A 72,089-nucleotide genomic window follows, 5' to 3' on the forward strand; every position below is an offset into this window, starting at 1 on the left:
TTGGAGTGGGTATAGCTGGTGATGTGAGCCATTACCAGCCTTTTCAAAGCACTTCATGGCTATAGACGTGAGTGCTACGGGTTGGTTGTCATTTAGGCAGGTTACCTTAGTGTTATTGGGCACAGGGACTATGGTGGTCTGCTTGAAACATGTTGTTATTACAGAGTCAGACAGGGCGAGGTTGAAAATGTCAGTGACACTTGTCAGTTGGTCAGCGCATGCTCGGAGTACACATCCTGGTAATCCCTCTGGCCCTGCGGCCTTGTGAATGTTGACCTGTTTAAAGGTTTTACTCAGAGAGCGTGATCACACAGTCATCCGGAACAGCTGATGCTCTCATGCATGTTTCAGTGTTACTTGCCTCGAAGTGAGCATAGAAGTAATTTAGCTTGTCTGGTTGGCTCGTGTCACTGGGCAGCTCGTGGCTTTGCTTCTCTTTGTAGTAATATTTTGCAAGCCCTGCCACATCCGATGCCGGTGTAGTACAGTTCAGTCTTAGTCCTGTATTGATGCTTTGCCTGTTTGATGGTTTGTCGGAGGGCATAGCCAGATTTCTTATAAGCTTCCATGTTACAGTCCTGCTCAAATCAAATCAAATTTATTTATATAGCCCTTCTTACCGTAACTTCTCTGCTATGCAATCTGGTTTCCGAGCCGGTCACGGGTGCACCTCAGCCACGCTCAAGGTACTAAACGATATCATAACCGCCATCGATAAAAGACAGTACTGTGCAGCCGTCTTCATCGACCTGGCCAAGGCTTTCGACTCTGTCAATCACCATATTCTTATCGGCAGACTCAGTAGCCTCGGTTTTTCTAATGACTGCCTTGCCTGGTTCACCAACTACTTTGAAGACAGAGTTCAGTGTGTCAAATCGGAGGGCATGTTGTCCGGTCCTCTGTCAGTCTCTATGGGGGTGCCACAGGGTTCAATACTCGGGCCGACTCTTTTCTCTGTATATATCAATGATGTTGCTCTTGCTGCGGGTGATTCCCTGATCCACCTCTACGCAGACGACACCATTCTGTATACTTCTGGCCCTTCCTTGGACACTGTATTTACCCTCCAAACGAGCTTCAATGCCGTACAACACTCCTTCCGTGGCCTCCAACTGCTCTTAAACGCTAGTAAAACCAAATGCATGCTTTTCAACCGTTTGCTGCCTGCACCCGCATGCCCGACTAGCATCACCACCCTGGATGGTTCCGACCTAGAATATGTGGACATCTATAAGTACCTAGGTGTCTGGCTAGACTGTAAACTCTCCTTCCAGACTCATATCAAACATCTCCAATCTAAAATCAAATCTAGTCGGCTTTGTATTTCACAATGAAGCCTCCTTCACTCACACCGCCAAACTTACCCTAGTAAAACTGACTATCCTACCGATCCTAAATTTCGGCGATGTCATCTACAAAATAGCTTCCAATACTCTACTCAGCAAACTGAATGCAGTTTATCACAGTGCCATCCGTTTTGTTACTAAAGCACCTTATACCACCCACCACTGCGACCTGTATGCTCTAGTCGGCTGGCCCTCGCTACATATTCGTCGCCAGACCCACTGGCTCCAGGTCATCTACAAGTCCATGTTAGGTAAAGCTACGCCTTATCTCAGTTCAGTGGTCACGATGGCAACACCCACCCGTAGCACTGATCTCACTGATCATCCCTAAAGCCAACACCTCATTTGGCCGCCTTTCCTTCCAGTTCTCTGCTGCCTGAGACTGGAACGAATTGCAAAAATCGCTGAAGTTGGAGACTTTTATCTCCCTCACCAACTTCAAACATCTGCTATCTGAGCAGCTAACCGATCGCTGCAGCTGTACATAGTCCATCGGTAAATAGCCCACCCAATTTACCTACCTCATCCCCATACTGTTTTTATTTATTTGCTTTTCTGCTCTTTTGCACACCAGTATCTCTACCTGCACATGACCATCTGATCATTCATCACTCCAGTGTTAATCTGCAAAATTTTAATTATTCGCCTACCTCCTCATGCCTTTTGCACACAATGTATATAGACTCTTTTTTTCTACTGTGTTATTGACTTGTTTATTGTTTACTCCATGTGTAACTCTGTGTTGTTGTCTGTTCACACTGCTATGCTTTATCTTGGCCAGGTCGCAGTTGTAAATGAGAACTTGTTCTCAACTAGCCTACCTGGTTAAATAAAGGTGACATTTTTAAATAAAATAAAACATCAACTGATATTTCAAAGTGCTGTACAGAAACCCAGCCTAAAACCCCAAACAGCAAGCAATGCAGGTGTAGCAATGCACTCCTTAAAAGCGGCAGCTCAACCCTTTAGCTTAGCTCAGTGGAGATGTTGTATGTAATCCATGGCTTCTGGTTGGGGTATGTACAAACAGTCACTGTGGGGACGACTTCATTGATGCACTTATTGATGAAACCAGTGACTGATGTGGTGTACTCCTCAATGCCATCGGAAGAATCCGGGAACATATTCCAGTCTGTGCTAGCAAAACAGTCCTGTAGCTTAGCATCTGCTTCATTTTACCACCATTTTTTGACCGAGTCACTGGTGCTTCCTGCTTTAGTTTTTGCTTGTAAGCAGGAATCAGGAGGATAGAATTATGGTCAGATTTGCCAAATGGAGGGCGAGGGAGAGCTTTGTGTCCGTCTCTGTGTGTGGAGTAATAGTTTTTTCCCTCTGTTTGCACATTTAACATGCTGGTAGAAATGAGTTTACAACAGATTGAAGGTTCCCTGCATTAAAGTCCACGGCCACTAGGAGCGCTGCCTCTTGGGACGTTGTTTAATGGCACTCCGGAGGTTTTGTCAAGTCCCCCCCCCATTCAGTCCCCCCCCCCCCCCCCCCCCCCACTAAAACTCAAACCCTGGTTACGGCCCTGGATGGCAGGGGTGTGTGACTTTCATTTTTACATTTTGTAAAAAAAAATGTGACTTACTGTTAGTGCATTCATCTTACGATAGCTATGTAAGACAACCACATATCACAGTCACAGTAAGTTAATTTTTCTTCAATACAGTAGCTATCAGCAAAGTCAGACCTAATAAGGGGGGGAAAAGTGAAGTGCGAGTGTTAGTTCACAAAATACTTTATTATATATGTTTTGGTGGATTTGTATGGATTGCATCAAGTTGCTTGTTGCTTCTTTTTACAAAGGGGAAGTGAGTCTGGAGACAGACCCAGCCAAGGGGCATCTCACGCAAGGCTGTCCCAGACAGGAAGTGCCTGGCCTGGCCAAGCTGTGTTATGATAGAGGATCTGCAGATTGGAGGACGAGCTGTGAACTTCACATGCTGCAGGCCAGAGGAGTCTTGGAGGAAATGAAAGGATCATTTAGTTTGGGGAAGACGGGGCCTGAGGAGAGTGGAGGATGGGGGCAAGCCAGAGACATCTATCCCAGCCATGCACTAAGAGAAACAAACAGCAGTAAAAAGAGTAGGAAAAAAAATGCATATCAACGCCTCAGGCAGCCACAAGCTTACTTTCAGACAGCTTTCAAAAGTCTGGTCTATTTAAAAGTATTCTCTCTGGGTTGGTCAAGAAGTGAGAGCAGAGTGCCAGTCCCATTATCTCTTCTCCTGTCCCTCAGGCTGGGCTGGGCTTTGATTCCCCTCTGCTGGGCCTGGGTCTGTTTTCTGGGCCGAGGCTGTGAAATAGATTTGTGAGAGGGCGAGTGGTTTCAACCGTCAGGGTAGAAAGGGGATAGGTGTCTGAATGTTACGCTCTGATCAGGCTGCTGAGAAGGTGGCTGAACCTTGTCGCCACATCGATTAATAATTTCCGCAGTAATTCACCAACACTCCCCCAGTGATGATCCTTCTCAGTCCTCCTGCTCCTTCATTAACCCTCCAACATCCTCCGTTTTCCAACAACTCCCAACATCTCAAGGCAAAACACAGCCATCCTTCCTGAATGAAACTAGGTCCCCTGTGAGTGCAGCAGGAGCCGAAAGGTGCGAGCGATGAGGGCCAGGGTGGCCAGTGTGTGTCTAGAGATCCACTGAGGTGATGCTGGCACAGGGGTTGGTTCTTTCAGGTCTGGGGTGGTTGAACACTGGTACTGTTCTGTTGGTCTCCTCGGTGCAAGCTGGATGGTCTGGCTGCTTTCCCCTCTTCCCCCGCTGTAATGCTTGGCTGACCCCAATTAGAGACGCTCTGTCTCTGATTAGAGAGTGCTGGGAGCGACCCATGCAGAGGACGGGTGAGGGGTGGGGGATGAATGCTGTGATTGTGCAGCGAGGTCTGCAGGTTTTGCCGTGAAGACTTCCACACAGACACCACTCTGTAGACACAGATGCCTCCTGTCCCCCCAGGACAGAACGTATGGCGCTGACAGTGCCTCTGCCGACCGTGAGGAGGCTGTGGAGGCCTATCCTCTAACTCCCCATACCCTTAACTCTCCAGGCAAGTACAGGCAGGACTGTCCTCTGCTTATCAAAGCCACATGTACCTCGCTGGCAGCTGTGAAGGCTGCTGGGTTGGCCTGTCCCTGCCCCATCCATCTGGGTTCGGATGGGCTCCAGTACATCCATGTCAGTTGCACAAACAGACAGAGACACAGGGCACATCCCTCACTGCATGCTGCCAGTCATTTACTCAAAAACACAACTCAATATGTTCCACCCTTTCCCTCATTTAACCTAGTAATTTATTATTGTTTTCCTCCAGGATAGGATAAGTGATAGCTAAATCTGCTTGGCAGGAGTCTGTCTGAAACAGGACCATATTAATGCCTGCTGCTCAGCCCGGAATCAGTGACCTCTGGAGATGCAGTAGCAAAGGCTCCCGAGTGGCGCAGTGGTCTAGGGCACTGAATCTTAGTGCTAGAGCTGTCCCTACAGACCCTGGTTCAATCCCGGGTTGTATCACATCGGGAGTCCCGTAGGGCGGCGCACAATTGGCCCAGCATCGTCAAGGTTAGAGGAGGGTTTTGCTGGGGTAGGCCATCATTGCAAAATAAGAATTTGTTATTTACTCACTTGCCTAGTTAGATTAAAAAAATATATATAAACAGTACCAGCCGAAAGTTTGGACACACCTATTCATTCCAATATATTTTTTTAGTTTGACTATTTTCTACATCGTAGAATAATAGTGAAGACATCAAAACTATGAAATTACATATATGGAATCATGTAGTAACCAAAAAAGTGTTAAACAAATCAAAATACATTTTATTCTACAACGTAGACTAATTGTAAAAATAAAGAAAAACCCTAGAATGAGTAGGTGTGTTCAAACCTTTGACTGATACAGTATAAAAAAGGTGTTGGTATCGTACATACTGGGCAGGGTCTGTGTTGGTGTAGTAGTCTGGAGGCCTCCCAAGCCCCAGCAGACCCCTGTGCCATGGTGTAGTATGACAGTGAAAGAGTGCTGAGGTGACCGTGGTATCAGCTGTGGAACAGAGGTAGCCTCTTAAGGATCGGACCCTTTTTTTCAATTTTCGCCTAAATGACACACCCAAATCTAACAGCCTGGTGCTTAGGACTTGAAGCAAGGATATGCATATTCATAATACCATTTTAAAGGAAACACTTTGAAGTTTGTGGAAATGTGAAATTAATGTAGGAGAATGTAAAACATTAGATCTGGTAAAAGATAACACAAAGAAAAAAACTTTTTTTTTTTGATCACAATGTCTTATTCTAGTTTAGGCACAATTTAGATTTTGGCCACTAGATGGCAGCAGTGTATGTGCAAGGTTTTAGGCTGATCCAATGAACCATTGCATTTCTGTTCAAAATATTGTATCACGTCTGCCCAAATGTGCCCAATTGGTTTATTAATACATTTTCAAGTTCACTGTGCAGTCTCCTCAAACAATAGCATGGTATTATTTCACTGTAATAGCTACTGTAAATTGGACAGTGTAGTTAGACTAACAATAATTTAAGCTTTCTGCCCTTATCAGATATGTCTATGTCCTGGGAAACACCGATCATGTAGAGCAGTGGTTCCCAAACTTCTTATAGTCCCGTTCCCCTTCAAACATTCAACCCCCAGCTGCACCTGGGTCAGTGCACTCTCAAATGTTGTTTTTTGCCATCATTGTAAGCCTGCCACACACACACTATACAATACATTTATTAAACATAAGAATTAGTGTGAATTTTTATCACAACCCGGCTCGTGGGAAATGACAAAGAGCTGTTATAGGACCAGGGCACAAATAATAATATAATAATGATCAATAATTTCGCTCTTTATTTAACCATCTTACATATAGAACTTTATTTGTTAATCGAAAATTGTGAATAACTCACCACAGGTTAATGAGAAGAGGGTGCATGAAAGTAAAGTAAATTCAATAAACAAAAAATGTGAATCACATTTTTGGTTGGAATACCCCTGACGGGCATTGTGCGTACCCCTGGGGGTACCCCAGTTTGGGAATACCTGCTGTAGAGGGTTTCCTGGTTGCTTAAATTCTAATATTTTGGTTTATGTGACAAAACAATCAAGTGTGGAATATTTTTTCCATCTAAACCACTGTGAAATATATTTTCATTAACCAAAAATACTGTATTGTTAGCTGTTTGAAGTTGGTGCACAAAAACAAAAGTAAAAGACTCAAAAACTAAACTTAAGAATGGGAAGCATAGAAATAGTGCACATAGAACATACCACTTATAGTATTACTTTCAATGAGAATGACAGATCTATAACTCTATGAGCATTTGGTTGGGTCGCCCCAAAAAGTTACATATTGCTATATTAATTGGAAAGCTGTGAGGAAATTGTTAGTAAAACTGCTTGAGCTTGTTAGTAGAAGCACACAAATTGTCCAAATAAAGATTGAAAATTGCAGTGAGTCTTAACAGATCTAGAGCGTCTGATGTGACATGCTGTTAAACACAGTTCTCCTGCCACTCACTGAGCAGCTTGTGTGGCTCAACAAGCTGTCTGTCCATTTTATGGTCACTCATCGACATGCTCAACAGAGCCAGATGCCTCAACATGCTGTCAGATGTCACTTGGAGGCGAGCACACCATTATTTACGTCCCAACACACAGACATGAGCAGAGCTCCCTGTCCAAATATTTAACTAAACTTTTGAAATAGTGTAGAATTGACACCTTCAAAACCTAGCACATCCAGCAGGGAAAACCCAAGCGTTTGTAAATGCCCGTTCAGATTTTTATACGTGACATTCCCATTTGGTCCCGTTAACCCACTGACATTCTGAGAACTTTCTAGGAACATTAAAACATGACGTTAATAGGACGTTCAGTACAAGTCTCAGTTTGGTCACAGTATAATGTTACAATAAGGTATTTTGATATGTATTAGGGAACGATACGCAAAGGTTCTTATAGGACGCTATCCATGGGACATTCAATGACCACACGGGGACATTTCATGATGGTCAAGAGGATGACGCATGATGGTCCCAGGGGAATGTTCTCTGGAGGATCTTTGTGTAGTTCCATGTAAGTTCTGAGGACATCACTAAGGATCATGTCAGGAACTTCTTAGGATGTTCTCAGGATTTTTATTTTACTAGTCATTAGGACTTCTCGTGACGTTCCCAAGGTAATATTCTCTGGGGGACCTTTGTGTAGTTCCCTGTAATTTACCAGGACGTTATTGAGGAACATGCTAGGATGTTAGTAAGATTTTCTCTTGACATTTGTTTTACGAGTCGCCGGGACGTCACATGGTGGTCTGAGGTGTCCCAACCATTATAAGTAAAGTAATTAATATATGGTATCCCACTCTCCCTGAGACACCCCCAGAGAGTGGGGTCACTTTTCTAGTCCTTAGGACTTTGTGTGATGGTCCAAACAGAACCTTCTCCGGGCAACCTTTTTCTAGTTGCCTGTAAATTACCAGGACGTCACTGAGGACCATTTCAGGACCTTTTCAGGACGTTCTTGAGGAACATCTTAAGACACGTCAGGTAAGACCTTTCAACAGGTCAACATTCACAAGGCTGCAGGGCTAGACAGATTACCAGGACGTGTACTTCGAGCATGTTCTGACCAACTGGCAAGTGTCTTCACTGACATTTTCAACCTGTCCCGGACTGAGTCTATAATACCAACATGTTTCAAGCAGACCACCATAGTCCCTGTTCCAAGGATACTAAGTTAACCTGCCTAAATGAATACCAACCCGTAGCACTCACGTCTGTAGCCATGAAGTGCTTTGAAAGGCTGGTCATGGCTCACATCAAGACCATTATCCCAGAAACTCACTATAATTTGCATACCACCCCAACAGATCCACAGATGATGCAATCTCTATTGCACTCAACACTGCCCTTTCCCACCTGAACAAAAGGAACATCTACAGTTGAAGTCGGAAGTTTACATACACCTTAGCCAAATACATTTATACTCAGTTTCTCACAATTCCTGACATTAAATCCTAGTAAAAATTCCCTGTCATAGGTCAGTTAAGATCACCACTTTATTTTCAGAATGTGAAATGTCCGAATAATAAGAGAGAGAATTATTTATTTCAGCTTTAATTTCTTTCATCACATTCCCAGTGGGTCAGAAGTTTACACACACTCAATTAGTATTTGGTAGCATTGCCTTTAAATTGTTTAACTTGGGTCAAACGTTTCGGGTAGCCTTCCACAAGCTTCCCACAATAAGTTGGGTGAAGATTGGCCCATTCCTCCTGACAGAGCTGGTGTAACTTAGTCAGGTTTGTAGGCCTCCTTGCTCGCACACTTTTTCAGTTCTGCCCACAAATTTTCTATGGGATTGAGGTCAGGGCTTTGTGATGGCCACTCCAATACATTGACTTTGTTGTCCACATCTTTGTAAGTATGCTTGGGATCATTGTCCATTTGGAAGACCCATTTGCGACCAAGTTTTAACTTCTTGACTGATGTCTTGAGATGTTGCCTCAATATATTCACATAATTTTCGTGTCATCTATTTTGTTAAGTGCACCAGTCCCTCCTGCTGCAAAGCACAACTACAACATGATGCTGCCACCCCCGTGCTTCACGGTTGGGATGGTGTTCTTCGGCTTGCAAGCCTCTCCCTTTTTCCTCCAAACATAATGATGGTCATTATGGCCAAACCGTTCTATTTTTGTTCCATCTGACCAGAGGACATTTCTCCAAAAAGTACGATATTTGTCCCCATGTGCAGTTGCAAACTGTAGTCTGGCTTCTTTGTGGAGGTTTTGGAGCAGTGGCTTCTTCCTTGCTGAGCGGCCTTTCAGTTTATGTCGATATAGGACTCGTTTTACTGTGGATATAGATACTTTTGTACCTGTTTCCTTCAGCATCTTCACAAGGTACTTTGCTGTTGTTCTGGGATTGATTTGCACTGAAGTATGTTCATCTCTAGGAGACAGAACGTGTCTCCTTCCTGAGCGGTTTGATGGCTGCGTGGTCCCATGGTGTTTATACTTGCATACTATTGTTTGTACCGAAGAACGGGTACCTTCAGGCATTTGGAAATTGCTCCCAAGGATGAACAAGACTTGTGGAGGTCTACAGTTTTTTTTCTGAGGTCTTGTCTGATTTCTTTTGATTTTGTCAAGCAAAGCGGCACTGAGTTTGAAGGTAGGCCTTGAAGTACATCCACAGGTACACCTCCAATTGAGTCAAATGATGTCAATTAGCCTATCAGAAGCTTCTAAAGCCATGACATAATTTTCTGGAATTTTCCAAGCTGTTTAAAGGCACAGTCCACTGTAAACTTCTGACCCACTGGAATTGTGGTACACTGAATTATAAGTGAAATAATCTGTCTGTAAACAATTGTTGGAAAAATTACTTGTGTCATGCACAAAGTAGATGTCCTAACCGACAAAACAATAGTTTTTTAACAAGAAATTTGTGGAGTGGTTGAAAAACGAGTTTTATTGACTCCAACCTAAGTGCATGTAAAGTTCAGACTTCAAATGTATGTGAGAATGCTATTCATTGAGTACAGCTCAGCGTTCAACCACATAGTGCCCTCAAAGCTCATCACTAAGCTAAGGACCCTGGGACTAAACACCTCCCTCTCCAACAGGATCCTAGACTTCCTGACGGGCCACCCCCAGGTGGTAACGGTGAGAACAACACATCCGCCACTCTGATCCTCAACACGGGGTCAGGGGTGCGTGCTCAGTTCTCTCCTGTACTCCCTGTTCACTCATGACTGCACGGCCAGGCACGACTCCAACACCATCAATTTTGCCGATGACACAACAGTTGTAGGCCTGATCACCGACAACGATGAGACAGCCTATAGGGAAGAGGTCAGGGACCTGGTCGTGTGGTGCCAGGACAACAATCTCTCCCTCAATGTGATCAAGACAAAGGAGATGATTGTGGACTACAGGAAAAGAAGGACCTAGCACGCCCCCATTCTCATTGACAGGGCTGTAGTGGAACAGGTTGAAAGCTTCAAGTTCCTTGGTGCCCACATCACCGACAGACTATCATTGTCCAAACACACTAAGACCGTCGTGAAGAGGGCATGACAAAGCATTTTCACCCACAGGAGACTGAAAATATGGGTCCTCAGATCCTCAAAAGGATCTACAGCTGCACTGTCGAGAGCATCCTTACTGGTTGCATCACTGCCTGTTATGGCAACTGCTCGGCCTCTGACCGCAAGGCACTACAGAAGGTAGTGAATACATCCCAGTGCATCACTGGGGCCAAGCTTCCTGCTACCCAGGACCTCTATATCAGGCGGTGTCAGAGGAAGGCCCTAAAAATTGTCAATGACTCCAGCCACCCTAGTCATAGACTGTTCTCTCTGCTACCGCACGGCAAGCGGTACCGGAGCGCCAAGTTAAGGTCCAAACGGCTTCTTAACAGCTTCTACCACCAAGCCATAAGACTCCTGAACAACTAATCAAAGGGATCTCCAGAACCCTCTTTTACTCTGCTGCTACTCTCTGTTAAAAGTCTATACATAGTCACTTTAACTCTATCTACATGAAAAATGAACCTCAATTACCTCGACTAACCGGTGCCCCAGCACATTGACTTTGTACCGATACCCCCTGTATATAGCCTCGCTTATTATTTTACTGCTGCTGTTGAATTATTTTTTACTTTTATTTTCTATTTTCTACTTTTCTATTTTTTACTTAACACTTTTTTGTATATTTTTTTCTTAACCTAAAGCATTGTTGGTTATGGGCTTGTACTGTAAGTAAGCATTTCACTGCAAGGTGAAATTGTATTGTTGTATTTGGCGCATGTGAGAAATACATTTTTATTTGATTTGATTTGTAAGATGTGCTCATGACATTTGTTTTATGAGTCATCGGGATGTCACTTGATTGTCCGAGGTGTCCCAAACAATTATAAGTAAAGTAATTAATAAATGATATGGTGGTTTTAAGATAAACGACAATATGATTACATTTGACATGATCACTTATCACTGACTTTTTTGTGTGAATTTTACCCCCTTTTCTCCCCAATTTCGTGGTATCCAATTGTTAGTAACTACTATCTTGTCTCATCGCTACAACTCCCATACGGGATTGGGAGAGACGAAGGCCGAAAGCCATGCATCCTCCGAAACACAACCCAACCAAGCCGCACTGCTTCTTAATAACACAGCGCGCATCCAACCCGGAAACCAGCCGCACCAATGTGTCGGAGGAAACACAGTGCACCTGGCGACCTGGTTAGCATGCACTGTGCCCGGCCCGCCACAGGAGTCGCTAGTGCGCGATGAGACAAGGATATCCCTACCGGCCAAACCGTCCCTAACCCAGACGACGCTAGGCCAATTGTACGTCACCCCATGGACCTCCCGGTCACGGCCAGCTGCGACAGAGCCTGGGCTCTAACCCAGAGTCTCTTAGACCACTGCACAACCCGGGAGGCCTATCACTGACTTTTCAATATGACCGCACCTGGGATTTGAACTGACAACCTCTGGATTTGAGGTATGCTGATCTTCCTGCTGCACAACAAAATCCGTAGCATTCTCAGAAGCCCTCTACACATTCATCACCTATAATACATCTATGTACTTAGGGAAATAGTGCCATCTGCACTACTATTTTAACGACTAACTAACTTTCCTCATCATTGATTTAAATGACTTATTTCAGCAATGTTAGGGTTTTATGTATAGTTATCTAATGTTGGTGGAGCATATTTTTCTGTTGTAATGTTACTGCTGAATCACAATATGAATATACTAGTTTATTTTTGACCTGTCACCAAAAGCACTCACGAACTTCTACAGATGCACAATCGAGAGCATCCTGTCGGGCTGTATCACCGCCTGGTACGGCAACTGCTCCGCCCACAACCGTAAGGCTCCACAGACGGTAGTGAGGTCTGCACAACGCATCACCGGGGGCAAACTACCTGCCCTCCAGGACACCTACACCACCCGATGTCACAGGAAGGCCATAAAGATCATCAAGGACAACAACCACCCGAGCCACTATCTGTTCACCCGGCTATCATCCAGCAGGGACCGAGAGACGGAAAAACAGCTTCTATCCCAAGGCCTTCAGAGTGTTAAACAGCCACCACCAACATTGAGTGGCTGCTGCCAACATACTGACTCAACTCCAGCCACTTTAATGATGGAAATTGATGTAAAAAATGTATCACTAGCCACTTTAAACAATGCCACTAAATATAATGTTTACATACCCTACATTACTCATCTCATATGTATATACTGTACTCGATACCATCTACTGCATCTTGCCTATGCCGTTCTGTACCATCACTCATTCATATATCTTTATGTACATATTCTTTATCCATTTACACTTGTGTGTATAAGGTAGTAGTTGTGGAATTGTTAGGTTAGATTACTCGTTGGTTATTACTGCATTGTCGGAACTAGAAGCACAAGCATTTTGCTACACTCGCATTAACATCTGCTAACCATGTGTATGTTTCAAATAAAATTTGATTTGATTTTCAACAATGCTGAGATTCACTTTGAAGTGCAAAGTGCAGGAGTAGAGGTCAATCAGTCATTGACACAGACATGGTGGCATAGCAGGAAGATCAGAATGCCTTTAACCAAGAGGTTGTGAGTTATAATCCCAGGTGAGGACATGCTGAATAATAATAACTGAATAAATACATTTACACAATGTTATTGTGTCAAATATGGAAATTTAAAGCACTGTGTGTGTGTCCCTAGCATTGCCAAAAGACAAAGAGCTGTGACTGGATTAGTGGTTCACCAATCAGGGCCTTGATGGGCTTCGCTACAGAAACAAGGGGTGATTTGTTGTGATACTACGTATGTTTTCTTTTTTTTTTGGGGGGGGGGGGGGGGTGGAGAACGTTTCTTTGAGACCATCAGGTGACATCCCCGGGACAAACCGGGAAGTAGACAAAAACTTCAAGGGGACCATGACACAACATCCCAAGAATGTTCAAGGTACCTTCGGGGGAGCATGACACAACATCCCAAGAAAGTCCTAAAAACGTCCTCGGGACAAACGGGGAACTAGACAAAACGTCCAGGGGACCATGACACAGTTCCAAGAACATCCTAAAAATGTCCTCAGGGACGTCCCGGGACCAACCATGATTTAGACTTTTACCTCTAGGGTAAGAGCTGTGAATGGATAAGTGGTTCACCAGCCTTGATGGCCTTGGAAACAGGACCAACCCACTGGGCACACACTGGTTGAATCAACGTTGTTTCCAAGTCATTTCAATGCAATGACGTTGAACCAACATGGAATAGACGTTGACTTGACATCTGTGCCCAGTGGGAAGGGATGATGTGTAATGAAACTAGGTTACCCATTCCCTGGGTTTAAGTATTGTATTTGTATTATTTTGTCTTTGCGACCATCAGGTGATGTCCCCAGAACTAGACAAAAAAGCATAGCCAGGGTGTGCCGCGTTCAGACAAATGTCTGCACTCCACACCTCCACTGGCTGATAATGCTCTCTGTGGATGGATCCCAGACGATCCTGACTGAGAGCCCTGGTCTAAGCTGGGCCTTTGGTCTCCCTGTCCTGCCTCCCCTCTCTCCCCTCCCCCCCGTCTCCTCTCTTTCCTAACCTTGGCCCAGCTCCAGGGGGTGAGTGGGAGGGTAGAGCGGCTGGAGAGCGAGGGAGTGATAGATTTAGGACTATGTCCCCCAGGGCTGATGGTGTGATGGTGGGGAACTTAGGGGGAGGACGTACCACAAAGAGACGGAGGGATAAACCCCTATCGATGGAACATTGTGATCTCAGATAAAACAGAGTTGTCTGAACAGTAATGAAGATTGTGTGTACTGTGGACTGGCTTGTACTCTAGACTAGAGAAAGGGAGGCTGTTTTGTTGTTGCTGTTTCTCTCTCTTCCAGGGAACACAGGAAGAGGTCTCAGTGAACTATGCTCCTCTGTCTGGCCTGGTCTTTTGGGCACAGGTGGACGGTGGCCAACTGAAATATTCCCTCCTGGCCCGCTTGGCCCATTCTCATGGTCCTGTAGTACTGACCCGGCCCAGCCCTCCTCTGGGTGTTCCACGCTGGCTCCTCCTTCTCTGTTGTGTGCAGTTCTCATGCATGGATGCCGATCAGCCCCCCCCCCCTTCTCTCACACTTCCCTCTTTCTCACGGCATCTTTTCACCATTAACCTAGGGTTCTAAAAATGTTGACTATGAACTTGTTTCCGGCCTCAACCGCACACATCACGACGTCCCTCATGGTTTGAAAATGGGTTTGAACCACAATAGTAGCAATGGGGTGCAAAACCCCTGTAAGAGCCATGGTTCTCTCTCTCCACTCCTCATGGAAAGTTAAGGAGAACTCCATATAGCAGGGTGAGAGAGGAAGCAGTGTGATGTTTTTAAGGGAACGTTCAGTACAGTGAGTAATGTTAGTAAGAAAGAGGGCTGGTATGAGGCTGGCTGGCAGTTGCAACATCAGTCAAACCAAATAACCGTCAGCCCCTCCAATGATCAGCCGTATTAGGTAAATGCAGTGGTGGAAAAAGTACCCAATTGTCATACTTGAGTAAAAGTATAGATACCTTAATAATAGAAAGTTACTCAAGTAAAAGTGAAAGTCAGCCAGTAAAATAATACTTGAATCAAAGTCTAAAAGTATTTGGTTTTAAGTATCAAAAGTAAATGTAATTGCTAAAATATACTTATGTATCAAAAGTAAAAGTATAAATAATTTAAAATGACTTATATTGAGCAAAGCAGATGGAAACATTTTCTTGTTCTGAGGATCTAACTAACTACATTTCTGCCTGTTGTCAGCCTGCAATATCCACTTTCGGGGGGATCAATGAATATGTACTTTTAGAAACAGATAATAGTGATTGATTAATAGTTATTATTTAATGGATATACGATCATATCTCAAGTTTTAATGTCACATGCACAAGTACAGTGAAATGCCATTCTTTCAAGCTCTAACCCCAACATTGTCGTAATCAATAACAATGTAATACAAAACAACAGCAAGATAGAACAAAAACACATAATATATAAAAAAATAATGAGAATAAGAATAACACGATAAAGTAAGTAATCATACTATATACAGGGTTAGATCCAGTGCAATATTGACAATGTGCATGGATACTGGATTGATAGAGGTAGATATGTATTGGAGTAAGGTGACAGGCATCATGCTCGCCACGCCCATTTCCTGTAGTCCACGATCAGCTCTTGGTCTTACTGACATTGAGAGAGAGTTGTTGTTCCGGCCCCACACTGGCAGGTCACTGATCTCCTCCCTGTAGGCTGTCTCATTGTCGCCGGTGATCAGGCCTACCACTGTCATGTTGTCAGAAAGCTTGGTGATGGCGTTGGAGTCGTGCTTGGCCAAGCAGTTGTGGGTGTACAGGGAGTAAAGGAGGGGACTAAGCACACACCCCTGTGAGGCTCCCGTGTTTAGGGTCAGCGTGGCAAAGGTGATGTTACCTACCCTCACAACGTGGGGTCGGCCCTTCAGGAAGTCCAGGATCCAGTTGCAGAGGTAGGTGTTTGAGCTTGGAGGGGACAATGGTGTTGAATGCTGAGCTGTCGTCAATGAATGGTGTTGAATGCTGTGCTGTCGTCAATGAACAGCATTCTCACATGGTATTCCTCTTATCTACTGTAGGTGGGTGAGGGCAGTGTGGAGTGAAATTGTGATTGCGTCGTCTTTGGATCTGTTGGGGTGGTATTATGCAAATTGGAGTGGGTCTACAGTGTCAAGGATAATGGAGTTAATGTGTGCCATAACCAGCCTCTCAAAGCACTTCATGATTACAAATGTAAGTGTTACAGGGCGGTAGTCATTGTGGCATGAAGCCTTAGAGTTCTTGGGAACAGGAGTGATGGTGGTCATCTTTGAACATGTGAGGATAACAGACTGGGACAAGGAGAGGTTGAAAATTATTGTGAATATACCTGCCAGCTGTTCTGCGCATACTCTGAGGAAGTGCCTTGGAATACCATCGAGCCCCATGGCCTTAAGGGTATTAAACTGATTAACGACTTTACTCACGTCGGCTTCGAAGAGCGAGATCTTCTGGGTCAGAGGCGGCCCTCACACCCGGAAAGACGTTGTTATTGTCAAAGTGTGCATGAAATGCATTGAGTTTGTCTAGTAGAGAGGCATCATCGTTGGGCAGATCACAGCTGGGTATTCCATTATAATCCGTAATGGACTGTAGCCCCTGCCACATGCGGCGGGTGTCGGAGCCTGTGTAATATGATTCCACCTTATTCCTATATTGTCCTTTTGCTCGTTTGATGACTCTGCAGATGTCATAGCAGGACTTCCTGTACTTGTTCCTGTCCTCAGCCGTAGCCTCAGGGTTGTCTGTGATATCCCTGTGCGCGATAGCTCTATCCTTTAGTTTAGCGCCAAAGTTTTGATTGTTGAAGCAGAGAACCTTAACTGTGGGGAAAATGTTGCTATGCATTTCCTAATGAAACCGGTGACAGAGGTGGTTAGCTCATCGATGATATATGAAACATGTTCCAATCAGCGCAAGCAAAGTAGTTCTGCTGCATAATCTCTAATTCTGGAGACCATTTCTCAACGCAGTGTGTCACAGGTAATTCCCGTTTGAGGAGTGCAGAGTCATGATCTGATTTGACGAATGGTGGATGAGGCAAAGCCTTGTATGCTTGCTTGTGGGTAGAATAACAGTGGTCTAGGACTTTATCACCCTTAGTGGCGAGAGAGACGTGTTCATGGAACTGGGCATCACATGTCTTAATGACGCGGAATTAGAATTGCCGGCAACCAGAAAAGCATCCTCTGGATGTAAGTTTTCCTGCTTGGTCATAGCCTCGTACAGTTCGTTAAGTGCCAGCTTGTTATTTTTCTTGTTCGAAGGTGGAATGAATACAACAGTCACAATAATAGCTGAAAACTCCCTCGGGAGGTGAAAGGGTCAGCATTTGACAATCAGGTATTGCAAAACTGGTGAACAATGGGTTGACACTTCCACCGCGCTCGAGTCAGCACACCAGTTGTTGTTGATGAAGAGCCAAATCCCCCACCCCCCCTCGATTTCCCTGACTCCACTGTCCTGTCGTCACGGTGAATGGATAATCCATCTAGTTGGATACCCATGGGGTATCAGAAAAGCAGAGAATATTGAAGTTTCGAGAGTTCCGTTGGTAGCAAATCCGTCATTGGCGGTCATCCATCTATTATCAAGTGACTGTGCATTGGCCAGTAGAATGGAGGGAAGAGGTGACCAGTTTTCCCTTCTCCTTAATCATGCCAGGATCCCCCCTCTCCTGCCTCTGTAACGTTGGCATTTCCTCTTGGGTAGCCTGAGAATTGTGCCCGAATTAAAGAAAGAGCCCAGGGCAGATGAGTCTAAGTTGATGCTGTAATTGAGGTAAGTAACTGCCGATCTAATGTCCGAAAGTTATTGTCGGTTGTACAAAATGATAGTGCATACATTTTGAGAAATTAAGTAAAAACAAACAACAAAAGAATCACAAAACATCAAAGTTGGGTCGGAGCAAAACGGTGGCCATCAGTATGGAGCCATCTTTACATAATAAAGGATGCTTATTTTTATGAGATTTCCCACGTAGTGACGTGACTTTCTGTGCAGTATCTCTTTTTGTCACATTGCCAGTGAGCTGGCCTGGTCGGTGGCTGAGTGGAGTGTGAATGCTGTGTCACTGTAGGTGAGAGCCTGGTCTGTCATGGTGTGTGAGGGGACAGCTGAGCTGATGTGACGCTGATGTCCTACGTGGGCCATGCTGCTCAGCAGCGGCACATCAAACCACCAGCGTTTTGGGCCTGTTAGCTCCACAGAGAGAGGAGAGAGGACAGGACTGGATCATGCATTGTCAGCGTCAGTCGAAAGCCAGAGACAATGACAAACCTTTATCACTGTGCAGCCAGCCGGCATGAGATGGATGACGACATGGGTGACAGTTTGGCAATTACTGCAGCAGAGACCTTAACGGTGTGTTGCTCGTGTGGGCGCACCTGCACGTGTGTGTGTCATTGGGCTTTAAAATGACAATGATACTGTAGATGAAAATAAAACGGTTTTGTTTGTTCATCTTTGAAGTGGAAGAGCAGACATGGCTGTGTCTGGATCCTCAGTGAGAAGCGTTTGACTGACACAGGTTCAGTGTGGCGACGTGGCTTGACGTGTGACGTGTGACTGGTTTTCACTCAGCAGACTAGATTCCAGTGAAAGTGTGGGAACCTTTCAGATCTCTATCTGTTCTGAGCACAGCTCTAATGAAACATCTCAGCTCCTGTCCGTGTACCGTGTCTAACCTACATTTGACATCTCTCCTGAGCTCACAGCTTCACCCGCACTCATATCCTCCTTACCAGGGAGCGCTGCCGAGGATGTAGTGTGTAATTTGATACAGATGTTGCCATGGCTGCTATAGACTGTTGTTTTAGCCTAGGCAAAGTACTTTCCTACATACCAGTCTGACCTCCCTTTCAAACTCTCCCAAAATGACATACCTTTGTAGCGTTTTATGGGATCCTCTGGTGTGCAGTGACCATGACAGAGAGGTGAAGTCACTTTTTTATTATGACAGGCCCCTTCTTGTCCCCTCCTTGTTTTTAATAATTGACCAGCTACAGTTATTATTGGGGCTGTGTTATTACTATGGGTGAGTAGGGTCACATATCCTGTTTTGGAGGGTGTCTGGGTGTCTGTATCGCACACATGGGACGGGGGACCTATGGGGCATCAGGTCACATGTTTTGAACAGTCTTTTACACTTTAAAAATCACTCTATGCTCCAAGACATAATAGACTACAGTGGTACAATTATACAGTATGTTATGCAGTCGTTGTTTTGATCCTATTTTGTGTGTTAATCATTGATGGAGTTAATAGTCAATCCAAATAGCATGTAAGTGTCCACCATTTGCTTGTAATAGTGAAGTATAGTAGTGTCATAAAAAAATTCAACGTGTGTACATGTATGACTCAAACTGACATGAAAGCTGAGTCTCTGGGTCTTTGCCAAGAAGAATAGAAGTGTATGACTTCAGTGTTTAGATGACATGCCTTAGTTCTAGAAATGATCCCTTTTGAGGGGCAACAGACAGACATCATTGTTACCTCAATAAAGTCACATCCAGCCTGTAGCGCCTGAGTCTCCTGGTAAAGTCGTATTACCTCACTGTGACTCGTCCCTTCGGCCTCCCAGGCTGATGTCATCCCTCAGCAGACAGCCACACACTCGTCACAGTTTATAGTATACTACTGCACCACCGAGGGAACAGCACTTTCTCATAACGTGTGACCAGAGAGAGGAGGGTCTTTACTATAACTATTCTTTCGATGTGGCATCAAGTGCTGTGGTTACTTATAGCAGGGAAAACGTTCTGATGGTATTACATAAGCACACACACAGAACCTCCTTCCCCGTTTCCCCTTGGTTTATAATGATCTGTTTGCCAGCAGCAGACAGCATAGTAATAATGGTCAGGATGTCAGTGTCAATGGCTCTCAGGTTTCCACAATCTCCCAGGGACCCTCAAACTCTACTGTACTGTGTGTACTCAATACTACCCATTATTCTGGCTAGGTTCCCCAACAGGAAATCAGCTGCTCATGTTGGTTTGGTGATTATATTGAATTGAGTTGTGTGGTTAAGTTCTATAGGGTGTTTCATGAAATGGATAACATGCCCATTAGTTTAATAATGGCGTAGGGGGATTTTGGAGACAAAGTCAATTCAGATGGGAGACATCAGACTGAAATTAAAAGGGCGTTTGAGTAAGAATGTGGGGGACAGCACCTCAAGGCAGACTGGTTCGTATAAAGAGTTCAGAAGGTACATGGAGAGTTGTTGGCCATCAGATCAAACTTTGCCTATAGATTGTTTAGGGGAACATCTGATAGTGGGCATATGGTACTGTTCTGGAGTCAGTTTTTTGATGCGGTGTACTGACCTCGGTTCTGGAACATTCTTCCCCCAGTGCCAACAGGAGACTTCTGCTCCCAGTGTGGCGTGTCACATAACATTTTGTCAAACTCTGTGCAAAAAAAGGGAAAGAACAGACGCTGTTCTCAATTCTGTCCTTACTTTAGTGTGTCATCTTTAAATTATCTTCAAAAATAATTACCTATGTAACAGCATTATAGATGATATGACTAGTTTATGCCCACACTATTCCTTTTAGAGAAGAAATGATTCAATGTTATAAAAGTATAATTACAAAGAGCTCATAATGTATCAAACTGTAATATTGATATTTGAAAGTTGGCACCTGGCACTGCTTGGCTAGCATTATGTAAGATTACTAGAACTTCTCCCCTGTGGAGAGCTGAGGGAGCTGAGCTGAGCCCTCTACTTCTGCAGCTAGCTGCCTCCCCTCCTAATGCTCCTGCTCCAGCATGGTATAGCCAGCTACAACTTTGCCCTGATATCAAACACATGGTACTGATGGTTTATTAAAGCACGTTTAAAATGAAACTTAGGGATCAAGTGTTTTTACTGTTAAGACCTTTCTTTTATTTTCTCACAGAAGGGGTCGGGATAGGGGAAGGTGAAGAGCTTACCAGACTGTCAGAGGCTGTGAGTAATATCATAAGAGGCAGTGGTTCTATCCAAGGCTCTAATATAGACAAAACTCAGCTCTCAAAATGGATTGCAAGCTCTGTGTCAATTAAGCTCATAGTGTACAGGGGTGCAACTCAATATTTGGGAGGTTTTCTTAATGTTTTGTACACTCAATGTATATTTCCAGACTATAAGAATGGAATATTACTGTGAAAATTATGATAATGCCCTTTTAGTGTAAGAACTGTTTGAAAAGACCATAGCTGGTGCCATGTACCCCGACCCTAGGAGACGCACTGGAGACCAGATGCGCTGAGCCGGCTTCATGGCACCTGGCTCGATGCCCACTCTAGCCCGGTCGATACGAGGCGCTGCTATGTATCGCACCGGGCTGTGCCTGCACACCAGGGACACCGTGCGCCTCACGGCATAACACGGTGCCTGCCCGGTCCCTCTCTCTCCACGGTAAGCACTGGGAGTTGGCTCAGGTCTCCTACCTGACTTAGCCACACTCCCTGCGTGCTGCCGTGCTGCCTCCTCATAACGCCGCCTTTCGGCTTTCGCTGCCTCCAGCTCTGCCTTGGGGCGGTAATATTCTCCCGGCTGTACCCAGGGTCCCTTGTCATCCAAGATCTCCTCCCAAGTCCAGGAGTCTTAAACCCGCTGCTCCTGGGTACCACGCTGCTTGATCCGGTTGTGGTGGGTGTTTCTGTAACGGTCGTCATATGAAGGAGAGGACCAAATCGCAGCGTGGTAAGTGTTCATCTTGATTTTTAATACGAATAGTGAACATTGAAACAAAAACAATAAAACGACAAACGAACAGTCCTGAACAATGAAATAAAACACAGAAAATAAAATAATCACCCACGAAACACAATAGAAAACAGGCTCCCTAAATATGGTTCTCAATCAGGGACAACGATTGACAGCTGCCTCTGATTGAGAACCATACCAGGCCAAACACATAAATAGCAAATCATAGAAAAACTAACATAGACAACCCACCCAACTCACGCCCTGACCATGCTAAAACAAAGACATAACAAAAGAACTAAGGTCAGAACGTGACATATATACCATACCAGCCAAAAGATTGGACACCTACTCATTCCAGAATTGTTCTTTATTTTTACTATTTTCTACATTGTAGAATAATAGTGAAGTCAACTCTGAAATAACACATGGAATCATGTAGTTTCCAAAAAAGTGTTGAATCAAAATATATTTTATATTTCAGATTCTTCAAAGCAGCCACCCTTTGCCTTGATGACAGCTTTGCACACTCATACATATACGGTTGAAGTCAGAAGTTAACATACACCTTAGCCAAATACATTTAAACTTAGTTTTTCACAATTCCTGACATTTAATCAGAGTAAAAATTCCCTGTCTTTGGTCAGTTAGGATCACCACTTTATTTTAAGAATGTGAGATGTCAGAATAATCGTAGAGAGAATGATTTATTTCAGCTTTTATTTATTTCATCACATTCTCAGTGGGTCAGAAGTTTACATACACTCAATTAGTATTTGGTAGCATTGCCTTTAAATTATTTAACTTGGGTCAAACGTTTTGGGTAGCCTTCCAAATTTGAATTTTGGCCCATTCCTCCTGACAACTGGTGTAACTGAGTCAGGTTTGTAGGCCTCCTTGCTCGCACCTACTTTTTCAGTTCTGCCCACACATTTTCTATAGGTTTGAGGTCAGGGCTTCGTGATGGCCACTCCAATAACTTGACTTTGTTGTCCTTAAGCCATTTCGCCATACCTTTGGGGTCATTGTCCATTTAGAAGACCCATTTGTGACCAAACTTCCTGACTGATGTCTTGAGATGTTGCTTCAATACATCCACATAATTTTCCTGCCTAATGATGCTATCTATTTTGTGAAGTGCACCATTGTGCTTCACGGTTGGAATGGTGTTCTTCCTCTTGCAAGCCCCCCCCCTTTCCTCCAAACATAACGATGGTCATTATGGCCAAACAGTTCTATTTTTGTTTCATCAGGCCAGAGGACATTCTCCAAAAAGTACAATCTTTGTCCCCAAGTGCAGTTGCAAACCGTAGTCTGGCTTTTTTATGGCGGTTTTGGAGCAGTGGCTTCTTCCTTGCTGAGCGGCCTTTCAGGTTATGTCGTTTTACTGTGGATATAGATACTTTTGTACCTGTTTCCTCCAGTATCTTCACAAGTTCCTTTGCTGTTGTTCTGGGATGAGTAACCGGGTGGTAGCCGGCTAGTGACAGTGACTAAGTTCAGGGCAGAGTACTGGGTGAATGCCGGCTAGTGATAGCTATTTAACAGTCTGATTGCCTTAAGATCGAATCTGTTTTTTCTTTCTCTCTGTCCCAGCTTTGATGCACCTATACTGACTTCACCTTCTGGATAATAATGGGATGAACAGGCCGTTGATGATCGTCTTGGCCTTCCTGTGACACCAGGTGCTGTAGATGTCCTGATGGGCAGGCAGTGTGCTCCCTGTGATGCGTTGCGCTGACCTCACCACCCTCTGGAGAGACTTGCGGTTGTTTGACGGTACAATTGCCGTACCAGGCGGTGATACAGCCCGACAGGATGATCTCAATGGTGCATCTGTAAAAGTTTGTGAGGGTCATAGGGGCCAAGCCAAATACTTCAGCCTCCTGAGATTGAAGGGGCGCTGTTGCGCCTTCACCACACTGTGTAGGTGGGTGGACCATCTCAGATTGTCAGTGATTTTAATTTATTTAATTTATTAATTTATTTAATACAGTAAGGTATTAATTGTTACCCAGAAGTGATTTGATATTGAGATAATAACAGCTGCATTGGACCTTTAATACAATATATTACTGACCTTAATATGATGCTGTCAGAGGTGGCCATACATCAGGACCAGAGTTTTAGGTATGTGTGACAAATGAAAAGTAGGGAAAGGTGCAGCAGCCTCAAATCAATATCCACATTTTAGGTGCCAGGGGAACATTGGGTTAACTGCCTTGCTCATGACGACAGATTTTTACTTTGTCAGCTCAAGGATTCAATCCCAGCTCTAACCACTAGGACACCTGCCACCCCATGTCATTGCCTGATGTGATACAATAGTATGCACCGTAGTATGTAGTGTTGCTATAATGCTATAATGTAGACTCATTTTGTGGTCTCCCCCTCATCTCTCCTCTTCTCTGCACCGTCCCTGCTGGAGCCCATCATTGCTATGTGAGCTGACAGTTCATCTCCTAAGGGGGAGACTGAAAACAAAGCAGACCATCAAAACCTTCCAAAACCTTAAGCTTTCAAATGGGCCCCTCTTCCCCCTCCTCCCATCCTCATTTGAACACAAATCCACTTGCTCTATTTCCCACTTGCTGCTTCAAGGGTTAGGGGCCACTCCCATCTTACAGTATTGCCTATGATACACTTTGCACTGATACCGAAATGGCACAAAACCTGGCACCAAAACTAGACGCCAATGAAGCAGCATAAAGTTCAGTGATGTGAGCAGTCAGATGGTATCCGAGGAACAGCCAGACCCCCCAGCAGACTGACAGCCTCTCAGACCTGTGCTCGGGAAGGAATAGGAGTGTCAATGAGCACAGTTACATGCACACAATCATTTGATTATTGTGGATAGTCAAGTCAATATAAGAGTTTGTTTAAAATGTTTACATGCTTTGCAAGAAGAACGATTTCCCTAATAATCCTGTTAACATGGACTGAAATAAGGCCTCTGATGGGACTTTTGATAAATGCAGAAATATAAATAAACATTCTACCAGTGACCATGTTATAAATATTCTACCAGTGACCATCAATTTTAACATGCTCTCCTGCAACCAATGTGGTATGGATCTGCTATTTTCTATACTTTAGAACTTGAACCCCCAACAGAAGCTAGCCAGATAACTAGCTACTAGATAGTAGTCAGTTAGCTACTGCTAGCGGTCGTCAGCTAACCTTAGCCCAGTCAGCTCCTGCCAGCTGGATTCAACCCAGAGCATACCAGACTGCTTTTTCTCCACATCTCTAGATTCCTACCACAAGCTCTGAACCTTTTCACCTGGATCATCACAGCTAGCTAGCTGCTATCCGAGTGGCCACCCCTGGCTAACATCTCTGTCCCGAAGCAAGCACCAGTTAGCTTGGAACTAGCCTCGTGCTAGGCCCATCTCCCTGCTAGCTGAAGAGGTCCACCAGCCACTCCTTGGGCTACAATACCTATTTTGCCAATTGGCCTGGACCCCTTTTACTGCCGACATGGAGCCCCGCCGATCTATCACGACTGGTGAAGTAATCGAAGTGATCCGCCTGAGGGGGTTTCAACAGGCTCCTCCATCGTCCCCTGAAGGCCCATCCGCTAGCCTACTAGCCGCGGCCCGCTAGCTGTCCAGAGCACATCGGACTGTTAGCTAAAGATGTCTATCAGCCAATTTATTGGGCTACAATACCTATTTTGCCAGTTGGCCTGGACCCTTTTACTGCCTACACGGAGTCCTGCCGAGCCATCACGACTGGTCTGCCGATGTAACCATCTGAGGGGGCTACAACAGACTCTTCTGTCACGACGTCGCCCTACGGCCCTTCTGCTAGCCTGGTAGCCCTGGCCCACTAGCTGTCTGAATCGCCATGTCTTCAGCTCACCTAGCTACCCACTGGTTCCTATGATCACTCGGCTACACATGCCTCTCCCTAATGTCAATATGCCTTGTCCATTGCTGTTTTGGTTAGTGATTATTTTCTTATTTCACAGTAGAGCCTCCAGTCCTGCTCAATATGCCTTAGCTTGCCCTTTTGTTCCACCTCTCATACATGCAGTGACCTCACATGGTTTAAATTATGTCTCTAGAGACAAAACCTCTCTCATCATCACTCAATGCCTAGGTTTACCTCCATTATATTCACATCCTTCCATACCCTTGTCTGTACATTATGCCTTGAATCTATTCTTCAGCACCAAGAACCATGCTCCTTTAACTCTCTGTTCCAAACGCACTAGATGACCAGTTCTTGTAGCCTGTAGCCGTACCCTTATTCTACTCCTCCTCTGTTCCTCTGGTGATGTAGAGGTTAATCCAGGCCCTGCAGCGCCTATCTCCACTCCCATTCCCCAGGCGCTCTCATTTGTTGACTTCTGTAACCATAAAAGCCTTGGTTTCATGAATGTTAACATTAGAAGCCTCTATAACTTTATTTTATTCACTGCTTTAGCACACTCCGCCAACCCGGATGTCCTAGCCGTGTCTGAATCCTGGCTTAGGAAGGACACCAAAAATCCTACAATTTCCCGCCCTAACTACAACATTTCCCGACAAGATTGAACTGCCAAAGGGGGTGGAGTTGCAATCTACTGCAGAGATAGTATGACAGAACTCTGCAGGCTATCCAGGTCTGTGCCCAAACAATTCAAGCTTCTACTTCTAAAAATCCACCTTTCAAGAAACAAGTCTCTCACCGTTACCACTTGTTATAGACCACCTTCTGCCCCCAGCTGTGCCCTGGACACCATATGTGAATTGATTGCCCCCCATCGGTCTTCAGAGCTCGTACTGTTAGATGACCTAAACTAGGACATGCTTAATAACCTCTTGGGGATAGTGAGACGCTAGCGTCTCAAGTGGCCAATAGCCCTTTGGGAAATGCAGAGCGCCAAATTCAAATAAAATGCTATAAAACTCAAACTTTCATTAAATCACACATGCAGGATACTCAATTAAAGCTACACTCGTTGTGAATCCAGCCAACATGTCAGATTTTAAAAATGCTTTTCGGCGAAAGCATGAGAAGCTATTATCTGATAGCATGCACCCACCTGAACCAGTTGTAAACAAAATAACTAGCGTAGCAGGCGCTACACAAAACTCTGAAATAAAATATAAAACATGCATTACCTTTGACGAGCTTCTTTGTTGGCACTCCAATCTGTCCCATAAACATCACAATTGGTCCTTTTTTTTCGATTAATTCCGTCCATGTATACCCAAAATGTCCATTTATAAAGCAGGTTTGATCCGAAAAAAACAGCTTGCCAAAACACAACGTCACAACAAAACATTTCAAAAGTTGTCTATAAACTTTGCCAAAATATTTCAAACTACTTTTGTAATACAACTTTAGGTATTTTTAAACGTTAATAATCGATCAAATTGTAGACGGGGCAATCTGTATTCCATAGAGCAAGTAAACAAAACATGCACCTTTTTCCCTCTTGCGTAACTCTCAACAGTGTAACGTTGTTCCAGGATGTGCCTCTTCTTCGTTGCACCAATGATTAACTTCAACCCAATTCCAAAGACTGGTGACATCCTGTGGAATTCGTAGGAACTGTAAAATGGTCGCTATCAAATATCCCTTGGCAAAGACAACTGAGGGAACGGTCAGAGGGAAAAAAAATAAAACATTCTGAACAGTTTTTCCTCTGGGTTTTGCCTGCTACATAAGTTCTGTTATAGTCGCAGACATGATTGAACCAGTTTTAGAAACTTCAGAGTGTTTTCTATCCGCACCTACTAATCATATGCATATAATATATTCCTGGCATGAGTAGCAGGAAGTTGAAATTGTGCACTCTATTTATCCAAAAGTGGAAATGCTGCCCCCTATCCTTAAAAGGTTTTAACACCCCGGCCGTCCTACAATCTAAACTAGATGCCCTCAATCTCACACAAATTATCAATGAACCTATCAGGTACAAAACCAAATCTGTAAAAATGGGCACTGCGCCCGACCCACCGCAGGAATCGCTGGTGCGCGATGAGACAATGATATCCCTACCGGCAAAACCCTCCCTAACCCGGACGACGCTAGGCCAATTGTGCATCGCCCCACGGAACTCCCGGTCGCGGCCAGTTATGACAGAGCCTGGACGCGAACCCAGAGTCTCTGGTGGCATAGCTGGCGCTGCAGTAGAGCGCCCTTAACCACTGTGCGACCTGGGAGGCCCATTGCCTGTGTCCTTAATGGGTCAACGGTCAAACGACCACCCCTCATCACGAACACACCTTTCTAATCGACCTTGCCCGGGTATCCTGGAAGGATATTGACCTCATTCCGTCAGTAGAGGATGCCTGGTTGTTTTTTAAAAGTTATTTCCTCAACATCTTAATAAGCATGCCCCATTCAAAAAAATTTAACCAGGAACACTCCAGACCTGACTTGCCTTGACCAGCACAAAAACATACTGTGGCGTATTGCATTAGCATTGAACAGCCCCTGCGATATGCAACTTTTCAGGGAAGTTAGGAACCAATATACACAGGCAGTTAGGATAGCAAAGGCTAGAAATTTGCATCCTGTAAAACAAACTCCAAAAAGTGTTGGGACACTGTAAAGTCCATGGAGAATAAGACCACCTCCTCCCAGCTGGCCACTGCACTAAGGCTAGGAAACACTGTCACCACCGATAAATCCATGATAACTGAGAATTTCAACAAGCATTTTTCTAAGGCTGGCCATGCTTTCCACCTGGCTACCCCTACCCCAGTCAATAGCCCTGCACCCCCCACAGCAACTAGACCAAGCCGCCCCCATTTATCCTTCACCCAAATCCAGATAGCTGTTGTTCTGAAAGAGTTGCAAAATCTGGACCCCTACAAATCAGCTGGGCTTGACAATCTGGACCCTCTCTTTCTAAAATTATCCAATTGTTGCAAATCCTATTACCAGTCTGTTCAACCTCTCTTTCATATTGTCTGAGATCCCCAAAGATTGGAAAGCTGCCGCGGTCATCCCCCTCTTCAAAGGGGGAGACACACTAGACCCAAACTGTTACAGACTACACATCCTACCTTTCTAAAGTCTTCGAAAGCCAAGTTAACAAACAGATCACCGACCATTTCGAATCCCACCGTACCTTTTCCGCTATGCAATCTGGTTTCCGAGCTGGTCATGGGTGCACCTCAGCCACGCTCAAGATCCTAAACGATATCATTAACCGCCATCGATAAAAGACAATACTGTGCAGCTGTATTCAATGACCTGGCCAAGGCTTTCAACTCTGTCAATCACCACAGTCTTATCGGCAGACTCAACAGCCTTGGTTTCTCAAATAACTGCCTCACCTGGTTCACCAACCTCTTCTCAGTCAGAGTTCAGTGTGTCAAATCGGAGGGCCTGTTGTCCAGACCTCTGGCAGTCTCTATGGGGGTGCCACAGGATTTAATTCTCGGGCCAACTCTTTTCTCTGTTTACGTCAATGATGTCGCTCTTGCTGCTGGTGATTCTCTGATCCACCTCTACGCAGACGCCACCATTCTGTATTCTTCTGGCCCTTCATTGGAAACTATGTTAACTAACCTCCAGACGAGCTTCAATGCCATACAACTCTCCTTCCGTGGCCTCCAACTGTTCTTAAATGCTAGTAAAACTAAATGCATGCTCTTCAACCGATCGCTGCCCGCACCTGCCCGCACCTGCCCGCACCTGCCTGCCTGTCCAGCATCACTACTCTGGACGGTTCTGACTTAGAATATGTGAACTACAAATACCTAGGTGTCTGGTTAGACTGTCAACTCTCCTTAAATCTAGAATTGGCTTATAATTTCACAACAAAGCATCTTTCACTCATGCTGCTAAACATACCCTCTTTAAACTGACTATCCTACCAATCCTTCACTTTGGCGATGTCATTTACAAAATAGCTTCCAACACTCTACTCAGCAAATTGGATGTGCCATCCATTTTGTCACCAAAGCCCCATATACTACCCACCACTGGGACCTGTATGCTCTCGATGGCTGGCCCTCACTACATATTCGTCGCCAAACCCACCTGCTCTAGGTCATCTATAAGTCTTTGCTAGGTAAAGCCCCGCCTTATCTCAACTCACTGGTCACCATAGCACCACCCACATGTAGCACATGCTCCAGCAGGTATATTTCACTGGTCACCCCAAAGCCAATTCCTACTTTGGCCACCTTTCCTTTCAATTCTCTGCTGCCAATGACTGGAACGAAATGTAAAAATCACTGAAAAGCTGGAGACTCATATCTCCCTCACTAATTTTAAGCATAAGCTGTCAGAGCAGCTCACAGATCATTGAACCTGTACATTGCCCATCTGCAAATAGCCCATTCAACTACCTCATCCCCATATTGTTATTTTTTTTATTTTTCTCCTTTGCACCCCATTATCTCTACTTGCACATTCATCTTGTGCACATCTATTACTCCAGTGTTTAATTTGGGTGGTTCTTTTCTGTTTAGTGTTGTGTTGCACCTTACAGGACTGTTCGATGGCTGTTTATTGTTTTGTTTTCAGTGTTCATTAAAATATTTAAAATATGAACACTTACCATGCTGCACAACTTGCAGACTTGTTTACGTGTTGCTGTGCGTTTTGTTGACAACCTACTTTGCTACCTGACAACTTTACGGTTTTTACTTTTTAATTACCGTTTATATTTTTGTTTTTTCCCTAAACTTTTTCACTCCGGACGCGTTATCTGGACCTCCAACAGCCGAAGCTAAGTAGTAACATTAACATGATGCCTTCTAATTGCAGTCGCTATACTCATAATATACAGGAGAACAACCCCAGCTTCAGACGCAATCGTTAGGCAAGGGTAATTTCAGTGTAGGAAAGGATGAAACAGCGTCTGTGCCACCAGTAAGTACAGATAGTAACGTTAGTATAAATCCCCTCGCACGGTCCCCACAGCCGGACAACTTTCTCACGGTTTCTGGAAGGAAATGCTGTAGGAATGCTCAACCGGTGTCGCTCATTCAGCCGACAGAAACTTTCAACCGGTTTTCCCCATTAACCTCTAGTGTCGAGCAATCCCGTATCTGGGAGCGTAAGCTCAAGCGTAAGCTCAAGCTCATTACCATAACGCTACGTTTCCTATTCATGAAAATCGCAAATGAAATGAAATAAATATATTGAAACGCAAGCTTAGCCTTTTGTTAACAACACAGTCATCTCAGATTTTCAAAATATGCTTTAACCAAAGCTACACAAGCATTTGTGTAAGAGTATTGATAGCCTAGCATAGCATTAAGCCTAGCATTCAGCAGGCAACATTTTTACAAAAACAAGAAAAGCATTCAAATAAAGTAATTTACCTTTGAAGAACTTCTGATGTTTTCAATGACGAGACTCTCAGTTAGATAGCAAATGTTCATTTTTTCCAAAAATATTATTTGTGTAAGAGAAATAGCTCAGTTTTGTTCATCACGTTTGGCTAAGAAAAAAAAACGAAAATGCAGTCACTTACAACGCCGAACCTTTTTCCAAATTAGCTCCATAATATCGACAGAAACATGGCAAACGTTGTTTAGAATCAATCCTCAAAGTGTTTTTCACAATTCTATTCAATGAAAAATCATTCCTGGCAGTCGGTTTCTCATCAGAGGCAAACGGAAAAATACTGCAGCTGGAGATTACACAATAATTGCAACGGAGGACACCAAGCGACCACCTGGTAGATGTAGTCTCTTATGGTCAATCTTCCAATGATATGCCTACAAATACGTCACAATACTGCAGACACCTTGGCGGAAACGTGGAAAAGGTAAGCTGACTCCTAGCTCCTCCACAGCCATATAAGGAGTCATTGCCATGAGGCGGTTTCAAAAAATGCGGCACTTCCTGATTGTATTTTTATCTGGGTTTTTTCTGTAACATCAGTTCTATGGCACTCATAGACAATATCTTTGCAGTTTTGGAAACGTCAGAGTGTTTTCTTTCCAGTGCTGTCAATTATATGCATAGTCAAGCATCTTTTCGTGACAAAATATCTTGTTTAATACGGGAACGTTTTTCATCCAAAAATTAAAAGAGCGCCACCTATATCGAAGAAGTTAAGCAGCGAGTCGGAGTCTGAGGCCGAGCCTTCTCTTGTCTCTACTCCTCCCGTTATGGGGTCTGAGACGCGGAAGCTTCCCACCATTAGCTCTGACATATTGAACACTCTAGTCATTGGCGACTCCATTAACCGCAATATTAGACTTAAAACGAATCATCCAGCGATCATACACTGTTTACCAGAGGGCAGGGCTACCAACGTTAAGGCTAATCTGAAAATGGTGCTGGCTAAAGCTAAAACTGGCGAGTGTAGAGAGTATAGAGATATTGTTATCCACGTCGGCACCAACGATGTTAGGATGAAACAGTCAGAGATCACCAAGCGCAACATAGCTTCAGCTTGTAAATCAGCTAGAAAGATGTGTCGGCATCGAGTAATTGTCTCTGGCCCCCTCCCAGTTAGAGGGAGTGATGAGCTCTACAGCAGAGTCTCACAACTCAATTGCTGGTTGAAAACTGTTTTCTTCCCCTCCCAAAATATTGAATTTGTAGATAATTGGCCCTCTTTCTGGGACTCACCCACAAACAGGACCAAGCCTGACCTGCTGAGGAGTGATGGACTCTCACCTAGCTGGAGGGGTGCTCTCATCTTATCTACCAACATAGACAGGGCTCTAACTCCTCTAGCTCCACAATGAAATAGGGTGCAGGCCAGGCAGCAGGCTGTTAGCCAGCCTGCCAGCATAGTGGAGTCTGCCACTAGCACAGACAGTGTAGTCATCTCAGCTATCCCCATTGAGACCGTGTCTGTGCCTCGACCTAGGTTGGGCAAAACTAAACATGGCGGTGCTCGCCTTAGCAATCTCACTAGGATAAAGACCTCCTCCATTCCTGTCATTATTGAACGAGATCATGATACCTCACATACTTCACAATAAAGGTGAATAAATAAACAAATAAATAAATACACAGCTGGAATGCTGATTTAAGCTGTTTACATGTCCTAATAATTAGAAAGAATTCACAGAAAACCAGGTGTTTTAATCGGCGTATGCTTACTTCGACTATGACCTTACATCGTTTTAAGATAAGCAGAGTAAAGTGTTTACATAATTAATGCCATTCTCAGCCTTCTGACATAGTCAGTTTAATATCGAATCATTAGTGTGCTTGTTAACATACTAACTAACAGGCCTGTGGTGCTAATCTTGTATGCTGTCTGTCTGTGTGATTATTACTGTAGCAGGGTCTGGACTGGAGGTTAACTCTGATGGGACACAGTCACTGTCGGAGTAGGAATAGTTGTCAAATAGAACATACGACATTGTTACTAATAATAATTTGCTTATACTGTAGGTTCCTAAGTGAGGGGAGAGGAGGTAAAACTGTAACAGAGGGTGAAGCCCTGGGGGATGTGTGGGCTGGTCAGATGGTTACAGATGTGTTGATGTGGCTGAATAGCCAGGAGGGAGCACCAAGACAGGCAGTCAGACTTCAACCAATGAATTTTTGTCTGCTTGTTAATGTGCTTCAGGGGACACATGGAACAAATGGACCAGTGCATGATGACATTTTGTCAATAACAGTTTGTTCTGCTCTCGATTAGATTCAGGAGGCTCATTTGGAGTGTCACAGTTATTATATTTATTGTTTCATTCACTGTGTACTCTTGTTTGTCTTTGTACTTTCTAGGTTAAACATTAGCACACAACATAATCTTCTGCTCTTGCTGACTAGTGTTGGAGCTGAAACAGCACTTTGAGCTTGCCCCATCCTGTGTTTGCTTGTATTCTGTCATGTAGTCGGCTTTCTTTCTGGATTTTTCCTGACTGCACAGCACAGACTGCACCCCGTTGCTAACTTCCTTGGGCAGCATCATCATCGACCAGCAGAGGTGCTGTGGGACTGAGTGTCACCACCTGCTGGAACTGGGGGAATCTTGAAACATCCACACTGCTTATGGATGCTCAACTAAGCAGTGGACAATCACACGCACATGTCACACGTACAAATCTCCCCACAGTAGGCCGGGGTCCAATATGCTTGTCACCGGCTGGGACTGGGGGGGTTTGACAGGATCAAAATAAATATGAAAGGAGCAAAGCCCAGGTAAAACATTACAGAACAAAATGTAGTCTTCTGAACACCTAACCCTGGGAAAGTTGTATTTTTCGGCAGGACAATTAGACTAATTGTAATGCCTAAGACACACCAGAAGGGATTTCCAAGAGGTGTTGAGTGTTCCTGAATGGTCTAGTCAGTCCTGACTTAAATCTGCTTGAAAATCAGGTTTAAACATTGCTGTCCATCAATGATTTTCAACCAAATTTACTGAGCTTGAGCAGTTTTGATCAAAACAATTGATATATTTTGCCCTAAGAGTTTTGTAGAATCTTTATAAAAAGGATTCACAACTGTATTGGTGCTTCCACCAATTATTAACTCTAGGATGTGAAGACATACACAATCAATACAGTGCCTTCATAAAGTATTCATACCACTTGACTGATTTCACATTTGGTTGTGTTATAGCCTGAATTTAAATAGACATTTTTGCACATTTATTGATAATGAAATACAAAAATATATAATTTACATAAGTATTCACACCCTTATGTCAATATATATTAGAATCGGCAAGCGGTACCGGAGCGCCAAGTCTAGGTCCAAGAGGCTTCTAAAACAGCTTCTACCCCCAAGCCATAAGACTCCTGAACATCTAATCAAATGGCTACCCAGACTATTTGCATTGCCCCCCCTCACTTTAATAATTTTACCTACATGTACCTCAGCAACCGGTGCCCCGCACATTGACTCTGCACCGGTACCCCCATGTATATAGTCTCGCTATTGTTTTTTTATTGCTGCTCTTTAATTACTTGTTACTTTTTTTTCTTATTCTTATCTGTGTTCTTTTTTAACTGAATTGTTGGTTAGGGGCTCGTAAGTAAGCATTTCACTGTAAGGTCTACCTACACCTGTTGTATTAGGTGCGTGTGACTAATAAGCGATTCCAGCTGTGAGTCTTTCTGGGTAAGTCTCTAAGAGCATTGCACACCTGGATAGTGCAATATTTGTCCATTATTCTTTTCACAATTCTTCCGGCTCTGTCAAATTCGTTGTTGATCACTGCTAGACAACCATTTTCAAGTCTTGCCATAGATTTTCAAGCAGATTTAAGTTAAAACTGTAACTCGGCCATTCAGGAACATTCACTGTCTTCTTGGTAAATAATTCCTGTGTAGATTTGACCTTGTGTTTTAGGTTAGTTTTAGGTTAATGTCCTGCTGAAAGGTAAATTAGTCTCCCTGTGTCTGGTGGAAAGCAGACTGAACCAGATTTTCCTCTAGGATTTTACCTGTTTTTAGCTCCATTCCATGTATTTTTTATCCTGAAAAACTCCCCAGTCCTTAGAGATTACAATCATACCCATAACATGATGCACCCACCACTATGCTTGAAAATATGGAGAGTGGTACTCAGTAATGTGTTGTATTGGATTTGCCACCAAACATAACACTTGGCCACATTTTCTGCAGTATATTTTAGTGTCTTGTTGCAAACATGATGCATATTTTGGAATATTTGTATTCTGTACAGGCTTCCTACTTTTCACTCTGTCAATTAGGTTAGTATTGTGGAGTAACTACAATGTTGTTGACCCGTTCTCAGTTTTGTCTTATCATGGCCATTAAACTTTGTAACTGTTTTAAAGTCACCATTGGCCTCATGGTGAAAACCCTGAACGATTTCCTTCCTCTCCGTCAACTGAGTTAGGATGGACACCTGTATCTTTGTAGTGACGGGGAGTGTTGATACATCATCCAAAGTGCAATTTATGACTTCACCATGCTCAAAAGGATATTCCCTGTCTTCTTTTTAAAATTGTTTCATCAGTCTACCAATAGGTGCCCATCATTGTGAGGTATTGGAAAACCACCTGGTCTTGAATCTGTGTTTGAAATTCACTGCTTGACTGATGGACTTTACAGATCATTGTATGTATGGAGTACAGAGATGAGATAATCATTAAAAAAACATGTTAAACACTATTGCAAACAGAGTGTGTCCAGGCAACTTGTTATGTGACTTGTTAAGCACATTTTTACTCCTGAACTTATTTAGGTTTGTCATAACAAAAGGTTTGAATACTTATTGACTCAAGACATTTCAGCTTTTCATGTTTTAGTAATATGTAAAATGTTAAAAAAACATAATTCTCCATTATGGGGTTTTGTGTGTTCAGGCTGTAACACAACAAAATGTGAAAAAGGTAAAGGTGTTTCAATCATTTCTGAAGGCAATGAACAGTTTGGAAAAATTGGGCAAATTGTTATCCATATAAAAACGATATCTTTGTTATGTAACTACTGTGTATAAAAGTACCATGTATGTAAAATGTGTGTAAAATGTAGATTACCATTCAAAAGTTTGGAAACTCCTACTCATTCAAGGGTTTTTCTTTATCCTCTTAAGGATCTGACCTTTTTAAAAATGTTTTTTAAAAAACCTTTTTAAAAATGCCTAAAATGACATACCCAAATCTAACTGCCTGTAGCTCAGGACCTGAAGCAAGGATATGCATATTCTTGATACCATTTGAAAAGAAACACTTTGAAGTTTTTGGAAATGTGAGAATATAACACATTAGATCTGGTTAAAGATAACACAAAGAAAAACATGCTTTTTTGTTTTTGTTTTTTTGTACCATCATCTTTGAAATGCAAGAGAAAGACCAACATTTATTAGTCCAGCACAGGCGCAATTTAGATTTTGGACACTAGATGGTAGCAGTGTATGTGCAAGGCTTAGACTGTTCCAATGAACCATTGCACACATATTCAAAATGTTGTATCAAGACTGCTCAAATGTGCCTAATTGGTTTATTAATACATTTTCAAGTGCATACTTGTGCACTCTCCTCAAACAATAGCATGGTATTCTTTCACTGTAATAGCTACTGTCAATTGGACAGTGCAGTTAGATGAACTAGAATTAAAGCTTTCTGCCCATGTCAGATATGTCTTGGGATTTTTTTTTGTTACTTACAACCTCATGCTAATCACATTAGCTCAACCGTCCCGCTGACACCGATCCCGTAGAGGATATTTTTACACATTTTTACATTGTAGAATAATAGTGAAGACATCACAATTATGAAATAACACATATCATGTAGTTACCAAAAAAGTGTTAAACAAATCAAAACATATTTTATATTGAGATTCTTCAAAGTAGCCACCTGTTGCCTTGATGACAGCCATGCACACTCTTGGCATTCTTTCAACCAGATTCACCTGGAATGCTTTTCCAACAGTCTTGAAGGAGTTACTACATATGCTGAGCACTTGTTTTTCTTCACTCAGGTCCAACTCATCCCAAACCATCTCAATTGGGTTGAAGTCGGGTGATTGTGGAGGCCAGATCATCTGATACACCACTCCATCACTCTCCGTCTTGGTCAAATAGCCCTTACACAGCTTGGATGTGTGTTCGGTCATTGTCCTGTTGGAAAAAAAATGACAGTCCCACTAAGCGCAAACCAGATGGGATGGCGTATCTCTGCAGAATGCTGTGGTAGCCATCCTGGTTAAGTGTGTCTTGAATTCTGAATAAATCACAGACAGTGTCACCAGCAAATCACCTCCACACCATCACACCTCCTCCTCCATGCTTCTTGGTGGGAACTACACATGAAGAGATCATCCACTCACTTACTCTGCGTCTCACAAAGACACGGCGGTTGAAACCAAAACATTTCTAATTTGGACTCATCAGACCAAAGGACAGATTACCAGTCTAATGTCCGTTGCTGGTGTTTCTTGACCCAAGCAAATCTCTTCTTATTGATCGTTGCTTTGCAGTAATTCAACCATGAAGGCCTGATTCACACAGCCTCCTCTGAACAGTTGATGTTAAGATGTGTCTTTTACCTGAATTCTGTGAAGCATTTATTTGGGCTGCAATTTCTGATGCTGTTAACTCTAATGAACTTATCCTCTGTAGCAGAGGTAACTCTGGGTCTTCCTTTCCAGTGGCGATCCTCATGAGAGCCAGTTTCATCATAGCGCTTGATGGTTTTTGCGACTGCACTTACAAAGTTATTGACATTTACTGCATTGACTGACCTTCATGTCTTAAAGTAATGATGAACTGTCATCTATCTTTTCTTATTTGAGCTGTTCTTGCTCTAGTATGGACTTGGTCTTTTACCAAATAAGGCTTTCTTCTGTATACCACCCCCACAGTATCTTGTCACAATACAACTGATTGCCTCATAGAAATTCCACAAATTAACATTTAACAAGGCACACCTGTTAATTGAAATGCATTCCAGGTGACTACCTCATGAAGCTGGTTGAGAGAATGCCAAGAGTGTGAAGCTGACATCAAGGCAAAGGATGGCTACTTGAAGAATCTTAAATATATAATATATTTAGATTTGTTTAACACTTGACATGACATGATTCCATATGTGTCATTTCATAGTTTTGATGTCTTCACTATTATTCAACAATGAAGGAAATAGTAAAAATAAAGAAAAATCATTGAATGAGTAGGTGTGTCCAAAACTTTGACTGGTACTTTATATAGAACAAAAGAGTAAAATAACTCATTTTACGGCAGAAAAGTGTGAAGACTGTGCAAGGGGTGTGTAGACTCATACTAGCGACTGTACTGTACGTATTGTGTATTTCCTGTGTCAGTATGTCTTCAAATTTATGTGTGCAGTCTTCCCTCTGTATCATCTGTCACTCTGTATCACTCCTTCTTTGTCTCTCTTCTCTCTCTATCACTCCCTCAGTGTCTCTCTCCCCTCTTGGTGTGTCTCTCCTCTCTGTCTCTTTGTGTCACTCCCTCTGTGTCTCTCTCCCCTCTTGGTGTGTCTCTCTCCCATCTGTCTCTTTGTGTCACTCCCTCTGTGTCTCTCTCCCCTCTCCCTCTTTGTATCACTCCCTCAGTGTCTCTCTCCCCTCTTGATGTGTCTCCCTCCCCTCTGTCTCTTTGTATCACTCCTTCAGTATCTGTCTCCCCTCTTGGTGTGTATTTTAATCTATCTCTCTCTTCCCGATTGGGGTGTTGTTTATGGACTTTTATAATTTATAACTGAACAGAGTGGATTTAATTTCAGTGCGGAGGCTCGTCAGCAGGGCGCCTTGCTGCAATCAGGAGAATCAGCGATCTGCGATCGTAGTTGAATGGAAAGTATTATCACTGGCCACAAACGGACACTGTTTCCCCTCTAACTATTCCCCAGACGCTCCCAGACCCCATATCTTCTATTTCATTCAACTGCTCTGATTACCCACCCTTTTCCTCTCCTCTCCTTTTCTCCACTGCTGGGGCTCACTCCCTCCCACCTCCGATCTTTACTCCTCATTTGGCTCCACTGGTCTGCTCTGTGTTCCATTTGTCACCCCTGTTACTGTTGAGATTTGTATATGGAGCTGAACCATGGGCAAACGCATCAGTGTTTACAGTATGCCACTGTATAATTTATTCACATTATCAGTTACCAATCATTTATTTTGTCTGATCCTTCTTCCTGCTCTTGTTATCTGTGCCTCTCCATCCTCGCTGGTCTTGTGTTCTTCCTGTGTAACATGTTAGACTAGCATAATATCATTAGATCAGTGCAGCCATCTGTGTTCACAGCTGAGCTGTAGACCCATTGTAATGCACTGGATAGATCCTGCACCATCACATGACTGTAGAAACACACATACTAACATACCATGCACCTACTGTAAAAACACTACTGCAACAACACCTCACTGCATCGCTTCAATTTTGGTTTGAGTGGTGGTGACATATTGATTCACGAACAACGCAAGCTATAGGCCTGGACAACCAGTGCATGCAAATGTAATCCATGCATCACTAGATTATTTTAAAACTCAATTTAAAGTAAGAGGTTTATAAACGTGGGTTGACAGTGTTGTCATTGTAAGAAATTGTGACTTTTGCTTACAGTTATTTTTCTTTGGCCATTGACCTTGTTGTCTTTATTGCTGGTGCGTGGGAAGCAAACGATAGCTCCACCTTCACACACATTCTGTCCACTCACCTGTTTCTTACTCTTCGTCTACCTGTCCTCCCATCACATCTTTCCTCAGGCCTTGAGCTGTGTGTGACCCTTCCCTCTTATGAAGGACACTCTGGCCATGAATCTACATTTGTCTTTCTGTCTGACTGGTGCTCCTGTGTTGTGTTGACATTGTTTAAACGTACCTCAGTGGAGGTCTTAGTGGTAGGTAGTATAGAGACGCCCACTTTCTGGCTCTCATAGTAAAGAGTAATGATATTTAAACACTGGGCCATTAATGGGGCCTGCCTGACCTTTGAAGAGAGAAAGGAGAGTTTAAAGTACACAGTTTAATGAATCTGGTGACTTTGACTTATTTTGAACTGTCTGGGTTATGGCTACTACTGCTCACTGTAAGAAATATTATGCCAGAGCGTTACAGTAATTGTGCAGTATGGGGTGAGGCTACATTCAGTCACCTTTCAAGGTTAGAGCGAGGTAGCCTTCACAATGTTTGAATGGTTCAGCATAATAGCATAAATATTGATAGACTGTAGCATTCAGAAACACTGGACACACATGATGGCTTCTCTCAAACGCTAGTATTGTATTACATACCAGCTTATCGGATCCTCTCAATGATGGCAACCTATATTATAAATATTGACCTACTTGAATGGTTATACATTAACCAAGGCTATTGAGGTTAGATAGTCTATCTGATGTTACTCCTTGTCTTGTGGATGGGCTTGACCAGGACTGATGCAGGGATAATGTAATTGCCTACATACTACATACTGTACAGTGTACTTTCGTGTTCCACTAATATCCCAGTACACATAGCAGGTGAAGCCATAATGGATTTATACATACATGGTGAGACCTGGTCCAGGACAGGTTATGGTCTGCTACCCTAGGTTGCCCCAGGCTCTTTGATGTGGGCCCTGTGGCCCTGTGCTGCTGACACATAGATGCCCTCTGACCAGAGGAGCAGCCAGCTGTCTGTCACAGACACATGAAAGTTCCTCCCTCTGACTCTCCCATGGACCCAGACAGACAGTGCCACTTCACTTGGCCAGCACTAATTAATGCCTTGCAATGCCACAGACGTAGACGGAGCATTTTCTTCCCCCCGTCTCCCTGCCTGCCGGAGAAGCCTGTAATGATTGTGGGGAGAACGGAGCATAGTTTATGGACTGTGAAAAATAACGCTCACTCACCCACAATAAAGCAAAATACTTCAAAAAGCCACAAGTAGATCATTCATTTTTCCTGGAAGTTTATATATACATGTAAAGGAAATATGTATTTTATTTTTAGCACATGAAGGCACTGTAGCTTTTGGGAGGCGCTCAGCTGGAGTTCTTTGTGAACCATCCTTCACAAAGAACCATTTCACTTCATATTATCTCTGTGAGGGAACTGTGTTCAACTCTGGCTTGTCCTGTAGGACAGACTCATCCTCATTGGGAGGAGCGTTTAGAAAGCAGAGTAAAGCCCCAGCCTCACAGCACAACTGTGAAATATTTCAACAAGAGACTCGTTGAACAAACCCATTTCCAAAAAGATTTTGGCGCAAAAAGTAGATAGAAAAAAATCTTTCATCATATTGTGGGCGGTCATATTGAAGCAGATGTATTGGAAAATAATCCAGTAATCTGGAGTGTCCAATCCTGTTTGTCTCCCTGGTAACCTGAGTAGCTGGGGATTAAGCTGCAAGAGAGAAAATCACTTTGAAAACACAAGTGCAACTAATGACCTCTTTTCCCCCGGCCTGGCAGCACGGACGTAGCATACACGGAGCTCACTGTCTCAGGCCAGACCGCCCGGGCCAGCCAGCTCCAGCCAGCTCCAGCCAGCTCCAGCTAGCTCCAGCCAGCTCCAGCCAGCTCCAGCCAGCTCCAGCTTCACAGCATTTTATTTATAGTTTGTACAGTCACATTTAAGCCAAGGTTATGAAGTGTGAAGGACAAGCAGCCAGGGAGGAGAAATGTATATGATTTTCCTCAACACAACGAGGAAAAAAACTAGAGATGTTTTTTTTGTCGACCTTGAGAGAGTTTTTAGTAATAACAGTTTGTTTCTGGTATGTGTGTGTTTTGTATGGACGCTGAATGCAGCTAACTGATACACTATCCATGAGTTGCAGATGAAATTTGGATCTAAGGCTCTGTCTCACGTGTTAACTCCCCATGCAGTGGCTTAGGGCGTGTCTTTCCACTATTGTAAATGTGGCATATAATCTTGTTTACATGAAAGGAGAGAATCTTTTATGTTAATAAACTGTACAAATATGTTACATTTAAAAGATTATTGTGAAGTGTATATCCCATTTAGATTGTGGATGTATATCCACAAGCCAGCATCTGCTTAGAAAGGTGCACAGTATCCTTAGTCTTAGTGAAGTGTAAGCTCATTCATTTGTAATGGGAATATCTAACACTCACCAGCTAAACCTCATACAAAGAGTTGCTCTTTAACAGCACTGTGTGAGTGTCTGTGTGCTCTGCTGTTGCGGCTCTGCAAGGCCCTAGCCGCTGATTGGGGATGCACACGCTATTCGCCTCAGAGATCAAAAGGGTTGTCTGAGGAATGACAGGGCAGAGGAGGGAGAGCCCTGGTGCTCCCTGCTTTGAATCATTGATCAAGGTCATTCTCAGTTCATTAATTTCTGCTGAGAGGCCAGCCCTCCTCCGCACCAGACACACACACAGATGCACACACACGACCGAACACACGCACGCAAACACACTTGCAGGCACACTTAGAGGTGTAGTTAAGTAATCAAGACGACAGGTTTTATAAATCTAGTTTGTTGGACTAATTAAGAGTAGTGCAGTGTGTACTCCATGTACAGTATCATGCTCTAATCTGTTGAGCAGCCACAGCCTGTGTGCACCATCACAGGCTGCTCACTAGGCTTTTTCTGATGGTTTCTCTCGTGTAAATTACAAAAGAAATAGAAGACAGGTAGACACTTGCTAAGTGGAGAATGGGCTAGGAAGACTGTATGAGTCCCATTTTGTAGCAGGGTGTCACAGCAGCTCCCCTCTGTCATGGTCACCACAAGGCAAGAGCTCAGGTCAGACAGAGACAGCCCTGCAATCCAGAAGGCTCTCACACTCAGAGAACAGAACCACTTCCCTGGTTCACACATGATGTGGCACACCTTTTAAGCCCATCTGTTTCTGGATCAGATGCGCAGAGGAAAAGCTGGCTGTCATGCGAGGTTAATATCGGAGGGTGCAATTGGGCAAGTTCAAGGCATCTGGCCATGGCCCTGGGAGCTCAGAGGGGAAGAGAGTAAAGATGTTGTCATCCTCCGCATGGACAAGACGGGATCAGTGAGCTGTGCGTGATCTCAGGCGCGCTGCTTGTGCTGAGCTAATGCCTTGGCAAGTGCAGTACATACTGTAACTCTACTATGTCAGGTCACTGCAGTGGAGACCTCATTCCCCCCTCGCCTGGCTCCTCGCAATGCTGGAAAGGGATTTGTCTCAGATGCAGGACTGTGCATCCTCATTTTAGTGTTGGGTTCCCCTTCTGTGGCAGATGTATACAACAGAATAATGGAGTTAGCTAGAGATGCAGTTTAGAAGGGAAATGTATCTGCTATGTGTAGTGTTGGCCAATGATTTCCTGACCTCTATCACTCTCACTAGTGGAATGAATGAGAGCAGTCTGTGATTTTCACCAGTTAAACTGATCATAGGCGTACATCAGACATTTACTGTGTGTTGTTGTTTATGTGGCATAATTTCAGTCAATCCTTTTTCATACATTTTATACAACCCACGGTACGGTTCAGAACAATAAAGCCAGTTCACTCTAAATCTCATAACTATACCCTTTGAGTGCATAGCCATATGGAAGCAATTTGATGGCATAACAACGCCTATAGTACAGTTAGTTGATTGCTTATAGGTTTTTCCGTTGCTGCCGGAGATTTCTTTCTGTAGAATGAAACAAAATGACCCAGAATATGGAAAAGGAGGACGCATAAAACAAAGCAGTTTACAGTATGGCCTGTGTCAATGTCTATATTTTTGTCACTGCCAATATCATTTGAATGTAGTGACAGATGCTTCATAGGACAGGCGCTGTCCATCAGGGATTCATTTGTTAATAATTCTGTGAAAAGCTCTGAAATAAAGCTTTGAACTCAAACACCCACTCATCACTGGCAGCAGCAACAGCAGCATAGGAGTGTGGAGATTATTACTTGGTGCAGGCTGTCACGTTATAAGTCACGTTAATTACTGCAAACTGTGCAGACCTGACCACCAGCTGGGCTGGGTTGGGGTACGATGAGCTGGGGTAGGAAGGGCTATGGTGGGGTGGGGTAGGGCTGGGCTAGTCTGGACTGGGATTAGATATTCACATTTCTGAACACCTCTGAAACCATTGTTTGGTTCTCCTTTTTTGACAGCTTTGGCATTCCATTAAATATGTAGACAAAGTGTTAATTTGTGTGATGGTCTGGGAGACTGTATAATTACTGGGTCAGGGCCCTCTCACACATGGCTCAGCCTCAGCCCAGTGACCCCAGGCTCATGTATAATTTAGCACGCTGCTACACTGCTTCTGGATTAGGGACAACAAACTAGCCACAGAGAAGGACAGCACCGTCCCATGTAAACAATGGAGAAAGGGAGGTGAGGGTGCAAGGTTGAGGGTGTGTCTGTCCCCCCACCCCTCCCTACCGAAGCCCTTTTCTCTGCTGTGATGGTGCCAGTAATATGCATTAAGCGGTCTCTCTGTGACATTTTGCTTACTGTTCGCTGCAGACTTCTTGCCGGTCCCTAACACATTGTGTTTTTCATTTTGCAGACAGTTGTGTGGAGAGAAGAAGAAGAGGGGGAAAAGGAGACAGAAAAAGCTAAGGTTACAGTATCTCGTGTCAAATGATTCCATATTGGCACAGCTACATGGTGACGCACTGGGCTTGTAGCTCATTAAATGAGAGGCCTGGTGCTTGTCTCTATAATCATCAGAGCTGCCTGCCTGTCTGCATGCCTGCCTGTCGGCCTCCCTCTCTTTTCTCTGTGCCTGGAGAGGCCAGCAAGGCCCGGCTCAGCCGCCTCCACAATCACAGTCAATGTTTTCAATAAAACCACTTGACTGAATTCCTGCCTCCACCATATTAAAGGAGCCTATAGCTGCAAGGCAGGAAGGAGGCCTGAAAATCATGACTGGGAAAGATTTCAAAAACTCAAAAAGATGTTTAAATCTGCATGCTCAAAGTTTTTATGTAGCCATTTAGTTTAGAATTACAATGTATTAAAAACACGCCACACATTTTTCTTGTTTTTGTCGAGTGTCCAGCCTGCTGCAGGGGATGGAGGGTGGGACTTGGGCGGCTGCTCTCCTACTAGGAAATCTGGCACTACCCTGCCTTCTGCCCGGTTTATGCCTTGGCACTCATGAATATGTTATTGCGTGCTCAGGAGAATTACACAAATGAAAAGACAATCGAAGCGAACGGAATGCAGCGCTCATAAAATCATAATGGAATAAATGAAGGGATCTGTGATAGTGGGGATTGCGTCCCGTCCCTGTCCATATTATAGGTCTTCACACATCAACCATGTCAACTCACTCTACACTGAGAGAACTTTGCCTAATTAGCTGGGCTACACTCCCCGCTTCAATTACTATGCACATTATTATTATGCACATGGGCAATGACCCCAATAGACTGTCACAATCAACTGTCCGTCTCAATCACTATATATTTTAGAGAGGCATTATTCAATGTTAGTTCGGATGGTAGGTCTAATTACTTCTTAGAGTATGTTAAAATGGCACCCTGGTTCCAGGTTCAATCTCCCTGCTTTATGTATGTAAACATTGACATCGTACTGAAATGACTGGTGTGGGATCAGTCCTCATTGTTCCCTATAATTGAGGCCACAAGAGTGTGAGTGTGAGTGTGAGTGTGTGTGTGTGTGTGTGTGTGTGTGTGTGTGTGTGTGTGTGTGTGTGTGTGTGTGTGTGTGTGTGTGTGTGTGTGTGTGTGTGGTGTGTGTGTGTGGTGTGTGTGGTGTGTGTACTACTCTCGCGTTCCTTGTAACTAGTTTGAATGTAACACCACTCACATCACAGGCCTCCCTCAATAGGGGCCTGAGTGTAAACAGAGCCTCAGTGTTTTGTGTGAGGATTATGTAAATGTGGTGATGACCACAATAAGGCTCCTTAAAACCTGTCTCAGTAAATTAGCGAACAATTCTGCCAGAAACAGCTGTCACGTTTTAATCAGACGTCTGCTTAGCTATATGTTCTTAGCTAAACCTGAGATGCTCCCCTTACTGTCCTGACCCTGTTTATTCCCCACGGCTTAACCCCTTGGTGTTTGGGAGATTCATTTTGCATGTTTTTATTGGGTGAGTGTGGGGCAAAGTGGAGGGGTCAATATCTTTTGTCACCTCAACACACTCTGTAGAGTACCATGGAAGATGTGCTGCTGTGGGGATGGTGGTGCCTTCTATAAGGAGGATGCAGTAGACTTCACTTAGGTCTGAGTTTGTTGTTTGTAGGGTGGCTGCCTGCCTCTCCATCTCTTGACCCCCTCTCTTAGTTCAACCATTGATCAAATATCAGTCTAAGCAATCCCACATGGCGTGTGTGTGTGTGTGTGTGTGTGTGTGTGTGTGTGTGTGTGTGTGTGTGTGTGTGTGCGCGTGGTTGCACGCTGAGCAGACACCTCGCCCTAAGGGGTTAATGAGTACCCTGAGCCGTGCCGATCTCACAGCTTTAGAGGCCCTTAATCTGTAAGCTTGATTACCTCTCAGTACGGGCAGTGATTCACCCCCCCCCCCCCCCCCCCCCCAAACACCCTCAAGCCCTCACCACAACCAAACACAACACAGCAGGACCTCTGCGCTGCGACAGCATTAGTGGCACGGTGCCCAGGCCAGCTTTACAGAACAGAAATCACTGGGAGAGAAAGGAGAGGCAGAAGGCTGGGACCTGGAGACTGACTGACTGACTGACTGACTGACTGCCTTGAGGTCGTTAGCAGGCATGACATGGGCTAAAACATAACGGGCTACAAAATGACAGGGACTTCTACAATATAACAGGGGCTACAACAACAACATTACAGGGACTACAACATTACAGGGGCTACTACAACATGACAGGTACGATAACAATTACACAGGGGTTACTACAACATGACAGGGGGTAAAACAACATTGGAGGGACTAAAACTACATGACAGGGGTTACAACAATATGACAGGGGCTACAACATGACAGGGGCTACAACAAGACAGGGGCTACAACATGACAGGGGCTACAACATGACAGGGGCTACAACAAGACAGGGGCTACAACATGACAGGGGCTACAACATGACAGGGGCTACAACATGAGAGGGATTACAACAAGACAGGGGCTACAACATGACAGGGGCTACAACATGACAGGGGCTACAACATGACAAGGACTACAACATGACAGGGGCTACAACATGACAGGGGCTACAACAACATGACAGGTGTTACAACAGCATGACAGGGGCTATAACAACATGACAGGGGCTATAACAACATGACAGGGGCTTTAAAGACATGACAGGGGTTACAACAACATGACAGGAGTTACAACAACATGACAGGGGCTTTAACAACATGACAGGGGCTATAACAACATGACAGGGGCTATAACAACATGAGAGGAGTTAAACAACATGACAGGGGCTATAACAACATGACAGGGGCTATAACAACATGACAGGGGATACAACAACATGACAGGGGCTTTAAAGACATGACAGGGGTTACAACAACATGACAGGGGTTACAACAACATGACAGGGGTTACAACAACATGACAGGGGCTTTAAAGACATGACAGGGGTTACAACAACATGACAGGGGCTTTAAAGACATGACAGGGGTTACAACAACATGACAGGGGTTACAACAACATGACAGGGGTTACAACATGACAGGGTATACAACAACATGACAGGGGCTATAACAACATGACAGGGGCTATAACAACATGACAGGGGCTATAACAACATGACAGGGGCTATAACAATATGACAGGAGTTACAACAACATGACAGGGGCTATAACAACATGACAGGGGATACAACAACATGACAGGGGCTATAACAACATGACAGGGGCTATAACAACATGACAGGGGTTACAACAACATGACAGGGGCTATAACAACATGACAGGGGTTACAACAACATGACAGGGGTTACAACAACATGACAGGGGCTATAACAACATGACAGGGGCTTTAACAACATGACAGGGGTTACAACAACATGACAGGGGCGATAACAACATGACAGGGGCTATAACAACATGACAGGGGCTTTAAAGACATGACAGGGGTTACAACAACATGACAGGGGCTACTACAACATGACAGGGGATACAACAACATGACAGGGGCTATAACAACATGACAGGGGCTATAACAACATGACAGGGGCTATAACAATATGACAGGAGTTACAACAACATGACAGGGCTATAACAACATGACAGGGGATACAACAACATGACAGGGGCTATAACAACATGACAGGGGCTATAACAACATGACAGGGGATACAACAACATGACAGGGGCTATAACAACATGACAGGGGCTATAACAACATGACAGGGGCTATAACAACATGACAGGGGATACAACAACATGACAGGGGCTATAACAACATGACAGGGGTTATAACAACATGACAGGGGTTACAACAACATGACAGGGGCTATAACAACATGACAGGGGTTACAACAACATGACAGGGGCTATAACAACATGACAGGGGTTACAACAACATGACAGGGGCTATAACAACATGACAGGGGCTATAACAACATGACAGGTGCTATAACAATATGACAGGAGTTACAACAACATGACAGGGCTATAACAACATGACAGGGGATACAACAACATGACAGGGGCTATAACAACATGACAGGGGCTATAACAACATGACAGGGGATACAACAACATGACAGGGGCTATAACAACATGACAGGGGCTATAACAACATGACAGGGGCTATAACAACATGACAGGGGATACAACAACATGACAGGGGCTATAACAACATGACAGGGGTTATAACAACATGACAGGGGTTACAACAACATGACAGGGGCTATAACAACATGACAGGGGTTACAACAACATGACAGGGGCTATAACAACATGACAGGGGTTACAACAACATGACAGGGGCTATAACAACATGACAGGGACTATAACAACATGACAGAGGATACAACAACATGACAGGGGCTTTAACAACATGACAGGAGTTACAACAACATGACAGGGGCTATATCAACATGACAGGGGCTATAACAATATGACAGGAGTTACAACAACATGACAGGGCTATAACAACATGACAGGGGATACAACAACATGACAGGGGCTATAACAACATGACAGGGGCTATAACAACATGACAGGGGATACAACAACATGACAGGGGCTATAACAACATGACAGGGGCTATAACAACATGACAGGGGCTATAACAACATGACAGGGGATACAACAACATGACAGGGGCTATAACAACATGACAGGGGTTATAACAACATGACAGGGGTTACAACAACATGACAGGGGCTATAACAACATGACAGGGGTTACAACAACATGACAGGGGCTATAACAACATGACAGGGGTTACAACAACATGACAGGGGCTATAACAACATGACAGGGGCTATAACAACATGACAGGGGCTATAACAATATGACAGGAGTTACAACAACATGACAGGGCTATAACAACATGACAGGGGATACAACAACATGACAGGGGCTATAACAACATGACAGGGGCTATAACAACATGACAGGGGATACAACAACATGACAGGGGCTATAACAACATGACAGGGGCTATAACAACATGACAGGGGCTATAACAACATGACAGGGGATACAACAACATGACAGGGGCTATAACAACATGACAGGGGTTATAACAACATGACAGGGGTTACAACAACATGACAGGGGCTATAACAACATGACAGGGGTTACAACAACATGACAGGGGCTATAACAACATGACAGGGGTTACAACAACATGACAGGGGCTATAACAACATGACAGGGACTATAACAACATGACAGAGGATACAACAACATGACAGGGGCTTTAACAACATGACAGGAGTTACAACAACATGACAGGGGCTATATCAACATGACAGGGGATACAACAATATGACAGGGGCTTTAACAACATGCCAGGGGCTTTAACAACATGACAGGGGCTTTAACAACATGACAGGGGCTATAACAACATGACAGGGGAAACAACAACATGACAGGGGCTATAACAACATGACAGGGGCTTTAACAGCATGACAGGGGTTACAACAACATGACAGGGGCTATAACAACATGACAGGGGCTAAAACAACATGACAGGGGATGCAACAACATGACAGTGGTTATAACATGAAAGTGGTTACAACAACATGACAGGGACAGTAACAGCATGACAGGGGTAACAAAAACATGGCAGGGGCTTCAACAACACGACAATTGCTACAACAACGTGACAGGGACTACAGCAACATGACAGGGGTTACAACAACTTGACAGGGACTACACCAATATGCCAGGTTCTACTAGGATATGACAGGGGCTACTACAACATGACAGGCTACAACAAGACGGAATACAACAAAATGACAGGGGCTACATTATGGCAGGGGTTACATCTCACGCTAACACAGCTGAGTGATCCTGGTCCAGGACTATAACATGACAGGGACCACAACAACATGACATGGGTTACGACAATATGACAGGGGTTACGACAATATGACAGGGGTTACAACAACATGACAGGGGTTACGACAATATGACAGGGGTTACAACAATATGACAGGGGTTACGACAATATGACAGGGGCTAAAACAACATGACAGAGACATCTACAACATGACAGGGGCTAAAACAACATGACAGGGGCTAAAACAACATGACAGAGACATCTACAACATGACAGAGACATCTACAACATGACAGGGGCTTCTACAACATGACAGAGACATCTACAACATGACAGAGACATCTACAACATGACAGAGACTTCTACAACATGACAGAGACTTCTACAATATGACAGAGACATCTACAACATGACAGGGGCTAAAACGACATGACAGAGACTTCTACAACATGACAGGGGGTTCTACAACATGACAGAGACATCTACAACATGACAGGGGCTAAAACAACATGACAGGGGCTAAAACAACATGACAGAGACATCTACAACATGACAGAGACATCTACAACATGACAGGGACTTCTACAACATGACAGAGACTTCTACAATATGACAGAGACATCTACAACATGACAGGGGCTAAAACGACATGACAGAGACTTCTACAACATGACAGGGGCTTCTACAACATGACAGAGACATCTACAACATGACAGAGACATCTACAACATGACAGAGACTTCTACAACATGACAGAGACTTCTACAATATGACAGAGACATCTACAACATGACAGGGGCTAAAACGACATGACAGAGACATCTACAACATGACAGAGACTTCTACAACATGACAGAGACATCTACAACATGACAGAGACATCTACAACATGACAGAGACTTCTACAACATGACAGAGACTTCTACAATATGACAGAGACATCTACAACATGACAGGGGCTAAAACGACATGACAGAGACATCTACAACATGACAGGGGCTTCTACAACATGACAGAGACATCTACAACATGACAGAGACATCTACAACATGACAGAGACTTCTACAACATGACAGAGACATCTACAACATGACAGAGACATCTACAACATGACAGAGACTTCTACAACATGACAGAGACATCTACAACATGACAGAGACATCTACAACATGACAGAGACTTCTACAACATGACAGAGACTTCTACAACATGACAGAGACATCTACAACATGACGGGGGCTAAAACAACATGACAGAGACTTCTACAACATGGCAGAGACTTCTACAACATGACAGAGACTTCTACAACATGACAGGGGCTTCTACAACATGACAGAGACATCTACAACATGACAGAGACATCTACACCATGACAGAGTCTTCTACAACATGACAGAGACATCTACAACATGACAGAGACTTCAACAAGATGACAGAGATTTCTACAACATGACAGAGACTTCTACAACATGACAGAGATTTCTACAACATGACAGAGATTTCTACAACATGACAGAGATTTCTACAACATGACAGAGACTTCTACAACATGACAGAGTCTTCTACAACATGACAGAGACTTCTACAACATGACATAGACTTCTACAACATGACAGAGACATCTACAACATGACGGGGGCTAAAACAACATGACAGAGACTTCTACAACATGGCAGAGACTTCTACAACATGACAGAGACACCTACAACATGACAGAGACATCTACAACATGACAGAGACACCTACAACATGACAGAGACATCTACACCATGACAGAGTCTTCTACAACATGACAGAGACATCTACAACATGACAGAGACTTCAACAAGATGACAGAGATTTCTACAACATGACAGAGACTTCTACAACATGACAGAGATTTCTACAACATGACAGAGATTTCTACAACATGACAGAGATTTCTACAACATGACAGAGACTTCTACAACATGACAGAGTCTTCTACAACATGACAGAGACTTCTACAACATGACAGAGACTTCTACAACATGACAGAGACTTCTACAACATGACAGACTTCTGCAACATGACAGAGACTTCTACAACATGACAGAGACTTCTACAACATGACAGAGACTTCTACAACATGACAGAGACTTCTACAACATGACAGAGATTTCTACAACATGACAGAGATTTCTACAACATGACAGAGACTTCTACAACATGACAGAGATTTCTACAACATGACAGAGACTTCTACAACATGACAGAGACTTCTACAACATGACAGAGACTTCTACACCATGACAGAGACTTCTACAACATAACAGGGGCTACAACATGACAGAGACTTCTACAACATGACAGAGATTTCTACAACATGACAGAGATTTCTACAACATGACAGGGGCTACAACATGACAGAGACTTCTACAACATGACAGGGTCTTCTACAACATGACAGAGACTTCTACAACATGACAGAGACTTCTACAACATGACAGAAACTTCTACAACATGACAGAGACTTCTACAACATGACAGAGACATCTACAACATGACAGAGACATCTACAACATGACAGAGACTTCTACAACATGACAGAGACTTCTACAACATGACAGAGACATCTACAACATGACAGGGGCTAAAACAACATGACAGAGACTTCTACAACATGACAGGGGCTTCTACAACATGACAGAGACTTCTACAACATGACAGGGGCTTCTACAACATGACAGAGACATCTACAACATGACAGAGACATCTACAACATGACAGAGACTTCTACAACATGACAGAGACATCTACAACATGACAGAGACATCTACAACATGACAGAGACATCTACAACATGACAGAGACTTCTACAACATGACAGAGACATCTACAACATGACAGAGACATCTACAACATGACAGAGACTTCTACAACATGACAGAGACTTCTACAACATGACAGAGACATCTACAACATGACAGGGGCTAAAACAACATGACAGAGACTTCTACAACATGGCAGAGACTTCTACAACATGACAGAGACTTCTACAACATGACAGGGGCTTCTACAACATGACAGAGACATCTACAACATGACAGAGACATCTACACCATGACAGAGTCTTCTACAACATGACAGAGACATCTACAACATGACAGAGACATCTACAACATGACAGAGACATCTACAACATGACAGGGGCTTCTACAACATGACAGAGACATCTACAACATGACAGAGACTTCTACAACATGACAGAGACTTCTACAACATGACAGAGATTTCTACAACATGACAGAGATTTCTACAACATGACAGAGACTTCTACAACATGACAGAGATTTCTACAACATGACAGAGACTTCTACAACATGACAGAGACTTCTACAACATGACAGAGACTTCTACACCATGACAGAGACTTCTACAACATGACAGGGGCTACAACATGACAGAGACTTCTACAACATGACAGAGCTTTCTACAACATGACAGAGATTTCTACAACATGACAGGGGCTACAACATGACAGAGACTTCTACAACATGACAGGGGCTTCTACAACATGGCAGAGACTTCTACAACATGACAGAGACTTCTACAACATGACAGAAACTTCTACTACGTATTTAACTACAGGAAATAGACAACGGGTCATTCCTCCTCATATATGGGCAGTACTGCATGCCTGTCTTGGTTCGTATGGTGTCAGATTATCTCAGTGATCTGGTGCTTTTCTATCACTCACATCCCCGGCCGAGTCACTGCTACACAATGGGAGCCAGTGTGGCTGGGCAGAGGAAGGATGAGGACGGTTTCTGTGTGTCCCCCACCACACATACCCCTGACCAGAATAGTGCTGTGTTTACACACACTGTTCCTATGGTGCCTTGAGAGGCCTCAGGCTCCAGACAATATAACAAAGAACACAACAGAGGTCCTCTCATTGATCAAATACAGCACATTACATCATCTACAAACTCAGTTGTAGTTAAATATCACCAAACACTAGGCTTGATCCAATAAAGCAGAAGCAGATTGAGGAGAACCAGTAAACCCATGGCTGGGAGATACATGGCCCCAGGGAAGGGGCTGTGGCTACCAGAAAACAAGTGGGTGGCACATCTGATGATGTCCACTCTGTAAGCCAGCCATGCTCAATAGGCGGACCGCTGTCTGGATCTGGACCCAGAACGGGGTCAATGTGGATTGCAATTTCGAAATTTAGTAGGGCATGGTCAGTTTTCCTCTTGTTATCACATTCACTGACATACCTTAGTGCTATTTATAACCTGTCAAATGTATAGTTTATCAACTAGCCTATTGAGCATGGCTGGGGCCCACATTGATTTTGTTGAGTCACTCAGGCATCATATGAAGACACATAAGACATGGCAACATTTGTGGAATGGCAGGAAATTAGATTTGAAACTGCAACATTTCCTCTCCATCCCATGGCTAAATGTGTAGATTTGCAGAAAATTAAAACTGCAAACAAGAGGCGTGTCAACAGTTTGAACAGTTTGGGGTCACATGGGTCGCGAGGTGGGGGTTGTTGCTATGACGATAAATTAAAATATCTATCCAGACCTTTGCCGTCTAGGAAATGTGTGTGATGGGACCTTCTTAAATAGTAGTTGATTACCCCGGCTGTAGGCCCTTTGGTGCCTTGACCGCAAGGTTTGCTCTGCTTTTGCCAGAAACAGGATGTAATGGGAATCATGGGTAGATTTTGGCACACCCTGATTCAGTTGATAACTACAGTAACTCATTTATTGAACACAGTGATTATATAATTAACATGAGGTTCTGCAGATCTTATGGTGCCATTGTACAGTAGCAAACTGTCCTTGGCAGTGGCACAGGCCCCAATCTGACCATTACCGCTAGATAATCCCCAACTGAAAAATGTCCCAGTCTCTGCCAAGCGCTCTATTCATTCATATGGAGAGGTTCTGGACTCCATTGAAATGTGATTATTAGCTCATTTTATAGCTCCATGGTCTGTCCTGGGCTGGTAAACAACACAGAGAACTGCACTTTGGATCCCAATTTGAAACCTAAATGACCAGCGTGTGATTCCTCTTAGTCACAGGGATCTCCAGAGCTATTCACGCCCTAGTGCTGCAATCTCTCCCACAGACCAATGCCAATTGGCCAGAGCCAAGAGTGGGGACTCACTTGATAAGTTTGATAAGTTTAGTCAAAAGTCAAAAATGTTTGGTTGAAAGGCTTTGATGTTATTCTATACACTTTGGGACTTTGGGGTGTGTGTGATCTATACTTTGACTTCTGAAATGTGTAACTCCATCAAGGACAACCAACAAATTTGCAGTCAAAGCCAGTCTTGTGTATTTTAGGATACGTTGGTCATCCAAAAGCAATGCCAGTCAAAACAAAGCAAGGGTTACACAGTCTTCCAGGAAATCATTCACGGCCTGTGAAGTCTAATGTTTCTCCTGTCTTGAAGTGGCCTTTGCCAAATTACAGCAAACCATAACTTTACAGTGCAACTATTGTGTACGCCCATGTGCTTGACCACAGTAGGACAGTGTGCAGTACAGAATATGACAGACTGAACCTGTGCTTCAGTGGTGGTGCACTTTGCCGGACGGTGCTGTGTGTGCATCTGTGATTTTATGTGTCTTAATGCACGTGTGTGTGTGTGTGGGCGGACACCTGGCCTCGTGCTTTTTCTGTTTCTGGCTCTTTTGACAGATGCAGGAAAGCCATTGTGCTGCTTTCCAGTGGAAATGGGTCTGGCTGGTGCAGATGAGGGAAATGCTTCTAGAACAGGTCTGTTTGGCACGCTGCTGTGTGGCCCGCACCTGAGGAAGCAGAAGCATGAATTAAACAGCCTCATGACTACAGGAGCAGTCCTAACCACCCAGCTCACGGCACCACCCCCTGGTACACACTGGCACCATACACATGAAGCAAAAGGACACATTATGCATATTTAATCCAATTGGAGTATTGACAGTCAAGTGAAATGTTTTGGGGAGAAAAGAAGTGCTAAGTGTTTTTTCAGTAAACCGTGGTTGTCTGGAGATTTGAAAGTTCTAACAAGCTGTTTTGTTGACAGCTCATCTTGTGTTTGTTCCACACCCCTGGGTTGTCGTCTCATTGTCTATTCATCTGTCTCCTCCTCTGCAGTGCTGTGACTTCTCTTACCAATTGCTGTGCAAAACACTCCATGCAGCCGTTACCTTGGAACAAACATGTTCATATATTTTATGTATTTTAAGCATACAAATAAAATGACCTCCTTTTCAGAAAAATCGAGGCGAAAAACAAGTCTTCAACCATTTAATTCACAATACAGTTTCATCTGCACGCAGCACCAATGAAGGTGTGAGGAGAGGACATTATGAACTACATTGGTACAACAACATCACATCACAGGGCAAGCGCCAGCCTTCTCCTAGGTTGAAGTGAATGAATGAGCCACACCTCGTCCATTGGGCCCAGGCTGTGCTGTGTGGGTATGAGGCTGCAGGCCAGGGTGGTGGGGTGCTGGGTTAATAGCCAGTCCCATTTGGGCAGCAGCATTAGCCCCCCTTTGAGCCCTATCACAGCTTTAACACATCAAGCTGTCAGAGTGGCATTGCAACGTGGGCCAGGGTCAACCCTGCCCTGGTCCCCCACAGTGAATGGAACCCAGATGACCAGTTAGTTAGGTGGACAGCAGTCAGGTCAGCAGCTGGAGGGAGACTGACTGAGATTGACTGAGTCGCCCCGAGGCTGGCAAGCCCCCTCCAGATGGGCAAGGTTAGACCAGGGTATAGCTAGCAGAGCTGCCCTACTAAAACCTCCGATTCTCATTAGGTAGTTAGGAGAGAGAGGGATTTGAGAGGAAAAGGGGAAGCAGATAAGCAAATGGGTCATGTCTGCGCTTGTTTTCACCCCTCTGAATCTAATTAAGAGGGCAGCTATGGAGATGGAATCAAGTTTATTGATGATCATGTGCTTTCTATGTGTTTACTGTATTTACTTCATTACTTCTACAATATTGGCCTCGTCGATCTTGAAACTTCACCAGTTTGTGGGTAACAGAAGACATTTAGACACGTTTAAAATGTTTGATTTTGTAAATGTTTACATAATGTTTAATTCATTGGAAACAGTACTTTGTGAGGGAAGCTTGATATCCAATAATGATATTCAGTTACCCAAGGCTAGAATGTGCTCCTTAACACACAAGTCTTTCTTTTAAAGAGTAATAATAGGTTTTTCTTTGCTTTATTGAGAATAATGTTAACTTTGCAGTCATGGGCTCTTTTTCATGGGGCATAGCTAGCATTATCCATGCCCAGGCCCTCTGTGTGTGAGTGCCAAGACTCCCTGTGCACTATATCTACACCCCGTCAAGGCAGCCAGTCCGACAAAGCAGCAGATAGAGCTGTGATGTATGAACCTTCAGAAGCACAGAGAGAGCAGCCGCCAAGGTAGTTCAGATTATGTTACTCCGTTATTCTTCCATCTGCACTGCAGTTTCTACATTGTGGTTCTGACTTTTTACCCATCCTGGCTTCTCACATTGGTGTCCGTTTCAACTTTCTCCCTCAAATACTGAAGAATCCAATTAAATACTGTTCTGTCTTCTCAATGGACTAGCCGCATGTATTCATTTTTGTGGTGAGATGGAGGGAGTGTAATATGAAACACATGATAAAATTGTTGCCTGGCAGATCATTGCATATGCATTATAAGATTCAGTTTAACCATGAAATATAGATGTATACAGGAATCAAGAATCCATACACATAGAAAACCGGATATGGAAGTGCAAAATGGTGGCATTGTTTTGTTTTCTCTGGGGTTCAGGTGTGAAATGTGCATCCCTCTATCCAATACCATATAGACACATTACGGATGGGCTTGCTTTCGTTTTGACACATTGGCAGCTTTAAAAAGAGCTATTTGGTCACACAGAATGTTCCAGATAAACATATAATCACAGGAAACAAAGCCACAGAGGTAATCCAAAACTAACTGCCACCATTTAGCCTCTCCCTCTAGGGCTCGTCTCCACCGCCAGGCCCAGGGTCATGACCCTGTGGTCCAGGGAGGTTTGGATGCCAATCCCCCTGTTGGGTCCATACGCCTGCAGGTCATTGACCCACTCCCAGACATTTCAGCCATGTCACTATCGGAAATTGACAATTGACCATACAACTCCAAACAGGAGGCACTCTACTCAGGCCAATCATGAAGCTAAATACTGTATCTGGAGGCTTGGAGCTCGCTATCAGAGCCAAGACATTCCTGTGAATCTAAAAGTTAGACGTTATAGATGTTATAAGAGATACTCTGATTACTACAATCCATCACTCTTCATCTTCAGGCCTAAACCCATATATCTTGCATGTCAGGCTACTATGTTTATTCTCTCCCATTAACCCTGTATCTAAACGGTTTGCCTGACAAATAAGTACACCATCCTCTAGGTTGTAGGTTGTGTCAAGTACACTGGCAGTCCTAAGCCCTTGTCTGTCAGTCTGTTTGCACAGATGCTTTGGTCAGACAGTGTACAGCTAGCTGTGCTCCTGACTCCTGGCGATGGGACAGAACAGGCAGAACAGCCCTGAGCCTTGCCTGTTGGACTGGTGACCCCTCATCCCCGCTGGCCAGGCCACAGTCTACACAGCAGACAGGGGGAGACAAAGGGAGGAGGGGGGAGACAGGGTGAGGTAGGAAGACCTCTGGAGCCAGGCCTCCCTGTGTTTATCGCCCTTCCGGAAACTCTGAGGAACCTCTGAAGTCTCTCTCAGTGTCCTATTTTTACATTGATACTGCATGTTTATTTGTGCAGAAATGATCCGGCAAGAATCATGGCAACTAAAGAGAGCAGCTTCATCTCAGCAAATCATCTCAAGCATATCTGCTTGTAGTATAAACTCTGCTGAATAAATTAGCCTGATAGAAATGTGGGCTCTTACTCCAAAGGGGAGTTGTGGAGTGGTTCGAAGTCTACCAGATCAGCACTCAAAGTGATATTACTTGCAACCTTTTTTTGTTCTGTAACTCTTTTCATTAATCTCCAAAGGAAGAGCAGGTCTGGATCTAGCCTTTTGGGGGCCCTAAGCAAGATTTGGTTCGGGGGCCCCCACCTCACGCCAAAACAATTTAGTGCCCCCATCATGACGTTGGAGAGAAAAAAATAATATTTTAAAGTTAATTTCCTGCTTTCTACACATTTTGCCATGGGGGCAGAGAGAAAACTTTGTAATTTTATAACACATTTCATGCAATTACACAAATTTTGCCATGAGGCAGAGAGAACAAATGTACTGTTTTAAAGCACATTTCTACACATTGACTTATGCCATGTTAATATGATAGCTGACTGAGAATGACTGACAAAATCAATGATGGCCCCCTGGAGGTCAGGGCCCCTGGCCACGTACTCTGCGTGCCCGGTCAGTATTCAGCCATGATCACTACAAATTTAGATAGCCGGCTAGACTAACTACCAATCTAAATATTGTTAGTTGACATGGCTGATTGACTGACTGTCAGTGACTGAAAAACTGCTGATGGAAATTGAAATTGCACCTGGTGTATTCTAATATTCTTACTCTCAACAGTAAGTTAAGACCCCGACTGAGGCCCCTTAGCAGCCGCTTATGTCGATTATGCCTGGAACCGGCCCTGACGAAGAGCATCTCATCCTAGTATAGTGAATATACTATTACACTGCTGTACATGGGATTGGTACACCATATGTTTGATGGTCACATCATTTTATACTGTAGGTTTCTTTACACTTTCAATAAAGATCTGACAACTCCAGATGTTTGTAGTCAAGTCCCAATCCTGACACTAGGCTCTAACTCATCACTCCACCAAGCCAGCCTCTAACCATCTTACTGTTGTTTACCATCAGGCACAATGTCACTCTCCAAGCACAGCTCCTTCAGTTTACAGAATACCAGTCACCTCTCCAAGGTTTTTTCTGCAGTTCTTTACAGTGCTGTTGTTATGGAGTAATAATATTGCATTGTGATCATCACAGCGGCCAGAATCTTGAAAATCATCATCATAGTTTCTGGTTGATTTATGTTTTGTCATTGTGTAAACTGTCTTTCAGTGAAGAGTTTGTTCATTTGGTTGCTGCAGGTATACTGAAATAATGACAGCATGGTTAGAGATGATCTAGTAACAACCTACCACTACAGCAGTAGCATAGTGTGTATGTTTTCCACGTTTCTTCCATTAGGTGACCTAGTGAAGTGATACATACCACTTCATCCCCCAGCAGGTGTCTGGCCTAAGTGGGCCACTTCCCTGCTTTCAGCCTCCAGTTCCTCTCTCTGCTCTGTCTCCAGCCCAGTCAACCCTGGCCTGTTGTGATGCTGTGAGGCAAAAACATTTTATTAAGGCAAAGCGTGAGATCACCTGGTTCTTTTAGGTCGGCAGTAGCCAACACAGCAGATTTACATTGCATTCCTGCATCAATATGTATTGAGTTGAATGAGCTGGTGAAATGTGTAGTGAAATGTACATTTATATTGTATATTTATGGTTAGCTCTGGTAGGCTTCAGAGAGGTTGTTTAATAAGTGTGTTTGTCTAGGGAATGTGTGTGCTTGTGTGCTTCTAGTGCACTGGTGAATTAGATATGATGGAGTACAGACAGTTCATATGGCATGGTGGGAAATTAGTAATTGAGTTACTGTCCCATAATGCATCATGCTCTGATTTTGACCAGGCCAGTGCAAGGTGCAGGGTGAGTATTATTTAGATGTGCTGACTGAGTGCAGCAACACAGATACCAGAGTTGGTGCTTTGCCAAAAGAGACACATGCTGTTACATTTATCGCTATATAGGATACAGCAGCAGTAAATGAAAACAGAGAACAAAAATGGCTCAGAGGAAAGACAAGAGAAGTGAAAATAAAGAAAATATCTTCCTCTTTGTCCTCCACTGTGTAGAGAGAGAATGACCACTCCCACCAAAGGGTCCCAGTGGACTTTTGAACTTTATATCCTTACATCCAGCCCAGCGTAGGATCCTGACTGAGAAAATCCATTGAATCCCCTGCAGAGACAGTGCATGCAGTGTGGGAGATAGCTTGCCTTTAATTGACTTTATTTTGCACACACTTTGTTACAAGACACTAAGAGATAGCCAGAGATCTCCTGTTTGTAGGCATCAGATCCATGATAGCAGTGTGCTGCATTCAATATTTCATCGACTATCTGCCTGGCCCGTGCTGTCCTGCCTGACATGCTAAGTTCCCTTCTCACTGGAGACGGCCTGTCGCTGCAGATCATCCAGCCAAGCGTGACTCCGCCCTCCCCTCCTCCTGCTCTTCCCCCTCGCTCATATTTCCTGTGAATAAGCATCATCAGAGCGGGCCAGTAGGGAGTAGGGGATAGAACAGAACACGACAAACAAACTGTGGCATGGACACCCCCACATGCCCTGCACCGTGCACAGCGCCCTCCTCTTCCATAACTCTGCTTAACATGCTTGGGAACACACACAAGCCCACACTTAGACAGTTACACATATATGTTTGTGTTCACCTGAAATACACTCTCACCTGAGCAGTTGACACCTTACAGTGCAAATTCTATCACTCCCAGTCAAGGGTGACTTTAGTACCCTTTTTTTACCCTTTATAGTACCCTTTTCTACACCACCACGTTTTAGCAGAAGACCATCTACTTTTTCTGTCTCTTCCAACTGGTAGCTGATGGGGATGCTAGTATACCAATCACCATTGCATATGTGTTCCTCTGTAGGACTATTAGTGCAATGTGAGTGTTAATCTATGGGTGTCACAAAGGTTTTGAGCAGGTTTCAAAGGTTTAGGTGAAGGTCAGAACCTGAAGCAAAGAGCTTAGGACGCACTACTAACTCTCACAGCACTCTCTCACACGCATACTTGTGCAAACACACACACAGGCATTTGTCTTGACCTCGGAGCGGCACATTACATTTTGATGATGAAACAAGGCTTGATGATAATCTGGCACCTCGAAGGCTCCTGAGCTAGACAGTGGTGGTGAGAGAGCTGCTCCACTCTTAGAAAAAATGTATTCCAAAGAGTTCTTCGGCTGTCCCCATAGGAAAACCCCTTTTTGGTTCCAGGTAAAACCCTTTTTGGTTCCAGGTAGAACCATTTGGGGTTCCATGTAGAACCCTCTGTGGAAAGGAAAGAGATACTGGGAGGGAAACAGAGTGTCTGGGTGATCTGGCAGCTGAGCCAGTCCACACCACCTTGCTTCGCCCTGCTCCTCTGACAACATCAGAATTAATTTAACGGGGCTTTAATGGGTAGCCTCCATTCCACTGCTCCTGGGAGGCTTGCGAGTAACTGCTTTGCTGTGAGAGGAAAGGAAAGCTTCTCTGGCTGATGGGAGATGACATGCCCTCCTTTTACTCTCTAGCTGCTGGCTCCCGTGTCACGTGATCAGGGCTGGGTGACATGGGGAGAACCCCTAGAAAATTGAGAATTTAGCCTTTTGGAGGAATCGAGCTGGACTGTCTTCCCTTCCCTCTGCTCTTACAGAGCAGGGGTCTTCACAGGTCCAAAAAGTTGGACCCGTTCCGAAATGGATCCAACCCAACTTGATATGCATAAATACATTTTTAAAAATGAAGACACGTTCTGAATGGGCCCCGAGGACAGTCAGACCCGTTCTGAAAAGGCCTGTGGAAAAACAGACCCAAACAGACCCATGCTGGTTCAGACCCGAGAGACCTATTTCTGATCTGAGAGTAGAAAAAGATAAATAAACCTCAGACTGGGCGCAACCAGCGCCATCAATAGACAAGTGATATTGGCCAAATGATCCACGGTTACTTATGTCCTTAAAAACTGCCAACAACAAATGACAGGGTTCGATAATCCAGAGTAGAGGCCAAGGTACAGGACGACAGGCAAGTTCAGGGTCAGGTACAGGCAAAGTGGTCATCCGGGCGGGTACAGGATCAGGACAGTCAAGGGTCAAAAACCAGGAGGACGAGAAAAAGAGAGACTGGAGAAAAACAGGTGCTGAGACAAAATGCTGGCAGGCTTGAACAAACAAGACGAACTGCCATAGACAGACAGAAAACACAGGTATAAATACCCAGAGAATAAGTGGGGAAGTTGGGCGACACCTTGAGGGGGGTGGAGACAAGCGCAAGGACAGGTGAAACAGATCAGGGCGTGACATTCAGGGCATTGCCTGCATATAGGTCTAGGCGTCCACTGTATATAAACTAAATATAAAGGAAGAGAAGCTTAGGCCTAGCCCTATGAGACAAGAGAAAGATATGCCGGGGCCATGTTCCTGACACCAACATGCAATCTTTATCCTTTTCAGTTAGGCTATTATTAAACAGAGAGGTGTACAGAAGGAGTCTAATTCGTACATTTTCTATCAGAATATATTTGATAAAGATAAGCATTATATTGTTAGATTAAAGGTGTATCTCTGGTAGGCCTAAAACATTCCTCCTCACCTCAAGTTCACCAGTCGGAGAGAGTTGGAACGCCGGTGCCCCCTGCCTTCATAGGCCTACAGTAGCTAAACCTAATAATAGCCATATCATGCCAAATCTTCAAAACACTTGCGTAACTTTATGAGGGTAATATCAAAAGTAAGTCAAGACATTGTTTATAGGGAAAATACGAACAAGTTAGTATTTTGCAGCATTAAATGACATTTTGCATGTTGCCCTCTTTGGTTTCTCCTTTCATGGTTTGAGTGCGAGTAGCCCTGTATAGGCCTACCATTTATTTTATTATATTGTGGCAAACACAACATTACAGTTGGAACATAATTTGGCCAAAGATAATGGCTCAATATAATGAAACAAAACCCTTGTTGCATATTTAAACTGAACTAGTTTAAACCTTTACAACAACAACAAAGATTTGACAAGGCAAGGCCTATATTGCTGCAATTGCCAACAAGGGCAAGTTCCTACCGTAGGCTTACCCAACAAATGACAGCAACAGGCTAATGATATTTATTTTACAACAGGCCTACTTTTAACCTATCTTGAACTAAATACGGAGCACAAAATTAAAGACAGTTAGAATTGAATTTAGCTTACAAAAATGTCTCAACAAAACGAAACAAAATACTTTTTGAAAATTTGTTTAGATTTAGATTCTTAAATAAGCCTATAATAATGTTATATAACTTTTATTTATTTTATTTAACCTTTATTTAAATAGGGAAGTCAGTTAAGAATACTGTTGTGTTTGGCCACACAGTCGTGGGTGAAGAGGGATTACAGGAGGGGACTAAGTACACACCCCTGCGGAGCCCCAGTGTTGAGGATCAGCGTGGCAGACGTTTTGTTACCCTTACCACCATCCAGTTGCAGAGGGAGATCTTTGGACCCAGGGTCCTTAGCTTAGAGATGGATTTCGTGTGAACTATGGTGTTGAATGCTGAGCTGTAGTCAATGAACAGCATTCTCACATAGGTGCTCCTTTTGTCCAGGTGGCAAAGGGCAGTGTGGAGTGTGATTGAGATTGCGGATCTGTTGGGGCGGTATGCAAATTGGAGTTGGTCTAGGGTATCCGGGAGGAGGCTGTTGATGTGAAACATGACCAGCGTTTCTAAGTATTTCATGTCTACCGACGTGGGTGCTACGGGGTAATCATTTAGGCAGGTTACCTTCGCTTCCTTGGGCACATGGACTATGGTGGTCTGCTTGAAAGACTCAGTCAGAGAGAGGTTGAAAATGTCAGTGAATACACTTGCCAGTTGGTCCGCGCATGCTTTGTGTACATGTCCTGGTAATCCATCTGGCCCCGTGGCTTTGTGAATGTTGACCTATTTAAAAGTCTTGCTCACATCGGCTACCGAGAGTGTGATCACACAGTCATCCAGAACAGTTGGTGCTCACGTGCATGCTTCAGTGTTGCTTGCCTCGAAGCGAGCATAAAAGGCATGTATCTCGTCTGGTAGGTTCGCGTCACTGGGAAGCTCACTTCTGGGTTTCCCTTTGTACTACTTAAAATTTCTTAGGGCTGAGATCCCGCTAATGAGATTGATATGACAACAGCCAGTGAAAGTGCAGGGCGCCAAATTCAAAACAACAGAAATCCCATAATTAAAATTCCTCAAACATAGAAGTATTTCACACCGTTTTAAAGATACACTTGTTAATCCCACCAGTGTCCGATTTCAAATAGGCTTTATTTTCAATGATTGCAGGTTAGCAAGTAGGACGGATGGCATTGGGAGTTTCCTCAGTTTATTCTTCACGCAAATTATGAGGATTTTAGCCTGTTCCCGGGAGAGCAGTATATCCTTTTCATCAGACTCGTTAAAGGAAAAAGCTTCTTACAGTTCGTGGTGGATAATCGCTGTTCTGATGTACAGAAGTTATTTTTGGTCATAAGAGACGGTAGCAGCAACCTTATGTACAAAATAAGTTTCAAAATAAGTTTCAAACAACACTAAAAAAATGAACAAAATAGCAAAGCTGGTTAGGAGCATGTAAAATGTCAGCCATCCTATTCGGCGCCATCTTTAGCACCGTGGGTACTACACATGGGTATGGGTGAGTCTGTTCCAGAAAGAGTACCTGGTTATTCTCACAGAGAGCTCCTTCTCAGCATTGTTGTGCATTTTCAATATCAATTTGATCATGTATCGAATCAACACTGAATTATACTGTCATCTCTGTTCTATGAGACAAACCAGTGAGAGTAGGCTAAGTATACCGTATCTACAGTATAATGGAAGTTAAAATGGGCAGTTGTCCATTGAAGAATTGATCGTGGTCCTGTTGTGTTTACATTTTACTGTAATGTCTACACCTGTTGTATTCGGCGCACGTGACAAATAACATTTGATTTGATAGGGCTGTGTTTGCTGTGACAAATTTCCTGTCTAACCACCCCCTTCTCTCTTTATTTCTCTATGTCTCTAGTCTCTAGTCTCTCTCTCTCGCTCTCTCTCTCTCCTCCTCCCCCTCTGCAGTGTGGCCGTGGCCTGGTTTCTGGACTGAATGGGCATCCTGTGCAGGAGCTGCTGGACATTCTCATTAGCAGATTTTAGCGACACTGGCGCTGAATAGAGGAACTTGTTGCTACACAATGGATCCCCCTGAAGGTAGGCCCTTAGGCGCCTCCATGGGCCAAACTCGTCTTGTGTCTCCTATCTTACAGTGAAAGGGTCACGGAGAAATGACCCGTTTTGTTGGCCTGGCTGTGTTACATGGGTCCGCCTGGGTCTGCCGGGGGGATGTGGGGGACAGGGCTCATAGCAGACCCGGCCACCCGGCCACACTGTTAATCAGATCCGAGCCGCTCATGTAGACCTCTATAGGCACACACGCACATGCACGGATGGACACACACAGGCATCAATTCAAGCATACACATACACACCGGTTCTACACACACAAAAACACTCACGCACACTGCCTGCAGCACTGAGTCACTTAGTCATTTTACTGGAGTACAAGTGCAGGAAGTGTGAGTAATCTGCCAGAAAGCACAATCTAAGAAAGGAAAGGCATTTCTGGCCTCGGCATTCACACCCCAACTCTTACAACTCAACAGAGGGCTCATTTTATCTGCTTCAGGTTTGCTTTTTGTTTTTTATTTCAGTAGCCATCTCCAAACCTTTGACAGGCCAGATGTTGTGTAATCTCGTGTATGGTGATGTGTGCACTCACTGTCCTGCCCTTGTACTGTACCACATCATCCCTGAACCACACGCATGTCTAAGCAACAGCAACGAAGTTAAGTCCTGTTATCTTGTTACCAAGCCTATTATACATTAACTTCTACATTAGTGCTGAGATATCTGCTTGCTTGCAGTTTGTATCACAGTCACATGCAAAACATTTAAAACTGAAACTTTTATTGAATGACAAGCTAGCGGATGGAACCTATTAGATCGTACTATCCCTACAGTGTTAAAGAGAAATACCTTGTCTTCTGATTTCTCAAAGAAAGCAATCAGTTTTACAATTCAGAAGCTGAAAGTTCATACTCCCATGAACTCTGTCGTGCATGTGTTACGACCTCAATCTGTAGCTGAGGTGGCCTGTAATAGTAAAACGTTTACGTCTGCAAAGTTCTGCCACTTTTCTTTATAGATGAATGTTTTTCTATATACCGCTACCAATATAGAAAACTGACAACAATACATTCAGCTTTAAGATAGTAGCACCTCTGTAAAATCATCTCTCTCTCTTCTGCACCAGCACTGTCTGCACTAAATGTCCCCGCGCCAGACTGAACGTGCATGGCCAGTTTAGCAGCTCGTGAGCAAAGTTTTATACAAAACCAAGAAAATGTAAAACAAACACAGAAATCCCTAACAAATGGATTCTTTATAAAATCTGGAAGACAAAATCCAGTACAAGTAAGCTACTCAGTAAACATCTCTTGTAAATCGTTTTTACCTCAGCTAGTATCAAGCTAACATATACTCTCATTGTAAATCACATTCTTCTCTCACTCAGGTCGAAACAAAAACAACACAAAACCTTTCCTAATGTGATAATACCTTGACAAAGTTGTTAAATAGCATGTTATTACATATTATTTCGATATTAGAAAGTTTGGAAGTTCTATTACATACCTGAAATAGTAAAAAGAATGGACACAAGATTACGTCTGCAAAGTTCTGGTGCTTTCTTTATTCTGAAGAATGGAAAATTGTTGTTTCTCCTAATACCAAATTGCAGCATCACCATCTATTGGCCCGAAGGACTACTAATGCTAAAGCATGTAGAATATACAATTTAGATTAAGACAAATACATAAAATTAGTGCTAAGCAGGAAGAATGAAAATATTATCTTAACTTCTTGGTGACAGGGGGCAGTATTTTCACGTCCAGATGAAATGCATGCCCAAATTCAACTGCCTGCTACTCATCCCCAGAAGATAATATATGCATATTATTAGAAGATTTTGATAGAAAACAATGAAGTTTCTAAAACAGTTTGAATCATGTCTGTGAGTATAACAGAACTTATTTAGCAGGCGAAACCCCGAGGACAAATCATTCAGATTTTCTTTTTGAGGTCACTCTCTTTTCAATGGTTTTTCATTGGGAATCCAATCTTGCGGTTCCTACCGCTTCCACTGGATGTCAACAGTCTCTAGAAATTGGTTGAAGTTTTTCCTTTGTGTAATGAAGAAGTACTGTCATCTTGAACGAGGTTCACTTGAAGTGTACTGTTAGATAGAGGCGCGTGAACAGAAAGCTAGCTACAGTTTGTTTTCCTCCTGTATTGAACACAGATCATCCCGTCTTCAGTTGTATTGATTATTTACGTTACAAAATACCTAAAGTTGTATTACAAAGTAGTTTGAAATGTTTTGGCAAAGTTTACAGGTGACTTTTGAGATATTTTGTAGTCACGTTGCGCAAGTTTGAACCGGTGTTTTTCTGGATCAAACGAGCCAAATAAATGGACATTTTGGATATGTATCGATGGAAATAATCGAACAAAAGGACCATTTGTGATGTTTATGGGACATATTGGAGTGCCAACAAAAGAAGCTCGTCAAAGGTAAGGCATGCATTACATTTTTATTTCTGCGTTTTGTGTCGCGCCTGCAGGGTTGAAATATGCTTTTCTCTATTTGTTTACTAAGGTGCTATCCTCTGATAATAGCATCAATTGCTTTCGCCAAAAGCCTTTTTGAAATCTGACATGTTGGCTGGATTCACAACAAGTGTAGCTTTAATTTGCTATCGTGCATGTGCGATTAAATGAAAGTTTGATTTTTATAGTAATTTATTTAAATTTGGCGCTCTGCATTTTCTCTGGCTTTAGGCCAGATGTGTCCCACATATCCCAGAGTGGTGAACAAACACTTTGCTAAGCCCCGCCCCCTTGTTTACTGTTGCAACCTCTGACAACATTTTCCTGGAAAGCCCAATTCCCCCTTCTAGCCACTGGTGAAATCCGCACACAATGATCTCAAACTGTGTTTTTAATATACAATTAAATTAAACACAGACTACCCCTTACTAATCAGGAAACTCCTGGGTATGATGTGATGGACTGTCATTGCAATTGCTTCATGGCAACCTGGTAAAATTATGTTTGTAGTGTGGCTTGTGTAGCGTGGTTCATTCTTCGCTGTGTAATTTAATGAGGACACTGCCACAACTGGGGGTCTGCTTGTTGGATTTTTATTTGCCCTGCGCATGAAGAGACAATGCACAATATGTTAGCTCTTGGCGCAGTCACAGCTCTCAGGCACCTCGCTAGCTGAAGGTCAGGCAAGAGAGAGCCAAAAACAAATAACAGGTGCTGCGTGCACACATTTAGTGCCCAACAGCACACAATACCAGTAAAATGAAATACAACATAATTCAGACAAAATAAAAGACATACCTGCGCACGAAGAGACAACACACATTATGTTAGCCCTTGGCTCAGTCGCAGCTCTCAGGCACCTGGAGACTCACTCAAACACTGTCCCAAGTACCCACAAATTACAATAGGTACCCTAGTTAACGAGCTCGGTAAAACCTGTTAACATAAATCTTTATATTGTCCACATTGTAAAAAAACTTATGGTTGAATAACAGCACATTGTGTAACATTACCACGATTTTATACTGAAAAATTGCGGAGCCAAGGATAACATACCTCGCTAGCTGAAGGTCAGGCAACAGAGAACAATAGGGGGTACAGAAATATAGATAACCCACGATGGACCAAACCAAAATATACACAACTTTTACAATCAAGTGTATTTACAATATAGATATGAAAAAGTGTTTGTACACTTAACATTAGCTATGCAGCTGTAATTAAATATAAAAAAAACACTGAATTTGTATTATTATCATCAAATTATTAACATCCCCTTTTGACCTGGCCTATTTGAACTGGTCCTTGTGTGCAACTTGGTAGATAATCTAGGGGAACAACATCACACTGCTACACTTGCACTGAATGGCTCTGAATTCACTGTCAGCATGCAGGTAAAGCAACTAACCATTTTTGGAGTTAACTAGTGCTTCAAATCGTATCCTGGTGTCGGCAGCAGATTGGAGTTGTACTACTAACATGGCCAGCTTAGTTATTTAAGATATGTTTCGAGACAACAAGTTATATTAAGTGGCTAGCTAGTGTTAGCAACATTTGGTGAGACTGAGAGCTAGCTAACCAGCTGACCTAGCAAAGAATGGTGCACTGTTAAATTATTTAGCCATTTAAACTATTTATTTTTTGAAGAAAACTCTGTTTTTCCCACTTCCCTCACTGGCTTTCTTGACATTTATTTCAATCGTGAGCTTGTCCGAGGTGTTCGATTTCATGGCAGTTGCTATGCTAAGCCCCACTTACATTTTTGGGCTGGGCTTAGCAAAGGGTCAACTGCACACTAAAGCCTGGTTTACAGTCTATCGACATGTCTGTAGACGATTGTCGCAGCAACATCATGAACATACTGTTGTCGTCTGACATTAAACTTGTCCTTATGAAAAAATATTAACACAAAACGATAGCCTCTGCATGACATCAGCAACCCAATACTCCAAATAGCATACTTTCTATATTTTAAGACAAAGAAACCCATCCTTTTCTAAATGTCAGCCGAGCATGCAAGCAAACCAACATTGGTTCTGTGAAATTTCCCAGAACATTTGTTAGGTCGTGAAAAACGTTCTCATAAGACAAACTGCCCAGTCGTGCAGATGATTATACAATATTTGTATAATCATTCACCTGATGTTGCATGAATGTTCCTATAACACATTTCGTCTGTCCTTTAAAGTTTACCAGAATGTTAAATTAGGTTGTGGGAACAGTCTGGTGAGAACATTGTGGGGACATCTCAAAAGATATGTTCCCAAAACACACAAACTGTCCAGTTGTGCAGATGATTCTACAATGTTTCTTTTAGGGTGCAAAAAACATTCACCTGATGTCACAAGAACGTTCACAGAAAACATTTAGTCTGTTCTTTAAAGGTTCCAAGAATGTTTATTTCCATGACAAAAGATTTCCAAAGCACTAAACTGTCATTCAAGAATGTTGACAGAACAACCTTTTTTTAGTTCTTTAAAGGTTCCCAGAACATTTAATTAGGTTGTGGTACCATTGTGGGTACATTACAAGAGATTGGTTCCCAAAACACAAAAATATACTCAGTTGTGATGACATTCATACAACATTTAAATTAGGTTGCACATGACATTCCTATAATGTTAAAAGAATGTTGACAAAACACTTGGTTTGAGTTATTTAAAGGTTCCCAGAACATTAAACTAAGTTATGGGAGTTGTCTGGAATGTTGCAAAAATATTATTGTGATATTCACATAGGTTGCACAGAACATTCCCACAATGTTGCACAATGTTCCACACTTTCCACAAGTACATTTGTATGATGTTCACAGCATATTTGTTTTTTTGTTTAACATAATAATCCATTGATGTCCTTGCAATATACATTTTACTTTGTCTTGGAGGCCCCTCAGGAAATTTCAAGAAAGTTTAGAAAAATGAATATTGAAGTTTTACCTTCATTCTCAGCATGCACATTTGTAGCTCCTTAAAGCAGATTGGAATACATCCCCATTGTGTTTCTCTCCAAATTTAATAGAAAGTCACATTTGAAGGTGATATACAGTAGAGACACGTGGCATTTTAATTCATGAGACATTTGAAAAAGAGGTAATCATTCAAACACAACCAGATTTTTATTTTTTATTTGATTTATTTCACCTTTATTTAACCAGGTAGGCAAGTTGAGAACAAGTTCT

Source organism: Oncorhynchus clarkii, chromosome 12 (assembly GCF_045791955.1).
Source record: "Oncorhynchus clarkii lewisi isolate Uvic-CL-2024 chromosome 12, UVic_Ocla_1.0, whole genome shotgun sequence".
NCBI lineage: Eukaryota > Metazoa > Chordata > Actinopteri > Salmoniformes > Salmonidae > Oncorhynchus > Oncorhynchus clarkii.